At 36.5% G+C, this 72089-nt stretch overlaps 3 protein-coding genes and 1 pseudogene across 3 annotated transcripts; 2 read left to right on the plus strand and 2 right to left on the minus strand.

The window, feature by feature from the left end:
- Positions 1 to 15114: 15114 nt before the first annotated feature.
- Positions 15115 to 16050, minus strand: Or4c122 (olfactory receptor family 4 subfamily C member 122). The gene has a single exon (NM_001000997.1). It carries the CDS (start codon positions 16048 to 16050, stop codon positions 15115 to 15117), a length of 936 nt encoding a protein of 311 aa, NP_001000997.1.
- A 19808-nt stretch (positions 16051 to 35858) lies between these two features.
- Or4c15b (olfactory receptor family 4 subfamily C member 15B) lies at positions 35859 to 36794 on the minus strand. The gene has a single exon (NM_001000569.1). The coding sequence runs from the start codon at positions 36792 to 36794 to the stop codon at positions 35859 to 35861; it is 936 nt and encodes a 311-aa protein (NP_001000569.1).
- Positions 36795 to 57611: 20817 nt separating this feature from the next.
- On the plus strand, positions 57612 to 58562 carry Or4p18b (olfactory receptor family 4 subfamily P member 18B). The gene has a single exon (NM_001000630.1). It carries the CDS (start codon positions 57612 to 57614, stop codon positions 58560 to 58562), a length of 951 nt encoding a protein of 316 aa, NP_001000630.1.
- Positions 64223 to 65067, plus strand: Or8i14-ps1 (olfactory receptor family 8 subfamily I member 14, pseudogene 1; annotated as a pseudogene).

Genomic DNA, 72089 nt, shown 5'->3' on the forward strand with positions numbered 1-72089 from the left:
TTTGGGTATATTCCCTGGGTTTTGTTTTCTTGAACCATTCTGGCTCTTATGTTCTTTTTGTCTTCTTTTCCACAGGGTTCTCTGAGCTCAGAGTGAAAAGATATGATGAGAGACATCATGTTTGGGCATGAGTATTCACAGGTCTCTCACTCCCTATATATCTGACTGTAGGTCTCTGTATTTCTTCCCATCTGCTATAGGCGGAGGTTTCTCTGATCATGGCTGAACAAGGCACTGATTCATAAATATAGCAGAATACCATTGTGAATCACTTTGTTACTACTTTTTAAAATTTATTTAGAAAAGTATTATTTGATTTGACCCAAGGTCCCTGGGCTATCTAGTCTCAGGTTCTTGGTCACCCAAGCAGTTTTGAATATGGGTTTCATCTAATGGACTCAAATCACTTACTGGTTAGTTATTCACACAAGCTTTGTACCACCATTGTGTCCTAATATATCATGCAGGTAGGATTCCATGGTTAAACAAATGATTTCTGGCTTATTTGTTGCTTATTTTCCTTTCCTTTTTTTTCTCTTGATAGCAGGCAGAGTACCTTCAAGTATCACAGCTCCAGAACTTAAGACTGAAGGCTCTATGCAGGAAGCAGCTCAACTTCTTTTAATTTTTACTTTTAAATATTTTAATTATATTCATATATATAACTGTAATCCTTCAATATTAACCTTTTATTTTTTATTTTAAAATTGTACTCTTCTTAGATATTTTATGGATTTACATTTCAAATGCCATCTGCTTTCTCTCCTCTCCCATACCTCCTACCTCCTCCCCTGCATCTGTGAGGATGTTCCCACTACCACCGACCCACACACACCTCAATGCCCTGGCACTCCTCTGGGAAGACTGGGAAAACGAGTCTTACAGGACCAAGGAGTTTTCCTCCCATTGATGCCAGATAAGGCCACCCTCTGCTACATATGAGGCTGGAGTCATGGGTTCCTCCATGTGTGCTCATTTGTTGGTGGTTTAGTCCCTGGGAACTCTTGGGGGAGTCTGGTTGGTTGCTATTGTATCTCCTAAAGGATTGCGAACAACTTCAACTTCTTCAGTTTTTTCTCTAATTCCTCCATTGGGGTCCCCTAATTCAGTCCAATGGTTGGCTGCAAGCATCCTCATCTGTATCAGCAGGGCTCTGGTAGAGACTCTCAGGAGATATGTCTGGCTCCTTTAAGCAAACACATCTTAGCATCAGCAATAGTGACTTGGTTTGGTGGCTGCATATGGGATGGATCCCCAGGTGGGACAGTCTCTGGATGACCGTTTATCTAGTCACTGCTCTACTCTCTGTTCCTGTATTTCCTCCTGTGAGTATTTTGTTCTCCCTTCTAAAAAGGAATGAGGCATCCACATTTTGGTCTTTCTTCTTATTAAGCTTCATGTGATCTGTGATTTTTTTAAAGGTATTCCAAGCTTTTGGGCTAATATCCACTTATCAGTGAGTACATACCATGTGTGTTCATTTGTGACTTGATTACCTCCTTCAGGATGATATTTCCTAGTTCCATCCATTTGCCTAAGAATTTTGTGTAGTCATTGTTTTTAATAGCTGAGTAGTAAGTACTCCATTGTGGAAATGTACCACATTTTTTGTGGCCATTCCTCTCTTGGGGGATATCTGGGTTCTTTTCAGGTTCACATTACTGTAAATAAGGCTGCTATGAACATAGTAGAGCATGTATCCTTGTTATATGTTTAGAGCTTCTTTTGGGTGTATTTCCAAGAGTGTTATAGTTGGGTCCTCAGGTAGTACTATGTTCAGTTTTCTGAGGAACCTCCGACCTGATTCCCAGAGTGGTTGTACCATCTCGAAATCCCAGCAACAATAGAGGAGTGTTCCTATTTCTCCACATCCTTGCTAGCATCTGCCGTCACCTGACACATTATGACTGCTGTGAGGTAATATCTTAGAGTTGTTTAGATTTGCATTTCCATGATGACTAAGGATGTTGAACATTTCTTTAGGTGCTTCTCAGCCATTTGATATTCATCAGTCGAGAATTCTTTGTTTAGCTCTGTACCCCAGTTTTAATAGGGTTATGCAACTCTCTGCAGTCTAACTTTTTGAGCTCTTTGTATATATTGGATATTAGCCCTCTATTGGAAGTAGGGTTGGTCAAGATGTTTTCCCAATCTGTTGATTGCTGTTTTGTTCTATTGAAAGTGTCCTTTGCCTTACAGAAGCTTTGCAATTTTATGAGGTCCCATTTGTGAATTCTTGATCTTAAAGCATAAGCCATTGGTGTTCTATTCAGGTAATTTTACCCTGTGCCCATGTGTAGAAGGCTCTTCCCATTTATCTCTTTTATTGGTTTTAGTGTATTTGTTTTTATGTGGCAGTGTTTCAGCCACTTGAATTTGAGCATAATACAAGGAGATAAGAATGGTTCTATTTGGATTCTTCTACATGGTAATGTCCAGTTGAACCAGCACCATTGGTTGGAAATGCTGTCTTTTTTTCCATTGCATAGATTCGGTTTCTTTGTCAAAGATTATGGGGCCATAGGTATATGGGTTCATTTCTGGGTCTCTACTTCTACTCCATTGATCTACAGCCTGTTTCTATACCAATACAATGCAATTTTTATCATGAATGTTCTGTAATACAGCTTGAGGTCAGGGATGTGATTCCCCCAGAAGTTCTTTTATTGTTGAGAAGAATTTTCATAATCCTGGGTGTTTTGCTTTTCAAAATGAATTTGTAAATTGCTCTTCTAATTCTGCTAAGAATTGACTAGAAATTTTGATGGGGATTGCATTGAATCTGTAGATTGCTTTTTGGCAAAATGGCCATTTTTACTGTATTAACCCTGCCAATCCATGACCATGGTAGATCTTTCCATCTTTTGAGATCTTCTTGATTTCTTTCTTCAGAGACTTGAAGTTCTTTGTCATACAGATCTTTCACTTGTTTGGTTAGGGTCACACCAAGGTACTTTATATTATTTGTGGTTATTGTGAAGGGTCATTTCCCTAATTTCTTTCTCAGCCTTTTTATGCTTTGAGTAAGGGAAGAGTGCTGATTTGAGTTAATTTTATATCCAACTACTTGGCTGAAGTTGTTTATCAGCTGTAGGTGTTTTCTGGTGGGATTTTTGGAGTCCTTTAATTATACTATCATATCATCTGCAAATAGTGATATTTTGAATTCTTCCATTTCAACTTGGTTCCCTTTGACCTCTTTTTGTTGTCTAATTGCTCTGGCTAGGACTTCAAGCACTATACTAATAGGTAGGAAGAGAGTGGTCAGCATTGTCTAGTCCCTGAGTTTAGTGGGGTTGCTTCAAGTTTCTCTCCATTAAGTTTGATGTTGGTTACTGGTTTGCTGTATATTGCTTTTACTATGTTAGTTATGGGCCTTGAATTCCTCATCTTTCCAAAATTTTTACCAGGAAGAGCTGTTAAATTTTGTCAAATGCTTTCTCAGGTCTAATGAAATGATCATTTTTTTTCTTCAGTTTGTTTATATAGTGGATTATGTTGATGTGTTTCCCTATATTGAGCCATTGCTGCATTCCTGGGATGAAGACTATCTGATCATTATGCATGGTTGATTTAATGTGTTCTTAGATTCAGATTCCAAGAATTTTACTGAGTATCTTTGTGCTGATATTCATAAGGGAATTTGGTCTGAAGTTCACTTTCTTTGTTGAGTCTTTGTGTGGGATAGGTATAAACATAATTGTGGCTTACGAGAATGAAATGGGTAGTGCACCATCTGATTCTATTTTGTGGAATAGTTTGAAGAGTATTGATATTATCTCTTCTTTGAAGATTTAATACAATTCTGGACTAAACCCATCTGGTCATGGGGTTTTCTTGGTTAGGATAGTTTTAATGACTGCTTCTATTTCTTTGGCAATTATAAGACTGTTTACATGGTTTATCTGATCCTGATTTAGCATTGGTGCCTGGTATCTGTCTAGAAAATCATCCCGTTGCTCCAGAATGCCCAGTTTTGTTGAATATAGGCTTTTGTGGTAGGATCTGATCATTTTTTTCAATTTCCTAGGTTTCTGTTGTTATGTCTCCCTTTTCATTTCTGATTTCATTAGTTTAAATATTGACTCTCTGCTCTCAGGTTAGTCTGGCTAAGGTTTATCTCTCTTGTTGATTTTTTTCAAAGAACCACCTCCTGGTTTTATTTATTTTTGTATAATTCTTTTTGTTTCTACTTTGTTGATTTCAGTCATGAGTTTGATTATTTCTTGCTGTCTACTCCTCTTGGGTATATTTGCTTCTTTTGTTCTAGGGCTTTTAAGTATGGTTTTAAGCTGCTAGTATTTGCTCTCTCTAGTTTCTTTTTGGAGGCACTAGAGCTATGAATTTTCTTCTTAGCATTGCTTTCATTGTATCCAATTAATTTTGGTATGTTGTGTCTTCATTGTCATTAAATTCTGAAAAGTGTTTAATTTCTTTCTTTATTTCTTCCTTGATCAAGTTATCATTGAGTAGAGCATACTTCAGATTCCATGTGTGGGGGCTTTCTGTTGTTTTTGTGGTTATTGAAGACCAACCTTAGTACATGGTGATCTGATAGGATGCATGGGATTAATCTTCTTGTATCTACTGAGCCCTGTTTTGTGACCAATTATATCATCAGTTTTTGAGAAGATACCATGAGGTACTGAGAAGAAGGTGTATTCTTTTGATTTAGGATGAAATATTCTACAGATGTCTGTTATAACCATTTGGCTCATAACTTCTGTTAGTTTAACTGTGTCTCTGTATAATTTCTGTTTCCACACTCAGTCTATTGATGAGAGTTGGGTATTGATGTCCCCTACTATTATTATTGTGTTGTGCAAATGTATGCTTTGAGGTTTAGTAAAGTTTCTTTTATGAATGTGGGTGCCCTTGCATCTGAAGCATAAATGTTCAGAATTGAGAGTTCATCTAGTTAGATATTTCCTATGATGAGTATGAAGTATCCTTCTTTATCTTTTTTGATAATTTTTGGTTGAAAGTTGATTTTATTCAATATTAGAATGGCTACTCCTGTTTGTTTCTTGTGACAGTTACTTGGAAATATTTTTCCCAGCCTTTCACTCTTAGGTAGTGTCTGTCTTTGTTACTGATGTGGGTTTCCTGTATGCAGCAAAATGCTGGATCCTATTTATATACCCAGTCAGTTTGATTCTGTTTTTTTTTTTTTTAATTGGGAAATTGAGTCTTTTAATGTTAAGAGATATTAAGGAATGTTGATTTTGTTTCATGGTTTTTTTTTGATGTTACAAGTGGAATTATGTTTGTGTGACTATCTTCTTTTGTGTTTGTTATAAGAAGATTACTTTCTTGCTTTTCTACGGTATAGTTCCCCTTCTTGTGTTAAAGTTTTCCATCTATTATCCTTTGTAAGGATTTGTGGAAAGATATTGTGTAATTTTTTTCACAGAATATCTTGGTTTCCCCATCTATCATAATTGAGAATTTTGCTGGATATAGTAGCCTGGGCTGTCATCTGTGTTCTCTTACAGTCTGCATGACATCTGTCCAGAATCTTCTAATTTTCATAGTTTCTTTTCAAAGTCTGGTATAATTCTGTTAGGTCTCCCTTTATATGTTACTTGACCTTTTTCCATGGTCTTTGTTTTGTCCATTTTGTGTTTTGACTATTATGTGATGGGAGGAATTTTGTTTCTGGTTCAATCTGTTTGGAGTTCTATAGATTCTTGTATGTTCATGGGCATCTCTTTCTTTAGGTTAAGGAAGTTTTATTCTATAATTTTGTTGAATATATTTACTGACCCTCTATATTTGAAATCTTTATTCTCTTCCATAAGTATTCTTAGATTTGGTCTTCTCATTGTGTCCTGAATTTCCTGAATGTTTTGGGATAGTAGGGTTTTTTCTTTCTATATTTTCTTTGACTATTTCTATGGTATATTCTGCCCCTGAGATTCTCTCTTCTATTTCTTATATTCTGTTGGTGATGCTTGTGTCTATGACTACTCATCTCTTTCTTAGGTTTTCTATGTCCAGGGTTGTCTCCCTCTGTGGTTTTTTTATTATTTCTATTTCCATTTTTAGACCCTGGACAGTTTTGATTAATTCCTTCACCTCTTTGATTGTGCTTTCCTATATTTCTTTAAGGGATTTATGTGTTTCCTATTTAAGGGCTTCTACTTGTTTACCTGTGTTTTCTGTATTTCTTTAAGGGAGTTATTTGTGTCCTTCTTAAAGTCCTCTATCATCATTCTGAGTTGTGATTTTAAAATCCAAATCTTACTTTCTTAAGTATTGGGATATCCAGTATTTTCTGTGATAGGAGAACTGGTTTCTGGTGATGCCAGTAGTCTGTTGTTTAGGTTCTTGCATTTACCTCTTGCCATCTGGTTATCTCTGATGTTAGTTGGTCTTGCTGTGTTTGACTGGAACCTGTGCCTCCTGTTGGCCTGTGAGCCTATGATCTTAGGAGTGAGAGCACTCCTGGGAGACCAACAATCTCTGGTAAGGTTTTGGCCCTGAGAACTGTGGTCCAGACCCAGCTCTGGGCTCAGATGAAGACTGGAATTGTCCCATGCCAGGATGCCCTGTTGCTTCTGAGCCCTGTGCACTCCCGGCAGATCTCTCATAGGATAGTCAGTGGTGAAAAATTGGGGTCCTATCTGTGACCTAAGAGGAAGAGCACTCCTGGAAGATCAACTCTCTATAGGCAGGTTTTGGGTTTGAGAGCTGTGGGAGAGTCCCAGCTCTGCAGATGAACTTTTTATGCTCAATGTGTTATGAAGGGCCTTCCTATCAATTTATAGAGACTAGCCTATTGTCCTGGCAACCCCCTAGGATCTTTGGGAATTCTCATGGAACCCATTTGCCAACTCAATTATATACAACCCAATCTGACTAATGGAAGTTTCATTTGATGACAAAAGACATCCAGTTGGGACTCTATCTCTCCTATTTTATGGTAATTATATTTAGATCACCTTCATATGTATTTATACATTGGGAAGCTTTCACTCTATCAGGTTTCCGGATCACTGAGCTCCTGAGCATATTCCTACATTAAAGATATACTACTATGTCTGTCTTTGACCTGGATTCAAGCTATCAAGATTCAATCCCACATACTAGTGCAGCATGTGCTCTTACCTAGTGAGCCATCTCATCATCTCTCTAAGTATAGTATTATATTTTTCAGAAACCATTATCCACTGGATGATTTTAACTCCTTTGTCTATGATCAAGTGACCATAGGTGTGAGGGTTCATATCTGAGTCTTCAATACTATTCCATTGATCTACTTGCCTGTCTCTGTACCAATACCATCTTTCCATCTTTTTTTTTTGCCCGACTATTGCTCTGTAATATTGCAGGAGATTAAGGAGGGTGATTCCCACAGAAGTTCTTTTATTGCTGAGAATAATTTTTACTATCCTGGGTTCTTTGTTATTCCAAATGAATTGGCAGATTGCTCTTTCTAACTATGTGAAGAATTGAGTTGGAATTTACATTGAATCTGTAGATTGCTTTTGGCAAGCTGGCTAGTTTTACAATATTAATCAAGCCAATCCATGAGCATTGGAGATACTTCCATCTTCTGAGCTTCTTAGATATCTTTCATCAGAGACTTGAAGTTCTTTTTCTTCCATCTTTATTAACTTTTTTTTCTTTTTTTATCTTTATTAACTTGAGTATTTCTTATTTACATTTCGATTGTTATTCCCCTTCCCGGTTTCCGGGCCAACATCCCCCAACCCCTCCCTTTCCCCTTTTATGTGGGCTTCCCCTCCCCATCCTCCCCCCATTACCACCCTCCCCCCAACAATCACATTTACTGGGGGTTCAGTCTTGGCAGGACCCAGGGCTTCCCCTTCCACTGGTGCTCTTACTAGGATATTCATTGCTACCTATGGGGTCAGAGTCCAGGGTCAGTCCATGTATAGTCTTTAGGTAGTGGCTTAGTCCCTGGAAGCTCTGGTTGAGTGGAGATTGTGGACTCTTATGGAATAATAAGATGAAGGACTGGGGGCCCTCACAGGGATAGGAACTCCACAGGAAGACCAACAGAGTCAACTAACCTGGACCTTTGGGGTTCTTAGAGACTGAAACACCAACCAAAGAACATACTTGGGCTGGACCTATGTGGCGCTTGGTCTTCATGTGGGTCCTGAACAACTGCAATGGGGGTCCCGTTCTCAGTCCAGTGGTTTAATGATGGCATTCACCTATATATTTGCTGTATTCTGGCTGTGTCTCTCAGGAGAGATATACATCCGGTTCCTGTCAGCCTGCACTTCTTTGCTTCATCTGTCTTGTCTAATTGGGTGGCTTTATATGTATGGGCCACATGTGGGGCAGGCTCTGAATGGGTGTTCCTTCTGCCTCTGTTCTAAACTTTGCCTCCCTATTCTCTGCTAAGGATATTCTTGTTCTCCTTTTAAAGAAGGAGTGAAGCATTCGCATTTTGATCATCCGTCTTGAGTTTCATTTGTTCTATGCATCTAGGATAATTCTAGCATTTGGGCTAATAGCCACTTATCAATGAGTGCATACCATGTGTATTTTTCTGTGATTGGGTTACCTCACTCAGGATGATATTTTCCAGTTCCATACATTTGCCTATGTATTTCATAAAGTCATTGTTTTTGATAGCTGAATAATAATCCATTGTGTAGGTGTACCACATTTTCTGTATCCATTCCTCTGTTGAAGGGCATCTGGGTTCTTTCCAGCTTCTGGCTATTATAAATAATGCTGCTATGAACATAGTGGAGCATGTGTCTTTATTATATGTTTGGGCATCTTGTGGGTATATGCCCAAGAGAGGTATAGCTGGATCCTCAGGCAGTTCAATGTCCAATTTTCTGAGGAACCTCCAGACTGATTTCCAGAATGGTTGTACCAGTCTGCAATCCCACCAACAATGGAGGAGTGTTCCTCTTTCCCCACATCCTCACCGGCATTTGCTGTCACCTGGGTTTTTGATCTTAGCCATTCTCACTGGTGTGAGATGAAATCTCAGGGTTGTTTTGATTTGCATTTCCCTTATGACTAAAGATGTTGAACATTTCTTTAGGTGTTTCTCAGCCATTCGGCAATCCTCAGCTGTGAATTCTTTGTTTAGCTGTGAATCCCATTTTTAATAGGGTTATTTGTCTCCATGCGGTCTAACTTCTTGAGTTCTTTGTATATTTTGATGTTCCTGATATTCAGATCTTTCACTTGCCTGGTTAGAGTAAGTGTAGGGGAATGTCAGGGCTAAGAGGTGGTAGGGAGTGGGTGGGTGGGTGAGTATCCTCATAGAAGCAGGGAGAGATAGTGGGTTTCTGCAGGGGAGACCATGAAAGGTGATAACATTCAACATGTAATTTAGAAAATCCAATAAAAGAAAAAAGATAGAAGGGAGTATTAAAAAAAAGGAACCATTATCAATATCTTACCCATTCTCCTAATGACAATCTTCATGTCTTTATTTCTGAAATTGTAAACCATAAGACTGAGCAGCATAAATAAACATTTTCTCAAAGAAGAATGGGATATAGGTATACCATAAATTAATACAGAATAAACAAAAAAAAAAACAAAAATCAAAACAAAACTACAACAGTATTGTGGGGACTAGAAGTAGAGAGAACTTTGCATCTCCCTTCTGAGCAACATAACATGAGAGGAGACAACCTGCAAGAAGATTAAAATGTAGATAAACCTGCTAGTGGCATTAACCAAAATAACAAAAATTGTGTATTTCAGTGCAGGATATATTAAGTAATGGAAACTAGTCATACATGTAACGATCACAGGTACTGAGCCCAAAAAAAGCAGAGACAAGTTAATCTCAATTATAGAATACAAGACCCCTGCCCAAGACTCTTACCAGGAAGCCAAAGAACCTTTGGTTCATGATAAAACAGTAGTGCTAGGACCTTCAAATTTCCATTTAGAGACTCTATGCTATGGCTGTTGAGACACTTACCTCTAACACAGTAAAAGAGTACATGGCAAATAATTATGTTTTGCATTACTCTCATAGAAGTCTATAGCCATCTCTGGTGTGATAACAGAAGAAATACATTCATCCTAGAGGAACAAGAAGTACATGGGAAAGCCCAGCAGTACAGGACTGGCGCTCTCTCTCTCTCTCTCTCTCTCTCTCTCTCTCTCTCTCTCTCTCTCTGTGTGTGTGTGTGTCTATGTGTGTGTGTGTGTGTGTGTGTGTGTGTGTGTCTATGTGTGTGTGTGTGTGTGTGTGTGTGGTCCCTAACACTTATAATGTAGACTTTAAAAATATAAAAAATGTTTTCTCAGTTTTTGGGTTCTTTGAAATCAGTGAAAGCCCCACTGTAGCAACTCAGTGACAAAGCTCTAGCCTTGTATGACTCTGCAAAAGGTTATCATAAAGTGTCACTTCCTTGTTTCTGGGTGTGTATGAGGGATCTTGATAAAGGTACTAGTAAATAATGAGAATCAAAGCATTTAGGACCAATCATCTATATGTGAAAAATACACAGATGAAGAAGAGAAAAATGAGAGGGCAGGAAAAATTGGATAAATATGTTGTATGAAAATTTCATAGAATAATTACAAGGAAACATGAGTAACTGGTCTAATATGATTTAGTCTTGAGACTTAAATATTTTTCAAAAATTTTCACAATGTAACTTTGAAGAAATATATTTCTACAACAACATGGCTTACTATTGTTATAAATTTACTATAATACATGTTTGCAATGTGCTTACCTTCTCACATCTAAGCATTATATGAACAGTAAAATTGAATGAAGTCAAATGTCATTTATAGCATTGTCATAATAATTCTATGAATAGTTCATTTTCCTGTAAACCTAGCTACCTTCTTTACAGTAAGCCTTTCAGTTTTTAATTGGTTATTTTATTTATTTACATTTCAAACGTTTTCCCATTTCTCTGTTTCCCCTCCCAAACCCCTATCCCCTCCTCTCCCCCTTCTCCTATGAGGAAGCTTGTCTACACCACCCCCCCATTTTCACATCACTGCCCAGCATTCCCTTATACTGAGGCATGAGCCTTCATAGGACCAAGGGTCTCCCCTCCCATTGGTGACAGATAAGGTCATTCTTGTCTACATATGAAGCTGGAGCCATGGGTCCATCCATGTGTACTCTTTGGTTGGTGGTCTAGTTCCTAGGAGCATTAGGGGATCTGGTTTGTTGATATTGTTGATTTTCTTATGGAGTTGCAAACCTGTTCTCCTCCTTCAGCCTTCTTCCAACTCCTCTATTGGGGTCCCAGCCTGGTCTACAAAGCACATTCCAGGGCAGCCAGTTATACATAAAGAGAAGCCGTCTCAATAGTAAAATAAAGTAAAGTAAAATAAAATAAAATCTTGCTGTTAGTAACATTCCAAAGTCCTTATGCCAGTAGAAATTGTCTGTAGAACTTTTGAAAGACTAAAAATAATTCTATCCTATGATCCAGCTCTACCACACTTTGTTATATGCCACAATGTTTCAAAATACTACAGATATTAGCTTAACCATGTTTATTATTGCTCTATCCCAGTAACTAGTAAATTAAAATAACAATAACTAGGAAAAAAACAACCTAAGAGTCCAAACAGATAATGAAAATGTGTTACATATATACTATATAGTGCATATATAGCTGTTCAGCTATAGAGGAAAATAATGCTGTGGGATAATCAAGCAGAGCTACAAAGGTAATAGTGAGTGAGGTAGCCTAGTCCCACAAAGACAAATGTAATTGGAGGATTCTAGCTTCAAATATTCAAATTTGAATAAATATCCTGAATCACTGGTGAAGTGGTAGTGAGAAAATAGCAAGGGGCATGGCAGGATACAAATGAACTGATGAGGGAATGAGTAAACTGAGATCAAATACAGGAGTTGAACAAGGATATAAATACCGAATAAGGATGAAGAGAGTTAAACGGCAATAAGGACACCTGAAAAAACTCACAAGCTATAACTAGTTTTCTTAAAATACAATACACATACATCTGTATATAAATACACATAGTTTTAATGAAAATTTCACACTTGAGCTAATAATGCCTTCTTCTATAGGCAAAGAACATTAAACAAATGCCCAACATCAGGCATGAAAAGTCCTATTTTTGGTTGTTGGTCAGAGTTGTCCAAGAAACTTCCAATCATCCAGTATATTGCTATTGTCCTTAGTTTCCCCCATTGGTAGAAAGTTAAGTACCTGTTGCTGAAAATACTGAGAACTTCAGACACAGGACTCAGAGACCACTGAAAAAAACTTACCTGAATGCCTCCTCTCTTAGGACTAACTGTAATGGTACCAGAAGGCACCAAATAAGCATACAAAAGAGGATGCAACCAAGAGCCAAAAAGGCCTATAATTCATGACTATAGTGCCTGTGAACCACAGTTTCCAGCACAGCAATATAAGCATAAGGGCACAGTAGTGTTGTGTACACATTTTCAGTAAACTAAAAATGTCTAATCAAATTGAAGACCTGCTCAAGAAGAAATAAATAATACCTGGTATGAGAAACCTATCCAAATACCACTGGCTACCAAAATCATTTGTCTAGAAGGAGAACTGACAATGCAGCTTCATGTAAACAAGCATAATCTCTAACTACACTAGGTTTCTTAATGTATTCACAAATAAGATTATCCTCTCAAATCATTTCTCTATGCAACATATGGAGATCATTATAGAAAACTAAACCCAACGAAATGCACAGTTGTGGAGCTCAATCCAAAAGATACAGTTATAAAACTATTTCCTATACTTATAGCTCAGGGAACAATGTAAAAGAGGAGACATATAGATTGTAAGAGATAGAGCAATAGGGTGTTTTCTATAAGACTATGAGTCATAATAATGTCAGAACATATGCCCATAAATATCACACCAACATGGCCACCAAAACATGAGCTAAACAAGGACACAACAATAAATATGCCAAAGTGTGTGGGCTATGGAACCTCAATACTACACAAAGAACTGAGCAATTATAGAATGCTAAAGAGTATAAGAAATGATCTGTCCTAGGAAATGTTTGGCCAATTATCTAATACCAAATATTGAGCCTTGAAGACATATATACAAGCAACATTATACAAACTGAGCATGTTGTATTTAGGAATATGTATGAATATACATGTAACAATAATCAATAAATAATAGAGTTCACGATTTTCAAAGAAAGCACGTAAAAGTGTATTGGAGTAGTTGGATGTAGAAAGAGAAGGGAGGAATGATATAACATCAAAAATAAAAAAAATTAAAAAGAAAATACCAGAACAAAACAAACAATCCACCAAACATTTGATTTCCATTTTCTCTTGGCAAACTACTCATCTGCATAGGTCCTGCCTTGGGTTATGGGTTATATTACCAATGACATTCCACTGAAGAAAATAGCCTTTCTTCCCAGCAAGCATCAACTTCAAGCAGCTCCTAGGTTAGGAGTAGAAATTTGTGACAATTTTCTATTTTCAGTACAGAGTCTTATTTTAGTATGTATGTATGTTTGTTGCAGTTGCTGTGAGTTTACATGTGTATCAGTAAAATATAAGAGAAGTTTACCAGGCTCAAGTTTTAATTGTGTAAGAATAGAAAGGGATAAATGGTATCTAGTTTTCATTTTACAGCTAAAATCAGTGACTTCTTTTCTAGTAGCATAGAATTACTAGAATCTACACCTACACAACTGTAGTCAAGAAAATATAAAATAATGCTTGTGATGTATACTGGAACAAAATGAATATGTTTTGGTTAATATATTCAGTATTTTATTTCATAGTTTTATTTCAATTATTGTATTCAACAACCATATAAAGCAACTAGTACACTAATATCAGATCATTATACCTTAAGCTAATTTCTAGGGACATATGAACTAAATAAGGAGAAACCCTATGGTAAAGACATTAAGAAGATGCATCTGTTATGAGAAAGATAGACACATAATTTGAATTGGGAGCCATCTTATCATGTATAATGTTTTGTTACAGATTTGTTTTGATGAGATTCATATATATTGTTTACATATTGCTTTTTTTCTTAACACTATTCTTTTTTTTTATTAACTTGAGTATTTCTTATATACATTTCGAGTGTTATTCCCTTTCCCGGTATCCGGGCAAACATCCCCCTCCCACCTCCCCTTTCTTATGGGTGTTCCCCTCCCAACCCTCCCCCCATTGCCGCCCTCCCCCCATAGTCTAGTTCACTGGGGGTTCAGTCTTAGCAGAACCAAGGGCTTCCCCTTCCACTGGTGCTCTTACTAGGATATTCATTGCTACCTATGAGGTCAGAGTCCAGGGTCAGTCCATGTATAGTCTTTAGTTAGTGGCTTAGTCCCTGGAAGCTCTGGTTGCTTGGCATTGTTGTACATATGGGGTCTCGAGCCCCTTCAAGCTCTTCCAGTTCTTTCTCTGATTCCTTCAACGGGGGTTCTATTCTCAGTTCAGTGGTATGCTGCTGGTATTCGCCTCTGTATTTGCTGTATTCTGGCTGTGTCTCTCAGGAGCGATCTACATCCGGCTCCTGTCGGTCTGCACTTCTTTGCTTCATCCATCTTGTCTAATTGGGTGGCTGTATATGTATGGGCCACATGTGGGGCAGGCTCTGAATGGGTGTTCCTTCAGTCTCTGTTTTAATCTTTGCCTCTCTCTTCCCTGCCAAGGGTATTCTTGTTCCCCTTTTAAAGAAGGAGTGAAGCATATTGCTTTTAAGACAAATTGTTATTCTCTTTTTTGTGCTTTTCTCCTAAGAGATGGGCATATCTTATCTCTGATTCATTCTGTTAAATCTTTCTCTGATTCATCACTTGGTCTTCCCTCTTACTTAGATACCACTTTGAAACATAGATGCTGCCTTCTACAAACTAATATTACCTTCACTTTTAGGAATTAAAGATGTGTATTAGGGTGTGTTTATTCCAGGAGGATTATACTATAATCCAGAATTTTGGCATTCTGATTGGATCATATGAACTTTGACCTCACTGGTTTTGGGAAGATCATTTGGACTATATAATACCTTTCTTCCCCAGAATTTCTTTAAAACTCTACTACAATGTCTGACTTCTGCTATGGGTGGTGGGAATCAGAAAATAGTTTATATTTGAACAACAAATGCCCTTATCCATTACAGCATTGTAAATGTACTGTTAATAGTTACAAGAAACCATTATTAGTCTTTTCCACATTTTTCTGATGGCATTCTTCATTTCCTTATTCCTGAATGTGTACACCATAGGATTCAGAAGTGGTGTTATGATTGTGGCAAATACAAATGCATTTTTTTCAGAAGAGAAGGCAGAAGTGGGTCGTGCATATATTAAAAAGCATGGGACAAAGAACAAAAGTACAACTGTAATGTGGGAACCACAGGTAGAGAGAGCTTTACGTCTGCCTTCAGAACTGTGAGCTCTTAGAGAGAACAAGATGATACCATAAGAGACAAGCAAAATAGAGAAGATTATGATGCTTATAGACCCACTGTTAGAAAATACCAAAATGACAAATATGTGTGGCTCAGTACAGGCAAGCTTCAATAATGGGAACAAGTCACACAGGTAATGATCAATGACATTGGGTCCACAGAAGGGCAGCTGCAAAGTGAAGATAATTTGTATGATAGAATGTAAGAAGCCTCCTGCCCAGGATACAATCACCAAAATTCCACATAGCCTCTGGGTCATAATGGAAGAGTAGTGAAGGGGCTTGCAAATGGCCACATAGCGGTCATAGGCCATGGCAGACAAGATAATCACCTCTATCCCAGTGAAAAAATGAATAGCAAACAGTTGTGTCATGCAACATTCAAAGGAGATGGTCTTCCTCTCATAGAAGAAGTCAACAATCATCTTGGGTGTGACAGTAGAAGAAGTGCATGCATCCAGTAAGGACAAGAATATCAAGAAGAAATACATGGGGGAGCCCAGCAGTGCTGGGCTGTAGATGATGGTCACCACAATTATCATGTTGCCCCCAATAGTTGCAAGGTAGATAAACAAAAATACAACACACAATATGTTCTCAACATTTGGGTTCTGTGAAAGTCCAAGGAGGATGAACTCAGTGACAAAGCTCTGGTTTTGCATTATTATCATGAAAATGTTAAAGTAATATCTGTTCGTGTAAATCTGCAATTATGAGAAAAGAAGAAAACATTCAAGTTTATGTAATTACCAGAGAAAATCGTCCTTGTTTATTTTGCTATTAAACCAGAAATTTATAACTTTTTAAGTTTATAAATTTATAATATGTAATGTTGAACTGAGATAAATTATTGACTACTATAAATAGTCACATCTGGAATATTGGAGATAGAAGCATCTACTTGGTTGACAAGAGAATAGACTATATTTGATTGATCAGCTATCATCAGTCTTTATGGACTTCCTGAAGAGAAAGAACAAAATGCATTTTAAACAGTTCAGGATGTAAATGAAGAGCAGAATTTAAGTCTTCATTGACTGACCAGAGCATTGTGCTACCTTATCTTACCAGCAAAAGTGATGAGTCTTTAGGGAACTCTTTGAAATCATAAATGCATCAGAAATGCATGTAAAATTGTGAATCAATTGGAACAGCCAATGAATTAGGTTGTTCTTCATAAAACAAAAAATTGTGTGGGAACGTACAAAGCACTCTATTTCATGATGCATATATCAAAAGTGTGAAAATTTCACTGAATCATTTTATAGGATAATACAAACTTTGTAAAATATTTATTCTGTTTTTACGATGACTTAGTGAAATAATACAAATAGGATTAAGATCAATTGCTATAGACTTGAAATACTAGTTGTATTCAGAAGTATATTATGCTCAAACAAACAAAAGTCACTCAACCTGGGACTTTAGAGATCCAAACTCTTACATGCATGATAATTCTACAGAATCAACAAAGTAAAAAGAGATAATTTTTTCCTTTATAAAAATTTCAGGAAAAGGATGTTCTTTATAGTCTCTTTCTTTTGTAAAGTTTAAAGCATCTTCTTTTTTATCCTTGGCCAAATGAGACATCCTGAAAGAGGCAATGGAGTTAATTATGAAGAATCAGATGACCACCAATCAATCAGCCTTTAATGAAAACTGATGACAACACAAAACTGAAAAAGTGAAACTCCCCTCAAATATAACTTAGAGTATATAATTCTGATTTAATTATTTGCAAAGATATATGCTTTGAAATTTATAATAATTCACTATAAAACATAGCCATGACACCTTACCTGCTCATCTCCATTATACTGTCAAATTCAAAATATCAAAGTGTTACTAATAATAGCATTCCCTTACAACCCTAGCTGTAATTAATTCATAAAATAATTAAACTCTATTTCCCACAAAAATGTATTTCCATAAATCTTTTGGGTAAGTATTTTAGCTTTCTGATTCATCTTCTGTAGGCAGTCACAACCCAAAAGGCATTTGTATCTTTTCCTATAAAATATTTTATATAGAATATACATGTGTCTATACATATTCATGTGTATGTATTTTATGCATACAATATATGTGTGCATAAGAATAATATGTGTATCTTCTCTGAAAAGAAGATTATATGTTTCAGTAATGGATATCTAAAGAAAGTAGAAATTACTTCACATGTTTATAAATCTGTCATGTGACAGTTCATTTATCTTACAAGTAATTTTCACGATGTCCTAAAATCAGTTCTTCTCTAGCATGTATAATATAACCTCCAGTCACTCACATGCTATATCCAAGGAAACAATGTTCTGAAATAAACCCTATAAAGTCACTGGATGAGGCAGTAATCATTTACAATAAATGAAGGTGTTCACTACTTAGTTTACCAGTTGTCATTCAGAATTAAAGCAGCATAGATATTAATCAGAAGGCAGGAAGGCATGTTGTCCATGCTTGAAATGTCAGAATGGAGCAGCATTTTACACAATGAAAATGCAAAGGGAGGAAAACCACACTACTCTTCATGTCAATACACCAGTTTTCACTCCTGCTTTCCCAAAATGCATGCACCTTATTTCTTGTACTGTTTCTTGCATAGAGAAACCAGCTTTCTCTGTCCCCTTACCCTGCCTTGCTAATGGATTTCTGAAACTTCTCTTTTGCTGTCTGGGCGATTCTGTTAGTTTAAGAGAGACCAACTCACAATCATGAGTCCTGAAACAGTTCAGATCTTTAACTAATTGCATTTTCTTAGCAGTTCAGAGGCAGTTTCTACCACCTAGACAAAGTTAAGTGGACAGCAGACTTCACCTTGACTTATGTCACTCTTCTGATTTAGTGTCCTCTGTATTATACCTAGTGTCCAGGTATTGGAAGAGTACATTTTATATTATTATATTATACAAATAGATATTTATATTATACAAATAGATAACTGTCTACATGACTTCAAAATATACTAATTTCCAATCAATGTTATCAGAACAGTAAGAACATACTGTCACCCACTGAAAGTGTTTTACAAAGAACAAATAAACTTCTGTTGGAGAGACAATAGAAAATTAACACTTGTGCCATTTCTCTGTTACTTGCTTTCAACATCAAGATGAAACATTGGAAATGTGTTTAATTTCATTAGACTTAAAGAAGCAGATGCTCAAGTGGAAGAAAGAAAAGAATGAGAGAAGGGTAAAGAAAAGAAGGAAGGAAAATTTCTGAGAAGACAAGTTTTCATGTGCTGGTCTCTGAGCTCTGACTATATCATATTAATCACTGATTTACTGATTGCCCATAATTTTAATATCTACTCTAATGATGAAGACTCTGAGCAGTCAGTGTATGAAATTACATACACACAGTTATAAACTGATGCTCCATGTTTGTTTTAAGCACAGTAACTTGATAAGCAGCATCCACATTTAAAGTACTCTGTTATAATTTAAAATTATCTCTGAAAATGTTAGCATGTACCTGAAATATATCACTGAATCGCTTCTGTGAAAAATCTGAAAATAGGCATGTCCTATTCTTTATGGAGTAGTCCATTCAGTGATGTCCAACTTTTACTCGTATCTAACTCCAATCCACCTCTGAGAGAAAGGACAGTGATTCTGGAAGTTGACCCAAAGGATGTTAGCATTGCCACTCTGGTCAAGCCATCAGCATGATCTCAGGATGCAAGAAAAAGAAAGAAGCCAAAGCTCCTTCCTTTATTGTCACTGGAGTTTATAGAGGTGTCCTTGAGATGTGACCAGCCTGGGAGACTGATTCTTATTCTCCTGGGTATTTTCCTTTGCTATTTTTTATATTTATTAATTTATTTATTGACTTTACATTCCAATTGCAGCTTCTCCTCACTCCTGTCCTCCCAGTCCCTTTGTGTCACCTCCCCCATCCCATTTCCTACCCCTTTTCTCTTCAAATAAGGGGAGCAGTGCAGATACCAACCTGCTTTGGCATGTCAAGTTGCAATAAGACTAAGCAAATCATTTCTTCCTGAGCCTAGACAAAGCAAGCTAATTAAGGGAAAAGGGTCCAAAGACAGACAACAAAGTCAGAGACAGCCCCTGATTCAGTTGTTAGGGGTCCAAAATGTAGCCCAAGCTAGACATCTTTACATACATTAAGGCATTCTAAGTCTGCCTCATGCAAGATGTTTTGTTGGTGTTTCAGATCCTGTGAGCCCCTATGTGCCCAGCTTAGTAGAGAAGGCAAAATAAAAATAGGAATGGGAGTACATTTAGGGAGGAAACTTGGTGGGACAGGAGCTGTGGAAGGGAACAGGAGGTATCAATTGTGGAAAAGACAGACAGAGGAAGAGAGAACTGGGATTGGGGGAGACATCTCTGGGACGGACTAGAAACCTAGGAAAGGAGAACTCCCAGGACCTTTGAGTGACCTTAGCTAAAATCCCTTGCAATAGAGGATATGGAACCTGAAACAGCCATCTTCTGTACCTAGGCATGACTTCCAATGGAGGGATTGGGACACTAACACATCCATAAAACCTGCAACCCACAATGTGTCCTGCCTACAAGATGTTCAGTGATAAAGATGGAGTAAAAATTGAGGGACTGGCCAACCAAGGACTGGCCCAACCTAAGACCCATTGTCATGAGAGAGAGAAAGAGAGACAGTCCCTAACACTGTTAATGTTAGTCTACACTTGCAGAGAGAAACCTAGAATAACTGTTCTCTGAAAGTCTTACACAGTAGTTGATGAAGACAAATGCAGCCCAATATTCAGAGGAACTCGGAGAACCCTGTGGAGGACAGGAAGAAAGTATAGAAAGCATGAGAACATTTAGGATACCACAAGAAAAACTACAGAATCTTCTAGATTTTTAAGATTTCTTTCCTCATGTGTTGTGACACCCTGTTTGTGTTTTATACTTGCTTGGATGTTTAAAGTACATTTATTATTATGGTTAGAAAGCTCTTAACTTTTAAAGTATAGTCAGTTTATTTGGGTGGTGCATAAATTCATTAAGAAAATTCTGTATGCGATGTTCCTGAGTATGCACCCAGTAAGGCCATGGCTTAAAAAGGAAGGCGACAGGTATATTTCAGAGATTACATATCTCATGGACATGGAGCATATGTTCAAAGTTTGCTATGGCAGACAGAAGAAACTTTTGACATGCTCGTTATGCAGCTTAAGTTGTAATGGAAAAAATAAAAGGAGGGACGATTTGAAGGTGTGTTAAAATAGGAGTTTGCCCATACAGTTCCCTACCTCACCTGACAACACCAATACATCTGCCTCCATGCTAAGGGTATTTTTATTTCTAGACATAGTCTTTCTTACTTTTTGCTCAGCACATTTTTCTTTTTGACAGCTAAGTTTAATCACTCTAGGAAAAGTATTAACTCGGTTAGACCTGCTCTAACTATAATATGAAGAAATCAAATTAATCAACTGCAAGGCTTAACTTAGTTCAAGGAAAGCATTTTGGTATCTTCTAAGCACATAATCCTAATTTTCAGAACAAGATTCTTTCTCATTTAGTTTGTTCTTTTTGTGATCATGGAACTAAGAATGACCTTGTCACTTTTTTCTAAATAGATGAAAGTTTCAAAGTGTTCTCTTACCTCTCACCCTTGTATACTCAGGGTAAATGAAGAACATGAAAACAAACCGTAAAGCATACAAAAATATTACAGTGTATTCAGCTGTTAGAGAGACTTCAAATTAGGAGATATATATGAGTGAGAGTTGTGAGAGTGCACATGCATGTGTATATATGAACATATGTCACCTAATTGGTTTTAAGTAAATTTATAACAAAATATCTTCTGTTTAATATTTTATATCATGTCACTTTACTGAACTTTTTTTACTGATTCTAGCTTTCTCAAGAAAACTCTATGATTTTACACATGTTCTCCTCAAAAAATTTATATCTGTTTTTATATTAAATAAGTTTTTCATTACCTAATTGTATGGCTAACCTCAATACTATGTGAAGCAGGAGGTTAAGAGAGACCTTCATCATTCATCATTGAGTATGGTGTCTGCTACATGTATTGATAAATCACCTTTACTGTTTTAATATAGATTCTTTCTGTACATAGTTTGTGTTGGGTTTCACCATGAAACAGGGTTAATTTTGTAAATATTTTCTCTGTAGTTATTATGATATAATTTGATTGTTGTCATTCCTTTTATCAATAAAATGAGTTGACCTAAGTTTTTATATAATTAGACACTTTGTTGGAACTCAGAAAATAATTTCTTATGGTCATAGGTTTTAATTCTTTTAATGTATATTTTCATTGGATTTGTTAGAAGTTTTGAGGATATTTACATCTATACTCATTAGAAATATTGGGTTTTATTTGACTATGTTGTGTTTGGTTGGTATTTATAGCATAATAATACTGTTTTACATGATTGTACTCAATACACAATAGAATGTAGAAGTGTTTTTGTCAAATTTAAGATAATTTGTAAGATAGTGTCATTATTTGATGTTATTTGTTTTGATTTTTTAATTAGTTAATATATGTATTTACTTTACATCTTAACCACAGTTTCTCCTTCCTCTTCACTTTCACCCACCCATACACACACATTTTCCCCTTTCCATCCACTCTTTCTCCATTTCTCTTCAGAAAAGAGGAGGCCTCCCATGGATATCAATTAGTTTTGACGTATTATGTTGCAATATGACAAGGTGCATCTTCTACTGAGGTTAGAAGAGTCAGTCTAGTAGGACAAAGGAATCTCAAAGGCAAGCAACAGTTGGAGACAGCTTTTGGCCCCACTGTTAGGAGTTCCATACAAAGATCAAGATTTGCAACTGTTATGTATATGCAGAGGACCGGGATTAGTCCCATGCTTTCTCTCTCACTGTCAATTCCATCTCTGTGAGTCCTTATAAGCCCGGGTTAGTTGATTCTATAGGCTTTCTTGAGGTGTCCTTGATCCCTCTGACTCCATCTTCTTCCTCTTTCACAAGATTCCCTGAGTTCCTCCTAATGTTTTGCTGTGGAACTTTAAAACTCTCTCTGTCAACTGTTGTGTGAAGTCTCTGTAGGCTCCTGTCTGATGGTAGAGCAGAATATTGTTAACAATATCATGGGTGTGCTTCCTTCCATGGCATGAGTCTCAAATTCTGCCAGTCATTGATTAAGTATTCCCTCAATTTCTGTTGTGTCTTTATCCTTCTATATCTTGTTGACAGGACAAGTGGTAAGTTGAAGGTTTTGTGGTTGGGTTGGTGTTCCAGGCCCTATATTAAAACTGTTGCCTAGCTACAAGAGATGGACCTTTCAGTTTCCATATCCTCCACTGCTAGAAGTCTTAGTTAGCTAGTGTCATCCTCACAGATTCTTGGAAATTTTCATTTCCCTAGTTTTCTAGTTCGTCCCAGAGATGCAACCCCCAATTATAGTTATCTTTCCCAGTTCTCTCCTCTCCTTCTTTCCCCAACTTGATCCCTCCTGTTTCTATCCCAATCCCTTCTATATCCAGTCCCTTTACTTAAGCCACATCCAACAATTATTCTACTTCCACTTCTCAATGAGACTCATGCTTCTGCCCTTCAGTCCTGATACTTAGCTTCTTTGGATCAGTATTGTTATCCTTTACTTTACATCTGATATCCACTTATAAGTGAGTATAGACTCTGTCTTTCTGAGTTACTTTACTCAGGATGACATTTTACTTTTCTACACATTTGCCTGCAAATTTCATGATGTCATTGTTTTTAGTAGGTGAGTTATACTCCACTGTGTAAGTATATTTTCCAGTTGTGAGCCTTTAATTACCAATAAATTTTAAAAGTCACTTAGATTAGATATTAAGAGACCCCACCATAAAATAGCAATTAGTGAAGCAAACGAGAAAAAAAAACAAATAAAAGGGATTCAGGATTAGGTATTGGGGGGCAGGGAGCAGGAGGAAAGCTCCGAGGGCCAGGAGAATGAATGAAAATATGTAGTTTCTGGAGATGGAGGGTAGAAGAATCTCTAGAAAGTCCTAGAGACCTGGGACTTTAGAGGCTCACGGGACTCAATGGGGGTAATCTTAGCCAAAATGCTCAACAGTCGGGAGATGGAACATAAGGAGAAATAATAGAAAGGGTAGACAGAGCCCCCAGTGGAGGGATAGAGTCACCAGCCCACCTTTAAATTTTTTGACCTAGAATTGTTCCTGTCTAAAAGAGATGCAGGGACAAAAATGGAGCAGAGACTGAAGGAAAGGCCACCAAGTGACCAGCCCAATTTGGAATTCATTCCATACATGGGCACCTCAACCTAACCCTTTAGTGATGCTATGTTGTACTTGCAGACAGGAGCCTAGCATGGGTGTCCTCTGAGAGGCTCTATGAGCAGCTTGACTGAGGCAGATGCAGACACTTAGAGCCAAACTTTGGATTATGGTCGGGGGGCCCTATGAAAGAACTATGAAAGGGTTGAAGGAGCTGAAGCAGGTGGCAACTGCACAGGAAAACCAACAATATCAACTAACCCAGAACCTTGGGAGCTGTCAGAGACTAATTCACCAACAAAGGAGCATACACAAGCTGGCCTACAGCCCAAGGACCCTGGAATATATGTAGCAGAGAATTGCCATGTCTGGCCTTAGTGGGAGAGGATATGTCTAATCCTGTAAAGACTTGATGTCCTGGAGAAGGAGGATGTTGGGGGTGGGGGCAAGGAAGGAATACCATCTCAGAGGCAAAGGAAAAGGGGGTAGGGTAAAGAATTCTGGGAAGGGGCCTGGGAGAGAAGCAACATTTGAAATGTAAATAAATAAAATAATTAATTCTAAAGAAAAGTCTATGTCTTTGAAACAGAGTAGAGAGAGTTGTATGGGAGTTTGGAAAAAGAGAAAAGAATGGAGAAACTTTTTTTCTTTTTTAATTTATATATTTGCTTTATTGAGTATTTTTGTGTTGATATTCAAAAGGGGAATTGGTCTGAAGTTCTCTTTCTTTGTTGGGTCTTTGTGTGGTTTAGGTATAAGAGTAATTGTGGCTTCACAGAAGGAATTCAGTAGTGCTCCACCTGTTTCAATTTTGTGGAATAGTTTGGATAGTATTGGTATGAGGTCTTCTATGAAGGTCTGATAGAATTCTGCACTAAACCCGTCTGGACCTGGGCTCTTTTTGGTTGGGAGACCTTTAATGACTGCTTCTATTTCCTTAGGAGATATGGGGTTGTTTAACTGGTTTATCTGTTCCTGATTTAACTTCGGTACCTGGTATCTGTCTAGGAAATTGTCCATTTCCTGCAGATTTACAAGTTTTGTTATATATAGGCTTTTGTAGTAGGATCTGATGATTTTTTGAATTTCCTCTGATTCTGTTGTTATATATCCCTTTTCATTTCGGATTTTGTTCATTTGGACATACTCTCTGTGCCGTTTGGTTACTCTGGCTCAGGATTTATCTATCTTGCTGATTTTCTCAAAGAACCAACTTTTGGTTCTGTTGATTCTTTGTATAGTCCTTTTTGTTTCTACTTGGTTGATTTCAGACCTGAGTTTGATTATTTCTTGCCTTCTATTCCTCTTGGGTGTATTTGCTTCTTTTTTTCTACAGCATTTAGGTATGCTGTGAAGCTGCTGATGTATGCTTTCTCCTCTTTCTTTCTGCAGGCACTCAGAGCTATGAGTTTTCCTCTTAGCACAGCTTTCATCGTGTCCCATAAGTTTGGGTATGTTGTACCTTCATTTTCATTACATTCTAAGAAGTCTTTAATTTCTTTCTTATTTCTTCCTTGACCAAGTTATGATTGAGTAGAGCCTTGTGCAACTTCCATGCATATATGGGCAGTCTTTCCTTGTTGTTATTAAAGACCATCCTTAGTCTGTGGTGATCTGATAGGATGCATGGGATTATTTCTATCTTTCTGAATCCGTTGAGGCCTGTTTTGTGACGGATTATAAGGTCAACTTTGGAGAAGGTACCATGAGGTTGTGAGAAGAAGGTATATCCTTTTGTTTTAGGATGGAATGCTCTCTAAACATCTGTTAAGTCCATTTGGTTCATAACTTCTGTTAGTCTCTCTATGTCTCTGTTTATTTTCCTTTCCATGATCTGTCCATTGATGAGAGTGGGGTATTATCACTATCCTACTCCTATTATTGTGTGAGTTGCAATGTGTGCTTTGAGTTTTAGTAAGGTTTCTTTTATGTATGTAGGTGCCCTTGTAATTGGATCATAGATATTTGGAATTGAGAGTTCATCTTGGTGGGATTTTTTCCTTTTCTGAATATGCAGTGTCTTTCCTTATCATTTTTGGTGACTTTTCATTGAAAGTCGATTTTATTTGATATTAGAATGGCTACTACAGCTATCTTCTTCAGACCATTTTATTGGAAAGTAGTTTTCCAGCCTTTTACTCTGAGATACTGTCTGTCTTTGTCTCTGAGGTGTGTTTCCTGTAGGCAGCAAAATGCTAAGTTCTATTTACATATCCAATCTGTTAATCAATGTCTTTTTATTGGGAAATTGAGTCCATTGACCTTGAGAGATACTAAGGAATAGTGATTTTGCTTCTTGTTATTTTCATGTTTGAAGGTGGGATTATGTTTGTGCGCTTCTCTTCTTTTGAATTTGTTTGAAGGAGATTTCTCTCTTGCTTTTTCAAGGTTGTAATTTAACTCCTTGTGTTGGGCTTTGCCATTTATTATTCTTTGTAGGGCTGGATTTGTAGAAATATATTGTGTAAATTTCATTTTTTCATGGAATATCTTGGTTTCTCCCTCAATGTTAATTGACAGTTTTGCTGGACATAGTAACCTAGGCTGCCATTTGTGTTCTCTTAGGGTCTGTATGACATCTGTCCAGGATCTTCAGGCTTAATAGTTTCAGATGAGAAGTCTGGTGTAATTTTGATAGGTCTGCCTTTATATGTTACTTAACCTTTTTCCCTTACTGCTTTTTATACTCTTTCTTTGTTTTGTGCGTTTGGTTTTTTGACTATTATGTGAAAGGAGGAATTTCTTTTCTCGTCCAACCTTTCTTGAATTCTGTAGGCTTCTTGTATGTTTATGGGCATCTCTTTCTTTAGTTTAGGGAAGTTTTTTTCTATGATTTTGTTGAAGATATTTACTGGTCCTTTAAGTTGGGAGTCTTCACTCTCTTCTATACATATTATTCTTAGGTTTGATTTTCTCATTGTGTCCTGGATTTCCTGTATGTTTTGGGCTAAGAGATTTTTCTGTTTTACACTATCTTTGACAGTTATGTCAATGTTTTCTATGGTATCTTCTGCTCCTGAGATTCTCTCTTCTATCTCTTGTATTCTGTTGGTGATGCTCGCATCTATGACTCCTGATCTCTTCCCTAGGTTTTCTATCTCCAGGGTTGTCGCCCTTTGTACTTTCTTTATTGTCACTAATTCCATTTTTAGCTCCTTGATCATTTTGTTCATTTCCTTCTCCTGTTTCCTTGTTTTTTTCCAGTAGTTCTTTAAGGGACTTTTGTGGTTCCTCTTTATGGGCTTCTACCTGTTTACTTGTGCTGCCCTGTATTTCCTTAAGGGGGTTATTTATGAGTTCTTAAAGTCTTGCATCATCACAATACAATGTGATTTTAAATCTAGATCTTCCTTTTCTAATGTGTTTGGATATCCAGTGTTTGTTTTGGTGGGAGAACTGGGCTTTGATGATGCCAAGTAATCTTGGTTTCTGTTGCTTGGGTTCCTGTGCTTGCCTTGGCATCAAGTTGTGTCTGTTGTTGGTTTGTCTTGCTGTTTGTGATGGTGGCTTGACCTTCCTGTGGGCCTCTGTGCCAGCACTCCTGTAGACTTGTTTCCTGTTTTCTTTAAGCCAGTTATGGGAACAGAGTGTTCTGCTCTCAGGCATGTAGTTGCTCCTGGTCACTGGCTTTCAGCTCTCCATGAGGACAGCAACTTGTAGGGTCCTGTCCCTACCTCTCCTAGGTCCCTGTATGTATGAGGCACAGGTGTCACTAGGCATTTTCCTCTTGAGTTTGAAATGTGGACAGAGAGTGTTCTCTTCTACTTTCACAGGAGTGCCTTCACTTCTGAGGGTCTGGCTCTCCCCCATACCAGATTAGGGTGCAGGGAGCAGTTTGACAGGTTGACTTCAGACCGGGGCACAGATCTGGACCACCCTGCAGCTCAACTGCTTCTATATTCATGTGTCCAGAGGCACTATTCAGTTTCCTCTTGGGCCAGGGATGTGGGCAAAGGTGGGCAGAAGTGGCAGTCTGTCCTGCCCTACAGTCTCAGGATTGCTGGCACTTCTGGTTGTTCAGTGTTCTCTCCCACAGGATTTGGGAGCAGGGAGCTATGGGCTGGGATCAGAGAAGTTCAGGCAACAGCCAGAAAGCGGAAGTACCTGGTCCCAGAGGACTTCTGACATTGTATGTCTTGAGTCCATCAGGCAGATCACTTGGAGCAGAAGAGTTGGCCTTACCTCTGTTCTCAGGTGTGTAGTCCCTCCTGGCAGTTTGCTTTCAGCTCTGTGTGAGGGCAGTAACTAGAAGGGTCCTCTCCCTACTGCTTCTAGGTCCCTGAGTGGAGGAGGCACAGATGGAGCTAGGCATTTTCCTCTTGAGTTGGCAATGTGAGCAGAGTAGTCTCCTCTGAATTCTCAGGAGTGTCTGTACCTCTGAGAGTCAGAGAAGTTCTCTTCTATACCTATTATTCTGAAGTTTGATCTTCTCAATGTGTCCTGGATTTTCTGGATGTTTTGGGTTAAGAACATTTTGCATTTTGATTGTTGTGTCACTGTTTTTTTTTTTTTTTTTTTTTTTTTTTTGGTTCTTTTTTTCGGAGCTGGGGACCAAACCCAGGGCCTTGTGCTTCCTAGGTAAGCGCTCTACCACTGAGCTAAATCCCCAGCCCCGTGTCACTGTTTTTTATAGTATCTTTTGCCCCTGAGATTCTGTCTTCTATCTCTTGCATTCTGTTGGTAATGCTTGCATACATGATTCCTGATCTCTTTCCTCGGTTTTCTATGTCCAGGGTTGTCTCCCTTTGTGATTTTTTTTTTATTGTTTCTATTTTAATTTTTAGTTTCTGGAAGGTAGGGACCATTCGCCAAAGAGGTTTTGGTCCGGGCTTAAGCTTGCTGTCTGTGGCTCCTCTATCCCACACAAAGAAAAAAAAAACAAAATTATAAATCCTGCCCACAAAGGATCAACTTGAAACAACATTGCTGCAGACTTCAGACCTTTCGTCTCTGCTTACCTCCAGAGAACTTTATCGTCCCTTACCAGGAACTTTTCCGACGTTGCTCGTCCTGAAGCTGAAGAGTTCTGAGATCCACGAGGATGTCCTCGTCCCCGTAGGGGCCACCACTTTGTCACGCCCACCTCGGCCGGCAAGGAAGACGCAACATGGTTGGATTCTTCTCAACAGCCTTTACTGCAGGACACCTTCTTTGTTGATACAGGGAGGCAGCGGCAGCCAGCCCTAATTGTTACAGCTCCAAGTGTTACAGCTCCAAGTGTTACAGCTCCAAATGTTACAGCTTTAAGTGTTACTGCGCGCCGAGCGGCAAAGCCACTCAGCTTATATACACAACAGTATGCTAATCTTCTTTCAGGGATTGGTGGAGCACGAGTCACCCCACTGCCATCCCAGCTACTTGTCCTCCAGAGATTGGCGCGGCATGAACTTCCATTTAGCATAGTACCGCCCCAGCCAGACTGATGTCAGATGCAAAACCCCACGCATGCTCAGTACTGTTGTTAGGAGGGTGCCAGATTCACCTCATTATCATACAGCTGCCAAGCCGCTCCCTACAGTCCTGTATTTCTTTAAGGGAGTTATTTTGCTTTTTTTTTTAAGTCCTCTAAAATTATCATGAGTTGTGATTTCAAATCCAAATCTTGCTTTTCTACTGTGTTGGGGTATCCAGGGCTTGCTGTCATAGGGAAACTGGGTTCTGATGATGCCAATGGGCTTGGTTTCTGTTGCTTTTTTCTTACCCTTGTCTTTCACCATCTGCCTCTCTCTGCTGTTAGTCTTGTTGACTCTGACAGTGACTTGACCCTCCTTAAGACTGTGTGTCAAACTATTGGGAGAACAGCTCTCTCCCAGGGGAATCTGGGTACAGAGAACTGTGTCACACAACTAACTCTAGGCATAGGCAGAAACCAGAATGCTCCTGTCCCATATTGCTCCTAGATTCCTGTGTTCTGAGAGCTCAGGGCGGGTCCCTTGGAGCAGAACTGGTGGTATTACCTGTGCTCTCAAGTGTGTCAGCACTCCTAGGATGCCAGCCTTTTCACAGAGGGATCTAGCACAGAGATCTGTGGTACATGGTCAGCTCCAGGATCCAGTTTCCTAGAATTTTGAGTATTTTTGCATCAATATTCATAAGTGAAGATTGTCTGAAGTTCTCTTCCTTATTTGGCTCTTTGTGTGCTTTAGGTACCAGCAGAACTGAGGTTTCATATAATGAATCATATAGGATTCCTTCTGTTTCTATTTTGTGGAATAATTTGAGAAGTCTTGCTGTAGGTCTTCTCTGAAGGGTTGGTAGAATTCTACACTAAAACCATCTGGCTCTTGCCTGTTGATGGTTGGGAGACTTTTAATAACTGCTTTCATATCCTTAGTGTCTATAGGACTGTTTATATAGTTTATCTTGTACTGAATTAACATTGGTACCTGGTATCTATCTAGAAAAGCATTCATTTCATCTAGATTTTCCAGTATTGTTAAATATAGGCATTTGTAGGAGGATATGGTGATTTTTTTAAAATTTCTTCAATTATTTTATTATGTCTCCCTTTTCATTTCTGATTTTGTTAAATTAGGTACTGTCTCTGTGCCATGTAGTTAGTTTCGTTAAGGGTTTATCTATCTTGTTGATTCTATCACAGAATTAGTTCTTAGTCTTCTTGATTCTTTGTATAGTTCTCTTTGTTTCTAATTGATTGAGTTTACTTATTTCCTGCCATCTGCTCCTTTTGGATGTGTTTGCTCCTTTTGGTTCTAGAGCTTTCACATATGCTTTTAATTTCCTAGTGTAGAATCTCTCCATTTTTTTTTTATGAAGGCACTCAGGGGTATGAGAATTCCTCTTAGCTTTCATTATGTTCTGTAAATTTGGGTGTCCTATGCCTCCATTTTCATTAGAGAAAGTTTTTAATATTTCTTTCTTTTATTTCTACCCTAACCAAGTTACCATTGAGTAGAGAGTTGTTCAGTTTCCATGAGTAATTTTGTTTCTGTTGTTTTTGTTGTTATTGAAGACCAGACTTAGTCCATGGTGATCTGTCAGAATCAAAGAAATCATTTCCATCTTCATGTATCTGTTGATGTATGTTTTGCATCTGATTATATTGTCAGTTTTTGAGCAGGCACCATGAGGTGTTGAGAAGACGGTATATTCTTTTGTTTTAGGGTAAAATGTTCTATAGAAAACTATTAAATTCATTTGTTTGATAACTTCTATTAGTTTCACTATATATCTGTTTAGTTTCTCTTTCCATGATCTGCCCATTGGTGAGTTCAGGCTATTCAATTTCCCTACTATTATTGTTTGAGGATCAATTTGTATTTTGAGCTTTAGTAATATTTCTTTTACAAATGTTGGTGCCCTTGCAGTTGGAGCACAGATGTTCAGAATTGAGAGCTCATCATGGTGCATTTTTCATGAGTTTGAAGTGTCCTTCTACATCTTTTGTTTTTGATAAATTTTGGTTGAAAGTCTATTTTATTGAAAAGTAGAATGGCTACTCCAGCTTCTTTCTTGGGACCATTTCCTGGGAAAAATTTTTTTAGCCTTTTACTCTGAGGTAGCTTCTGTCTTTGTCACTGTGCTGTGTTTCTTGTACGCACCAAAATGCCAGGTCCTGTTTACATATCCAGTGTGTTAGACTAGAATTTTTTATTGGGAAATTGAGTCAATTGAATTTAAGAGTTATTAAAGACCAATGACTTTAGGTTCTTGCCATCTTATTGTTATTATGTGGTACTATATTTGTATATTTCTCTTTTGGGGGGTTTGTTGAGATAATTAATTTCTTTGTTTTTCTTGGCTGTTGTTTCCTTGTGTTGGAGTTTTCTTTCTATTATCCTCTGTAGGCTGAATTAAGAAGAAAAATACCATTTAAATTTGGTTTCTCCACCTATGATGATTGAGAGTTTTGGTGTGTATAGTAGCCTGGGCTGGCATTTCTGTTCTCTTAAGGTATGCATGACATCTGTCCAAGATCTTCAGATTTCTATTGAGAAGTCTGGTGTAATTATGATAGGTCTGCCTTTATTTGTTACTTGGTCTTTTCCCCATTCCTTTTTAAATATTCTTACTTTATCCTATGCATTTAGTATTTGGACTAAATTTATTATGTGACAGGTGACTTTTTTCTGGTCCAATCTATTTGGTATTCCATAGGCTTCTTGTACATGTATGGCCATCGCTTTCTTAATTTAAGAAAGTTTTCTTCTCTAATTTTGTAGAAGATGTTTTCTAGACCTTTGAATTGGAAATCTTTACTCTCTTCTATACCCACTATTCTTAGGTTTAGTGTCTTCATTCTTTCCTGAATTTCCTAAATATTTTGGGTTAGGAGCTTTTTGCTTTTTGTATTTTCATCAACTGTTGTGTCAGTCTCTTATTTGGTAATTTCTATGTCTGAAATTTGCTCTTCTTTCTCTTCTATTGTGTTGAGGATGCATATATCTGTAATTCCTGTTCTTTTTCCTCAGTTTCCCTTTTCCAAGGTTTCCTCCTTTGTGTTTTCTTTATTCTTGTCTTTCCACCAGTTTTGGAAATAGTTCTTGGATGGTTTTGTTCAATTCCTTCACCTACTTAATTGTATTTTCCTCTATTTCTTTAAAGGTTTTATGTGTTTCCTCTGTAAAGGCTTCTTCATTTTCATCTGTGTTCTCCTACATTTCTTTTTTTTTTTTTTTGGTTCTTTTTTTTTTTTTTTCGGAGCTGGGGACCGAACCCAGGGCCTTGCACTTCCTAGGTAAGAGCTCTACCACTGAGCTAAATCCCCAGCCCTACATTTCTTTTTTTACTTTTCTATTTTTTTTCGGAGCTGGGGACCGAACCCAGGGCCTTGCGCTTGCTAGGCAAGCGCTCTACCACTGAGCTAAATCCCCAATCCCACTCCTACATTTCTTTAAGGGAGTTATTTATGTATTTCTTAAGGTGCTCTATCATTGTCTTAAGATAGAAATTTAGGCCAAAATCTTACTTTTCAGATGTGTTAGGGTATCCAGGGTTTGCTGTGGTGGGAGAACTGGTTTCTACTCATGCCAAGTGGCATTGTTTTTTTGTTTTTTGATTTTTTTTGTGTGCCTTATGTTCTTGTGCTTATCTCTCACCATTTGGTTAACTATGGTGTTAACTGACCTTGCTGTCTCTGACTGGAGTCTGTCCCTCTTGTGAGCCTGTGAGCCTGTGAGCCTGTGAGCCTGTGAGCCTGGTTGTGATGTGTGGAGTTGAGTGGGATATGGAGCATATGATCTGCCCCAGGGCACATTTGCAGAGTGAAGGAAGATGCATCTCTGGCTAGGCAAGGGGTCCTGTGTCCTCTGGGCATCCCCTGAAGGGGGTTCCTCTTTGGCCAGGTATTGGAGCAAAGGGTCTCATCTGTGAGCTTGGTTGTGATGCCCTGGCAGTAGTGGGGAGGTGTGCTGGAGCACACAATCTGCTCCAAGGAGCTGTTGCAGATAGAAGTGAGAGAAATTTTATAATCAAATTATAACATTAAAAAATGCTTTTTAACAAAAAATCCAATTTTAGGAGAGCTTGCAAAGTAGATTATCTGACACATAAATTCAAACAAATTATGTTAAAAACAATAATAACCAACCAAACAAAAAAACAACAAAAACTCAAGCCATGTAACACAGACACAAATGATGAGATCTTCTGACTGTACTTTTATTTGCATCTCTTTATTCCTGATGGGTTTTCTACTCACTGCAATCAATGTAAAATAACTTATTTTGGAATTAAGCTTTTCTTCTTTTACCTTTTCATTAATTTTTTCATGCAATATATTTTGATCATATTCTTTTCCTTCCCTCAACTCCTCTCAGATCCGTCTTGCACATTATCTACCCAATGTCCTATTCTTTCCCATTTCTCTTTCTCTCTCAAGAAAAAAAGATAAACCAAAACCAACCAACAATGAAGTAATAAGAAAAAAAGTTACCAAAAGGAAGCATAAAAATATTGAAGTCCCATTTTGTGTTAATTATCTACTTCTGAGCATGGGCCTTCTATAACATGAGATTGATATGCTTAGTGTTGCTCCACTGAAAAGAGCCTGATTTGACTTCTCCCAGAAACTATCAAATTACAAATAAATTCTAAGTTAGGGATTCTATATGCCTACTTCCCCTGGACTGTGTAGGATATTGCATGATTGTGCTTGTCCTAGTCCTGTGCATCCTCTCTGTCCTCTGAGTTCCTATGTCAACCTGTCCTCCTATGTATATAAATTTTGTTTCCATAAATTCATCCACCACTCCTGGTTCTTAAGTTCTGTCTTCTTTTCCACATATAAACCTGAGAATTGAGGGTAGAGGTGTGATTAAGACAGCCCACTTAATACTGAAATTTTGAAAGCTTATCACTGTCTACACATTGTCTATGTTTGAGTCCTTCCATTAATTACCATCTACTGCAAGAAGAACCTTTTCTGAATGATATTAATCAGTGCACTGATCACCGATTAGGAATAATTTTATCGTTATGCCTATAATATGTGAAATAATATTAGTTTTCCTGTAGGGCCCATGACCTGTCTGGTATCTGGTTTTTGAACAAACTAAAAGTATCATGTAATATATTGGTTCTATCTCATGAAGTTAGCCTTAAATAAAAGAAAAGTTAAAAAGAGGAAAAAAAAGAAAGGAAGAAAAAAGTGGTTGATTACTCTAATAACATACATACTATTTTTATAGCAGTGTGCATATCTTCCAAGTAGGTTGCTGTCTATTTGAATTTTTAAAGAAAAGATAAAGAAGTATGTGTTTCCTGATAGTATCTTCCATTTCTTCTTAGACCATAATCATTTCATTCCGGGAATTATAAAATCCTTTGACATTGTCAACATCCTAGCCCTCCACACATTGCTATCATCACATAGAGTAGACTATTCTATGAAGAATATACAATTATGTACAACAATGAGCTGAACCTTTAATTAAAATATATATTTATCCAATCAGGAAATTCAAATCAAAACTGTATTGAAATCCTATTTTGCAACTGTTAGAATGGCTATCATCAAGAAAGAAAATAGCACCGTATAATGTCAAATCAAAGGAAGGTGAGCAGTATAAGAAATACTAAATATGAGTTTTTTCTATTGAACACTATAAAATTTGTTTTAGGACAAAGAAGTACTTTTTACCTCCCTTATCCTTTAAGGAAGTGTTTTAATACTCCCAACTCAGTAAAACCTTTGTTTACATAAATGTCCATGTCTCTATTTTCAGAAGTTGTATGGATCAGAAACCCCTCTGTTCTTTGTCCTTGATTTTCTGCACACCCCTTTCTTTTTTTGGAGCTCCAAACACTTTTCAATAGTAGGACAAAACAATTATTCAATGTTACTGAGGTTGTGTTCGGCCGTAATAGAAATCAGTAGAACAGTTCCTCAAAACTGCAACAAGCAGGTATATCTAAATATGAATGGTTTCATTACTGTTAAATTCAATTAAAACAGTTTTTAAGCTTAGATACAAATTTAAAAAGATAAAAGCCAATAAAAATCAAAATATAATCCTCTTTCAAAAACTTTTTTAATTCTATAGTGGCCCTATATCTTATTGCATCTTAGAGGCCAAAAGAGTTAGTTGACTTTAGCTGTTTTAGTTTCATAGAATCTCTAGAATGACTGTTTTCTAAGAGATAATTATTCACAAACAATTATGGGTTCCTTTTACCTCCATTCAAAGGACTGGCTGACAAAATGTTTCTCAACCTAAAAAACAAGCACGCACTGGCAGGGATGGCCTCACTACATATTATCTCTCAAGATATAAAGAAATGACCCAAACCCTATGGCAAATGATATAGGACTCCCATGAAATCATGGAGTCACAAAGGACAGAAAACCTACAGTAATTCTGTGAAGATTTTTCTTCTGTCTTTCCTAAACTCTGATTGTTACTGAGATCACTAACATAAGTTGAAATTTCTTTCTACTTACAATAGGTGGAGTAAGTAAATTTTCACCCAAATGTCTAAGACATTTTGACTCTTGTGCAGGTTGTTTAAAAGCATGGAGTTAATAGCTAACTTATAGCTGATAATTTGGTTCATTCTTTTTTCAATAGATTCTAAGTAAGTGCAAAATAAATTTAACCACATTAATATTGAGTTTCCTACTCTGGAGACATGCTAGATATAAAAGGGAAAACAACATTCTCTAATCTCAAAAATATTGCTATTTCTGCAGAATTTCATTACTTCCATACGTGTAATGAACACACTATCGTTTTTGAATGAAATAGTTTTGACCTCTTTACTTTTTATATTTATTTTGATAAAAATGAAACATTTTTATTTTTTATCTGAATTTATTATCAACCTCTTCCACACTTTTCTTATGGCATTTTTCATGTCCTTATTCCTAAAAGTATAAATCATAGGATTAAGCAAAGGGGATAGCATGGTGTAAAATATTGCTACCATTTTGTCAAAGGAGAAGGCAGTGGGAGGCCTTGCATATGTAAATATACATGGGACAAAGAACAAGATCACAACAGCAATATGGGACCCACAAGTAGACAGAGCTTTCCATCGTCCTTCAGAACTGTGAGATCTCAGAGATAGCAAGATAAAACCATAAGAGACAAGCAACAAGGAGAAGATTATGATGCAGATAAACCCACTATTGGCAACCACCAAAAGGCCAAAGATGTGAGTGTCAGTGCAAGCAAGTTCCAGCAATGGGTACAAGTCACATATGAAGTGATCAATGACATTGGGTCCACAGAAAGGCAGCTGCAAAGTGAAGATAATTTGGATGATAGAGTGTAAAAATCCTCCTGCCCAAGCCACTCCCACTAGAGTACCACAGAGCCTCAGGGTCATGATGGAAGAGTAGTGTAAGGGTTTGCAAATAGCAACATAGCGGTCATAGGCCATGGCTGATAAGACAATCACCTCAGCCCCACCAAAGAAGTGTTCAGCAAAAAGTTGTATCATGCATCCTTCAAAGGAGATGGTTTTTCTCTCATAGAGAGAATCTACAATCATCTTGGGTGTCATGGCAGAGGAGAAACTTGCATCCAGTAAAGACAGGAAAGCCAGGAAGAAATACATGGGAGAGCCCAGCAGTGTAGGGCTAGAGACAACAGTCACCACAATCATCATGTTGCCCCCAATAGTTGCAATGTAGACAAGTAAGCATATGATAAATATTAGTTTTTGAACATTTGGATTCTGGGAAAGTCCCAGGAAGACAAATTCGGTTATAAAACTCTGGTTTTGCATAGTTTCCAAGGAAAAGATGAATAAATTTGACAATGATGATAAACATTTGCTTCAGTCCAGTTTATAGATTTGAGATCACAAAAGCTTTTTATAGAAATATCCAAAATTGCATTTAATGCTTAATTTAATTGAGAATATAAAAAAGCAGGAATATTTCAGAGTGATAGTTGAAGATCAGATTGAAGCAGAGATAAATTATAGAATACTTACAATCTTAAGCTCTCTTTATATGGAAATGGAAGCAGTTACACTCACAGAAGACTGACAGTATTTTATATGCAATTCTCGATTTGACTATGAATTTTAGATCCTAAATAAATTGCTACAAACTCTTCTGACCTTTTGTTCATCTTATGAGGAAGTCAGTACTGTGCTTATTTATGTCTTACATTGTCAGGAAAGCACATGGTAATGATGAGATGATTAAAAAATGTAATCTATAAATAGAAGAAATAGCCTGCATTTTAGGAGACAAACATAGGTACTTCTTCAAAGTTTAAAAATTATAAACTGAACATGCCTTTATTAATTTTTATCCCTTCTTACACTTTTGGCTAAAATCTTGTATGGTAACTGTTATTATAATTTAATAAAACATTTTATGGAAAAGAAAGACATATAAGCAGAGATATAGGCTTAAGAATTATATATCAAGATTTTTAAACTTTTAAAGGTTGTCACCTAAAATTGGAATGGAATCATAAATACAAATAATTCCACTCCTGAGTTTTTCCCTAATGATTAGTAATACAAAAAGAGCACTCCACATGGCCCTAGCTATTATTTACCTGTTTTATTTGTAATAAACTTATGATTCAGGAGATTAAGTTGAAGTCAGTGGGAAAATGTCCAATGCTATTTACATATTGGACAGGATCTCTGCCTCCAAGCCAAAGTGTGGTCCATTGAAAGGACTGGGAAAAGATAGCAATTTTCCTTTTCCATTAAGAACTTCAAGCACCTTTCTACCTGTAAGTATTAAGGATTCACAATATGTTGTTCAGGTTTGAATAGGACATTTTAATAAAATCAACACAGTAAATGAGAAAAGATTAAAAGTTAATGAACTAGTACCCTATATATGCAAGTTTTCAACAGCTATGATATTGCTGAAGACAAAGAGCACACAAAATTTCAGTGACAGTTTTATTAATAATTTTCCACAGATTATAAAATTCTGCTTCGTCTGACCATATTATAACTCTTGATGACTCATATATTTGAAACATAAATGATCTTCTCAAGAACAAAAACTATTAAGTTCTATCTCCACATCTTCTAGGACTATAATGCCAAACTTAAAAGTATAACAATATTTCCTGTAGTAACTGTCATTTTCAAAGTTATTTATAGTAAATATAGGAAAATGCTTTACCAACACAAAGATTTTCCCATTCATCTCCACTTGTGCATGCAAATGGAAAGAATTATCAAATTCTTTTTACATGTGTTACTGAAATACATCAATCAAGAAGCATGTGCTTGTGAATATACGTATATGCTTTTACCTGTTTTTTTAAATAAGTAAACACTGTGAATTCCAAAACTACTTGTAAATTATCACTGTGGAGCAGTCAGATTAAACAAACTTTAAGCAATTATGGAAAATACCTATCATGGAGAAAAGCATGTCAATAAATGACTCAGGGTATGGGTAGAGCTAAAGCAGGAAAGAGAATAGGGTAAAATGTGAGATCAGCTCCTGTGTGTTGCTGGCATACCCAATACATGATTTACTATTCGTCCTATGACTTGGAGCAGATTGCATAAGGTTCTTAAAGCTCTCAAAGCCTCATATGACATTTCTTTTGATGAACTTGATAGGAATGTATCTCAATTGTTTCTTAAGGGAATGGGAAAAGTTATATCATCAATGCAGTCAGAATATCAGGAGAAGACAGTGTTGAGTGGTGAGCACACACCCTACAATCAGAAGGATGTTATTCTACCTCTAAAACATTTTACTAACTTTCTATATGTTTAAAAATGTAAAAACAAGTAGCTAATCATAGAATTAAAAAGTATTTTTAATTTATGCCATATTTTTGCTATTATAATTACACTATCTCTCCATACCCTTTCCTCCTTTCACACCTTCCCATATACTATTCCTTATTCTCTTTAAAATCATGGCTTCTGTGATAACTAATTGTTTTTATATGCATGCATGTGTATGAATTATATTTCTAAATATAATGTTCTTAGTCTGTATAATGTTAACTGCATGTATATTTTTCAGGCTGACAATTGGGTATTAGGCAACAGTTTGTGTGCTCTTCCTCTTCCCTGGGAAGACTATTTCTTCCGCTCTTAGCATTCTATAGTTGTTTGAAGTTCTTTATGTAGGATTTAGGCCTTGTGGACTTTTCCCTGTCAACTTTAGCATGTCTACTGTTGTTGTCATTGTTCAGCTCATGTTTAGGCAGTAATGTTGGTGAGACCTATGGGTGTTAGTTCAGAAATTATTACAAGAAACAATTGTATATGAAACACTCTTATCCTCTGGTTCTTACAATCTTTCCACGCACTCTTTAGAAATATTCCCTGAGCCTTAGGGGTGTGTGTATGTGTGTGTGTGTGTGTGTGTGTGTGTGTGTGTGTGTGTGTGTGTGTGTTTGTGTGTGTGTGTGTGTGTGTTTTATGGGTGTATTTATTCAGACATGTATTTACAACTCAACATTTTCATTAGTTGTGGTTTTCTGTTCTGGTCAGAGACTTTTGAAAAAAGAAGTTTGCTTGATGAGGAGTAAAGACAACTTTATTAAACCAGCATAATCACTAAAATAATCTAAACATCTGTCCTTACACTCAGAGAAAGGAATGACACCACCCTCAGACCAACTGTTCCATGTATCTTCATTATGTCAAGAAAATTGAATTGACTGTGACAGTAAAGGAACAAAGAGCTTATATTAATTGAATAATTTTTACCATCTACTTCCAGAGCATGTTTAGTCAATTTAAAGGTATTCAAAATAAAAGTTAATTTAAAAACTGTTTGGTTTCTACTGTCAACAGCAATGCTAGCTTGCTAATGTGGCAGCCATTGTCAAAATAAAATAAGGTATTCTATGTCCTCTGACATAAAATGGAGACAGTAATACAGATCTGTCAAAATCAAAGACACTAAAAGTCTGACAATTATTATAATCACATTTGAAAAACGTTTATCAATAACAATAGAAAATTTTGATGTCAGCATGATTTTTAGCAGCTTCCACATAAAAAATAAAATTGTCATAAATATAATTTGTTCTCTAAAAATATGCTATCTTCAATTGCAAGTCTTAAATTACAACAAAAGTTGTTCATTCATAGAGTTATTTCATAAAGCTTATGAGTAAATATTTCTGGAAGCATTAAGTGTTTAGAATATTAATAAACTCAGCCCCAAAGTCTAATTAGAATCAAGATGTGAGTTAGGAAAACAATAGAATGGAAATTATATGTTACAGATATTAGTAGAAAAGAAAGCTGTCTAAAATAAACATAGAAAGATGATCATCTATATCAAATATGTATTCCTCACCAATCCAGGTAAGAACATTCCTTTATATAACTATTTGGGAAACATGTCTTCTTCGATTTCAGTTCCTTCTCTTTATTTTCATGAATCTCTGATGATCGCCCCAAGTGGTATAATTTTCATAATCCTATTGTTTCTGGAAATGACAGCTGTGATAACACTTCTTTATTAACACTGCTGTTCATTCCAGAGGATGCCTGCTGCCTCTCCCATTGTCTTGCTAATTCATATGTTTTAAGGGAGACACTAAGCAGTGACTAACACAAACATAGTGCAGGGCTTCAGTCTTCCTGAGGACACTAAAGCAGTATCCAAGTATTGTTCAGGAACATCAAAGACACTTAGGGACAGAAAGGGGACACATTTATCTTAGAATTCTCCACTCTGGGACATGTGCCATTCTTCTTACCTTAATGTCTGTTCTTGTGGAGTTGTTTGGTGGTAAATTCCATGTTGTGTATTGTTAAAAATAAAGACTCAGTGTTCCATGATTCCACATCAGGATCCTGTAGAAATTATAGACATTCTCTGAAAAGTCATTATTTAACCTTAAATATGAGGAAGAGTTAGATAATATTTTAAAAATCATCCTGATAGTGAGGTAAAATAAAACATGTGCTTGTTGCATTTTCATTGATTTGGCTTTAATTTATAGATAAAATTTAAATGAGGTATTAATGTCATTAAACCTCTAACAATGGCTGTTTTTCACTGCACTTCAAACTTCAGATTATTTTTTTAATGACTGAGTTTTTATAGGATTCCTATTATGCATAAAGCTCTATCCTATAGGTTTCATGTGTGTTATTTTACTTGCTATTCATACAATCAAACATAGAACCTGCAGATTAAATATTATAGCTTAATTATAAATCTTTTGCAAAAAATGAATAAAAGAATTATAAGCCTCACTTGTATCAATTTCAGTGATGATACCCCCTTATTTTTATATGGAGTAGGTCTACCCAGTTTCTGGTAAGACTCTAAGGCTCCTTCTATTTTTTTCTTATCTTGGACAAAGAGGAGGGACATCTGCAGCAAACCACTGCCTCTCATATGCTATTTGTAACATGGTATCAAGGAGAAACAAAAGAAGCAAAACTTTCCTACTTTATGTACAACTGGAATTTAAAGATTTTAAATGGGATTTGAGAACAAGTAGCCCTACCTACCTCAGGCCTTGGAAAATTTCCACCACGCTAATTTTCCATGACATAAATTAAGTGGTGTTACCTCCTCATTTATTTATAAATTTCTATTTTTGTGTCCCCATAGGATAAGAGAACTTTTTTCTTCTCTTTGAAGTTCTGACTTCAAATTGAAGATTCTTCCAAATGTAAGAGCTTAGTTCTGAGAGAATATTGCACCCATCCACACACATGCATGCGCACATGCATGCATGCATGCGCATGGACACACGCGTGCGCGCGCACGCACACACACACACACACACACACACACACAAAAACATGATTTTCTGGCACAGTGGAATGCTTACCAAAGAATGAAACAGATATTTACAGCAAAAATATTTATTATTGGTTGTCCAAAATGTAATGATTTTCTCCGAGAAAATGACTTTGAAGTTTTTTAACATTAAAACCAAATGCAAACATTTAGGAATTAATTTTTCTCTTTTTTTATAGAGTTGAGAATATAAGACTTACTGGTGTCATGTTGGTGGAACATAGTACTGAGCCTGATGCATGAGAAAAACCTGATACTTGGCTCACTTGGATATCTCAAGAGAAACCTACAAGAAAATATTTCTGATTTGTTCAACTTTAAATATTACATTTTACTAATTTTCATACTTCACAGAAAAAAGTATAATTGAACTGATAGATATAAAAACATTTATTCAGAAGAATCATCCCTTCAATTATCTATAGAATTAAACTGTATTATTTCTTATTCCTCTGTTGGTTAACAGTTAACATTTGTGTTCTTACAAAACAGAGTACTTGGCATGATAACACTGCAAATACAATTTGTATCTCTGTTACAAAGCTTGAAACTCTACACAAAGAACTACAGAAAACTAAGGAGTGCTGTGAGTGGAAATAAATAGACTTCCCTGAAAAGAAAATTCTAATCATTTATTTCATTTATTTAATACAAAATTGCTGTTAAAACATTTCACAAGTAATATCTAATTAACAGGGTATATTTAGTAACATATATATATATACATATATATATGTGTGTGTATGTATATAAATATATACATGGCTGTATATATCTATGGATATATGTGTGTTTAGGAATATACAATATAAAATATACATATATATGCACATAACAACAATTAACGATTAAAACATGAATTAGAACAAAAATATGGAGGAGTATATGGGAGGGTTTGGAGCAAGTAAAATCAGGGAGGAATTGTGGTAATTATATTATAATTTCAACACCAAAGAAATAGTATAAATAAATAAAAGAAATACTATTTTGTCGAGGTATAGAAAAAAGACAAATTTTATAGTTGAAATCAGAATAGATAAACTCAGAGAAAGATGGAGCCATATGTAAGGTATAAGAAACTACAGGTGAGGAGAGAGTCATTTATTATTTTAAACTTTATCTAATACCCATACTTTCCCACTAACTGAACATCTCTCACCATCATTTATGTCATGATAAAATATATAGTAAGTTTCCACAGAGATGTTCTCATTCCTTTGTAATTTATTTTTTCCTGTAGAATTCTTATTACTTAGCCAATGATAAAATTTTGCAAATAAGAGTTTTAAGTTGTGTTTTGCTGTCTAACAGATCTAGTCTTCCATTATTATCCCCACATATTTTTATTACTATGACATTTATGTATATATAGACAGCTGTACAAATTTTAGGACTGGGATAACAGTTCTTATATGCAAACACTTAGTCATTGTAAAGGCAAAAGAGAGGAGTAACAAATTTATCTAAACTTGTGTATATAAATCAAGACTTAAATACTTATGAACTATTCCTTTGGCAAATGCAAAGTGTCCTCATATTTTTCATTATACACAGACACACACACACACACACACACACACACACACACACACACACCAGTTCTAGGATCCTTTTCTTATTTTCCCCCACAGAACTTATTCCTGTTGCAATGGAACATCTTCTGGTGCTTACATTTATATCATCACTATTGATGATGTTGTATTACAGATGAAGCGTCCCATCTTCATCAGCTTTCAATGACTCCCCCAAGACGATTTCTATTCTTTTATATTAAAGTATTTATTTTACAAACAGTAGGAAGAATACAAGCAATATGAACAATATTTCTTCAGTCTTGTCAATTTTATCACTTAGAATTTGATAGTACACTATAGATTACCTATCTTCAGACCACGTCTTCCCTTGAACTTAGACCATAAACACAGCACTCATACATTGAGACATACTCTGACATAGAATAAAATCCTGGCTTCTCCTACCTTGTAACCTACATAGAAGACAGAATGAAAACCTAGTCATTTTAGTCAAACAAATGTGACCTCATCACAGAAACTTAGATCAATGAAGGTGATCACATCATTGCATCCAATGGAAACAAGAAAATATATCCATTCACCTGGTGGGAAATGGATAAGTCAAAATGTCACAACAATAGACTTGAAAGAACTTAAAGGTGATAACTCCAGACACCATTCAGAACCACCTCATACTTAGTATAGACTACTATGAGATTGTGATAACTTTGTAGGCATCATATGGAAGAACACATGATAAAGGAAGCATGGCACTACTTACAGCGGGTGTGGTGCTGTAATTTCTGGCACTGCAGTCAAAGAATTAAAAGGTGTAATTTCAGTAGGTCCAACATACATAGTCACTGCCAAAAGCCAGAAGAAAACTTTAAACATATACTTAAATCAGGAAATTATCACGCTGATGCCTTTTTCACTACTGGTCTAGTACAATTTTATAAAGTATCTAATTAAATAAGCAAAATGGAGGCCATTATGCCAAGCTACAATCCTTAAATATGATTCTGTCTATAGGAAGTAATATAATTTCCTGTAGGCAGCAACCAAAGGGTGGGGGTACAACCACTGGATTCTAGGAATAGATTCATAGATTCATCTATTAGAAGAGATTTACTACATGGACCTTATCCTATTTTTGTTCTCATTGAAAGACTGGAAGCACCTAAAGAAATGTTCAACACCCTTAGTCATCAGGGAAATGCAAATCAAAACAACTCTGAGATTCTACCTCATACCAGTCAGAATGGCTCAGGTGAGAGCAGATGCTGGCGAGGATGTGGAAAAAGAGAAACACTTCTCCATTGTTGGTGGGATTACAAGCTGGTACAACCACTCTGGAAATCAGTCTGGTAGTTCCTCAGAAAATTGGACATAATGCTTCCTGAGGACCCAACTATACCACTCCTGGGCATATACCCAAATGATGCTCCAACATGTAACAAGGACACATGTTCCACTATGTTGATAGCAGCCTTATTTATAATAGCCAGAACCCAATCACAAAAGAACATGTATGGTATGCACTCATTGATAGTGGATATTACCCCAACTGTTTGAATACCCAAGATACAACTTACAGACAACATGAAACTCAAGAAGGAAGACTAAAGTGTGGTTGCTTAAGTCCTTCTTAGAAGGGGGAACAAAATACAGGAGGAAATATGAAAACAAAGTATGGAGCAGAGTCTGAAGGAAAGGCTATCCAGAGACTGTCCCACATGGGGTTCCATCCCATACACAGGCATTATTGCGGATGCCAACAAGTACATGCTGACAGGAGCCTGATATAGCTGTCTGCTGAGAGGTTCTGCAGAGCCTGACAAATACAGAGGTGGATGGTGGCAGCTAACTATCAGACTGAGAATGCAGTACTCAGTGGAGGAGCAAGAGAAAGGACTGAAAGAGCAGAAGAGGTTTGCAACACTAGAGGAAGAACAACAATATCAGCCAACGAGACCCTTCAGAATGCCCAGGGACTAAACCACCAACCAAAGAGTATACATGGAGTTCCCATGACTCCAGAAGAATCAGAGGATGGCCTGGTCTGGCATCTATGGGAGGAGATTCCCTTGTTCCTGTGAAAGCACAATGCCCCAATGTAGATGAATGCCAGGAATGGGAGGCAGGAAGGAGTGGGTGAGTGAGCTCCCTCAGAGAAGCAGGGGGAGGGAGAACAGATAGACAGTTTCTGGAGAGAAAACCAGGAAAATGAATAACATTTGAAATGTAAATAAGAAAACTATCTAATAAATGAAACAAAAGAAAGAAAAATACCTAGAAGGTGATAACTCCAGATACCTATCAATGAGAAAATTTTTGATGAAGTCTATCATAGTTAGGGTTTTTCTGCTGTGAACAGACACTATGGCCAAGTCAACACTTATAAGAACAAACTTTGATTGGGGCCGGTTTACAGGTTCTTAGGCTCATTCTATTATTATTACAGCAGCAGCATGGCAGAGTCCAGGCAGGAATGGCATAGAAGCTGTTGAGAGTTCTATGTCTTCATCTGAATGCCACTAGGAGAAGACTGGCTACCATGTGGTTAGAAGGAAGTCTCATTGACTACTCTGACAGTGACATACTTCTTCCAAAACAGCCACACTTATTCCAACAAGGTCACACCTACAAATAGTGCCATTCCCTGAGCCAAGCATATTCAAACCACAAGGTCCTTACAGTAGAGCTCAGGAATAATGCTCCAGAAGATACTACCCAGTTCCTCACACTAAAGAACCACTTATAAAATATCAACAAGAGTTTAACAAGTAGTATAGAGAAACAAGGAAAACAGTTTCTCATACACCGGTATGAGGACAAACTCTCTGACATATTGAGTCTTCCTGTCAGTTAAAACACAGCAAGTTAACTACAAAGACAGTTTGGAGAATGCCCCAGTATGAAAGTACTATAGGAAGAACATGATTGACCAGTAAGAGGACATAAAATGTACCACATGTATTGGGAAAGACATGGCAGTAATAGAGATTTTTGAGAAAGATTGCCAAATACCCATATGTCACTGTTTGATTAAATGTTAAGATTTTAGCTTTGTACACGGCATGTCAAAGATGTGTGTTGAAATCTGACTTAAAATATTTAAAGAGATATCTGAGTGACCTGCTGAGGTTCAAATGTTAGCTCTGACATCTCAGTAAAATAGAAAGCAAATTTACATAGTCGTGCTATTTAGTTTAATCTTTTCAGGCTACTATTACATAGACAGTCTACTTCCTCTTAAGGTGAATGTGCATTCTTAATATACTATCAGTTTATACCATGTACAAAGGGCTTTTCTCCTCCTACTCTCACTTTGAGATGATAACATGGAGGTCTGACATTTTTATTAAAAGGCTTCAAGCACCATAGCTGGGCAGATACTCATCCATTCTAACCTTAATCTAACCTAATTATGTTGCCCACAACCAAGTCATTGCCCTGTTACTTGCCATCTTCATCTTGCCCTGGCTGTTTCTACTCCACTGGTGTTCTCCTCAACTCTCTCATGGCCACCCGCTCATGGCATATTCTCATGGTGAATTGCTCATGGTGAATTGCCTTGGCCATTTTAAACCTGAGACCCCCTCACTGAGATCAGATGTTTTCCCTCCTCTCCTGCCCAGCTATTGACTTATCAGATCTCAGAAACAATATGTTTTATTAAATCTATGGATTAATAGACATTTGAGAACATAAATACAAGTAGCCACTAGTATTCAGAGATTTCTAATATAGTATTAGAATTTAAACAAGTGTTTAAAATGAAATACCAGTTAAAATGACAATATAATATGTATGAGTTAAAATTTTAAGTACAATTAATAAATACATAAAATATAAATCAATAAACAAAATACATACTGTCTGGAATTAAAAGCATTAACATTCTTAACATTGGGGAATGAAGTAAAATTGCTTGTGCAGTTATGAGTCATATGAAAAATAATCATGAACAAGTTCAATCATAACTTTCAATTGAATATAGTTTATAATTAAAGAATATAATGTATACTCACAAATAAATATTGTGATTCAAAAGCTGTGTATTTTTGGAAGACATTACAGGAAACTTGGTAAAATGAAGGCATGTTTATTGTACAGAAGACATTTTCTATCCAACTGAGTTATTGATTCAATACCAACTACAATCAAATTTCCCAGGCATATTATGCAATACAAAAAATATCAGATTGTGTTGAAAACATGATTATCTTAAACAAATAAATAATTTTTGAGAATTCCATACATGAATATTTTTTATAATTCCTGTCCTCCTTTCTCACCCTTTCAACCCTCATTGCCTCTCCTTGACTCACTGTCAAGCTCATGGCCTCTTCTATAATTAGTATTGTTGCACCATTTAATATTCCTCTTATGTTCATATGCTTAGAACTGATCATTTGAAATTGGATCCCTTTCAGGTTGCTTGTTGATATAAAGTTGATATAACCCTCTTTCAGCAGCCACTGATTGTTTATAAGGCTTTATTTAGAGGAGAGTTGTAAAAAATTCCTCTATACAAATGAATTTGCAAATTGCTCTTTCTGTCTCTACGAAGAACAAAGTTGGAATTTTGATGGGGATTGCATTGAAGGACAGCACGAACTATCCTCGATAATAAAAGAACTTCTGGGAAAATCACCATCCCTGATTTCAAGCAGTATTACAGAGTAATAGTGATAAAAAGCTGTATGGTATTGGTACAGAGACAGGCAGGTAGATCAGTGGAATAGAATTGAAAATCCAGAAAGAAATCCACACACATATAGTCACTTGATCTTTGACAAAGGAGCTAAAATCATCCAATGGAAAAATGATAGCATTTTCGACAAATGGTGCTGGTTCAACTGGAGGTCAGCATGTAGAAGAATGCAAATTGATCCATTCTTATCACCCTGTACAAAGTTTAAGTCCAAGTGGATCAAGGATCACCACATCAAACCAGATACACTTAAATTAATAGGAGAAAAGATGGAGTAGAGTCTTGAAAACATGGGCACTGGGGAACATTTCCTGAACAAAACACCAATGGCCTGATCTAAGATCAAGAATCGACAAATGGGACCTCATAAAACTGCAAAGCTTCTGTAAGGTAAATGACACTGTAATTAGGATAAAATGCCAACCAACAGACTGGAAAAATATCTTTACCAATCCTAAATCTGATAGAGGGTTAATATCCAAAATATACAACGATCTCAAGAAGTTAGACTCCAGAGTACAGAGAGTACAGTATGGGGTACAGAACTAAACAAAATATACTCAACTGAGGAATATCAAATGGCTGAGAAGCACCTAAAGAAATATTCAACATCCTTAGTCATCAGAGAAATGCAAATCAAAACAATCCTGAGATTCCAACTCACACCAGTCAGAATGGCTAAGATCAAAAACTCGGGCGACAGCTGATGCTGGCGAGGATGTGGAGAAAGAAGAATACTTCTCAATTGTTGCTGGAGTTGCAAACTGGTACAACCACTCTGGAAATCAGTTTGGAGGTTCCTCAGAAAATTGGACATTTTACTACCTGAGGGCCCAGCTATAACCCTCCTGGGCATATACCCAAAATATTCTCCAACATACAACAAGGACACGTGCTCCACTATGTTCATATCAGCCTTATTTATAATAGCTCTGCCCTTCAACAGAGGAATGAATACAGAAAATGTAGTACATCTACACAGTGGAGTACTACTCAGTTATCAAAAACAATGACTTCATGAAATTCATAGACAAATGGATTGAACTAGAAAATATCATCCTGAGTGAGGTAACCCAATCACAGAAAAACCACATGGTATGCACTCACTGATAAGTGGATATTAGCCCAAAAGCTCAAATTATCCAGGATGCAATTCATGGACTACATGAAGCTCAAGAAGAAGGATGACCAAATGTGGATGCTTCACTCCTTCTTAATAGGGAAAACAAAAATATCCATAGAAGGGGATATGGAGGCAAAGTTTAGATTAGAGACTGAAGGAACAACTATTCAGAACCTGCCTCACATGTGGCATGTGCACGTGTGTTCACACACACATACACATGCACACACATATACATACATATGTATGTATACATACATACATACATATACAGCCACCAAAACTAGATAATATTGATGAAGCTGCATGCTGACACAAACCAGATATAGATCTTTCCTGAGATATACAGCCAGAACGTGTCAAATACAGAAGCAAATGCTATGAGTCAACCACTGAATTGAGAATAGGACCCCTGTTGGAGGAATTAGGGAAAGGATTGAAAGAGCTGAAGGCTTGCAATCTCATAAGAACGACAATGCCAACCAATCAGAGCTTACAGGGACTAAATCACTACCCAAAGACTATACAGGGACTTACCCAGGGCTCCAACTGCATATGTAGTAGAGGATGACCTTATTGGGCACCAACGGAAGGATAAGTCCTTGGTTCTGCCAAGGTTGGACTCCTAGTGTAAGGGAATGTGGGCAGGGGGGTTATTAAGGGGAGTTAGATGTGGAGGGGAACACCCTTATAGAAGAACAAGAGGGGTAGGGGATAGGGAGCTTATGGACAGGAAACTGGGAAAGGGAATAACATTTGAAATATTAATAAAGAAATATCCAATGAAAAAAAGAAAGAAAAAGAAATAGGTGGTATGAAAATAGCAAAAAATAAATAAATAAAAATCCTCTATCCAAATTGTATGTTCACTTGTGGTGAGTATAATAATTCAGCCTTTTCAATAACTGATATGTTGAGATTTCATGGAGACAGCATCTCCATCATATATAAAAAATCATTGTCTATCCCCAGGAATCCTCATCTTCGAGCTCTTACATTCTTTCCATCTCACTTCTGTTTGTTTTCTGACATTAGCTATCACAGTCCCAAAATACACCATTTGAGCCTCTACCTATGTACCAAAATGTAAGATTAGAGAAGAAACTAAAGATTTTGAATGCAGCAGAAAAAGAATGTAAAGCTCAAAACAGCAGGAAGAGGGAATTTTCCTGTTCCTCCATTCCCACTCACACCAGGCAGCAAAACAGGGAAGAAATTATGTAGAAGGAGAAAAGTATATACTAGATCTCAACTGACTCACTAACTCTGTGATTAACACAGGGAAACCCATTATTTGGCATGGTCAAGGCTCCAGAACCCATGCTACAGAATGACTCTCTCCCGATGCCTTGTGCATACTAGACCAGGTTAAACACTTAACGTTTATCCAGTAGATTTGAATTCTAGGCAAGATGAAACACATGTCTCAAACCCATAAATTCTATGTTAAGTTTTTTGCCGGAGCCTGCAAAAGGTTTCAAAGTATGTGACCATGTAGCTATCCTCAGTCTTCAGGCCAACAGCATTCCTATCTGAGAATACTACCAGCAATATTGAACAGATTCGCTAATTATCCAATGTTTTAAGCTAGCATCTGCAACATGGCAGAGGCTCCTTCAGACCAAGGGTTCAGGTTCTCCCCTTTAAGCCTAGTTTGGAACTTGTTCACAGATCTGGCTCCTGAATCTCTTCTAGAAAAAAAAAAAACACAGGCCTGATTGCTAAGTCAGAAAACATGTTAGATTTGAAGAAATGCAATACAAACATTCCTCCTACCCTTTAAAAAATGTTTTTGGTTTTGAACAAATCAAACTCACAGAAATTGTTCTTACTTCCTCATATCAAAATTTCTTAGGTCATGTCATTAGACACTCAGAAGGCTTTAGCATCTCTTTGGAGTTTATGTCAACATAGAGCACAGAATTTGAAGTTTACTAGTTTGAAGGGTAGGTCTGAGAGGAATTAAGTTATTTAAAGTACCACATGCGCCCACTGTTCTTTGGGGATATGCCTCATGCCTCAGATAAAAGAAAGAGGACACCTTGAGATCTAATCTCCCAGGCAATACACTTTACATATCTTGGAATTTAACCAGAGAATTTATAACTATATTTACCTCCTCTAAAACCACAATGGATATATTTCTTAAAGACAGAAACATGAAAATTATTTCCACAAAACTCAGTGATGGTTTTGTTGTGGGAGAATATGTTTTCTTTCAGAAAGGACCAGGGAAGTCCTAGAGCCAGGACACATCTAGACTGATGGATTACATGGTATGTAACATAGTCATCCAGATGGAAGTGATAGCTACAAAAAATAAGAAAATGAATTGCCTATATTGTATAGTATAAATCATGTGTGTGCCTCCACATTTTATAATTCCTATTTTTCACTATTTTGAAAACATTTTAGATATTGCTTCAAATAAGGGTATAAATAAAGGGTATTGAGGGACTTCTGAACTATTAATTTATACAGAATAATGAAGAGATATAAGATAAAGTGAATAAAAATAATGGAATCTGTTAAAACACAAATTCAGTTTTTTTCTTTTCTGTCTTGTGAGAAAAATACAAAGTGAATGGTGAAAAAACTGAAAAATGTCAAGATTTGAATCAGAGTGAAAGTATTATGAACATCATAAGGATCACACTTAATGGATAAATATCAGAGCAAAAAGGAAGTTAAAAACTAAATGATATTTAAATTAATAGAGACTCAGAATTTTCTGTGGGACAGTGATCTAACTTTGGAGTCAACTTATTATTTACCTTTACTCTAAAATTATTTTTATTAATTCTTTCATATTGTCATACATTGTTTCTTGGACATATTTGCTCCTCAACTCATTTACACACCACTTCTCAACCCTCTCATTTTGTTCCACCCAACTTTGAGATCACCGCTTCTTTGACTGTTTTCCTCTTTCCCCTTCAAGTTCTGTATGTGTTGCTCAACTAGTCTTGGGATTGGAGTCTGCTCTGGTATATGATCAGAATACATGGGGTAAGTAACATTATTAAAACAAATTGTCTGACTCTCCCCCTATTAGAAGACATCAAATGTAAATAGCTTGTCATCTAATGGTTGGATTTTATAACCACTGTGCACTCCCATGCTGGGATTTTGTATAGTTAGAGCTTGCACACGTCTTGGGCATGTTGCTCCAATCAGTGTGACTTCCTGTGTGCGACTATCAGGTGGTATCTGGAAAACACTGTTTTTTTGACATTATCTACCACCTCTTACAAATTTTCCTGTTTCTTACTGGCAAAGTTCTCTGACTGTAAGAGTGAAGGATGGATATCTATTGTAAGGCTAAGCACTTTCCTGCACTCAAAAATTACCAGTTGTGGGTCTCTATGCTAGTCCCCATCCTCTGTGAGGAAAAGCTTCTCTATTGATGGTTGTGAGATCCTCTGATATAAAACAGGATTAATGATTTTGACTTAATGAGATTTGATAAACAATTACAAATATATAAGCCAATATAAAATTCAAAATTATGTCATATAAAGCAGATATTTAGGATTCAAAAAGCAAGAAAAATTTTAAGGAAGATTATATAAATAGTCGTCTGCCTGGGGCCAGCTCCAGCATTAGTCTTCTTTCTTGTTGGTTCTTCTTGAGGCAGTGGAGGAGGGAGAGCATTGGTGGATGGTGAGATTTTGTCTTACAAGATATTTAGGGTTGCTGTATAGTAATAAGTTTACTTATCTAAGCCTAAGTTACAATGCTACTGTTGCTCTACTTAGAAAGCTTTACTACCTTCTGCTACTGTAACTGACCTGCCTTCTGTGTTCCTCTGAGTCCAGAAACTGCAGTCTCTGGCATTTAGCACCTCATTCTATAGCAGCAGGAGATAAAGTAGAGGATTAATTGCTAGAATATTTTCCCTTTTGTCCCTATGCCTCTTGCTTGTCAGGCTAGAGGGAAGTTTGGAGCAAAAAACTTATATTGAACCAAGAGAAGTGAATAGCACTTGCAGAAGAAAAAAACTTTTACATACGTAAACATGCATGAACTTAAACTGATTCATGATTGCATATTTATACATTTCCACTCAAACTAGTTCGGCCAAACGTACATTCATTCTCACAATTACATTCTTACACATACACATGTATACATTCTCACAGTTACATACTTACACACACATCCATGCTTACATATGCATATGGAGCAAAAGACCAAGCACTGGTGTTGAAAGAATTCACTCATTCTGGATAAAAGATGAGTTCCAATCTTTATTGCATAGAGAAAGAAAAAGCTTCTACCCTTTTAATGCTAAATGAATTAAATGAAAGCTTGTAAGAAAAAAGGCTTGTTCCTTTTAATAAGACTAAGTCTGCCTTGTTACTAGGAAAAGACCTGTTCTGTCGCATGGTAAGGAGAAACCTGCCTGCTCCTTCTGCTCTCCTCAGCTTCTTCATTTTTCCTCTTCCCCTCTGCATTCTACACATTGCTATCTTAGTATTTAAAGTTACCTATAGTCTTTAAGTTATTCCACTCTGCATTTTCCTTCTGATCTTGCTCTCTCTTCCTGCCCTGTATCCCAGTAATGAATGCTCTTAATCTCAATACCTTTTTCTCCCAATGCTATGCCTGCACTTCTAAGTTCCTTTTGAGTTCAGTTCTGTCTAAAAGGTGTTCTATCTAAAATCCTCTCTTCAGCTCAGTTCTTCTCAGCCTAGACCTCCTTCACTCAGTTCCCTTAGCTCAATTCTCCTTAGCCACTTCAGCTCAATTCTTCTCAGCACAGTTCTCCTTAGCTCAGTCCTTTCCAGCTCAGTCCTCTCCAGCTCAGCCCTGACTTTTCTCTTCGTCTTCAGCACTTAAACATCTTTCAGAATACATGATCACATGTTACAAAGTTCATCACAAGTTCATAAAAAAATCAAATCATAAATTGAAATAAAAGTATACATCAGAGAATGTTTACATGTATATCCATTAGGCATAATTATGTGGCTAAACATCCATCACCTGTCTCAGTTCTACAGTTTCACTGAAGGTTTATAACCATAACTAAGTTATTAGTGAAGTTCTTTATAGATAAACCCAGTCAATATTTTATCATCTGTCCTAGTACCTATAATAAATCATTAGTTCCCTTTTTATGGCCTTTGGTTAATTGTTTTACAACCTTTTGGAATGCGCCCTGAGTAGGAGAAAGTCTGGTTACCATATAAAAACAATTAACTGGTGACACTTGAGAGACTGGCAGAGTTCTCACTGCAGTTTTGCCTATCAGAAAAAGAATTAATAACAGTCCCACCTTAAAAGAGCTTAATAATCACTGTTATAATTTTAGAAAATCTTATAGGATCATATTAAGACTTAAGAAGTCTTCTTTTTTTCTTTTTCTTTTTCTTTCTTCTTATTAGATATATTTCTTTACTTACATTTCAAATGTTATTCCCTTTCCCAGTTTCCTATCCATAAACCCCCATCGCCTCCCCCTCCCCCATACGGGTGTTCCCCCCATCCATCCCCCTTACTGCCCCCCTGACAGTTCCCTGCACTGGGGGTCCAGCCTTGTCAGGACCAAGGGCTTCCCCTACCACTGGTGCCCAAACAAGTCTATTCTCTGCTACATATGCAGTCAGAGCCCTGGGTCAGTCCATGTATAATCTTTGGGTAGTGGTTTAGTGCCTGGAAGCTCTTGCTGGTTGGCATTGTTGATCTTATGGGGTTGCAAGCTCCTTCAGCTCTTTCTATCCTTCCTCTAATTCCCCCGAAGAGGGTCTTGTTCTCAGTTCAGTGGTTTTCTACTAGCATTGACCTCTGTATTGGACATGCTTTGTATGTGTCTCTCAGGAAAGATCTATATCTGGTCCCTTTCAGCAGCACTTTTTAGCTTAATCAATCTTATCTAGTTTTGGTTGACATTATATATATATATATATATATATATATATATATATATATATAAATGGTACACATGTGGGGCAGGTTCTGAACTTATGGGACACAAAGAAAGTGGTGCTAAGAGGAAAACTCATAACTCTGAGTGCCTGCAAAAAGAAACAGGAGAGAGCATATGTCATCAGCTTGACAGCACAACTTAAAAGCTCTACAAAATATACCTAAGAGGAGTAGAAGGCAGGAAATAGTCAAACTCAGGGCTGAAACCAACCAAGTAGAAATGAAAAGTGCTATACAAAAGATCAACAAAACCAGGAACTGGCTCTTTGAGAAAATCAACAAGATAAATAAATCCTTAGCCAGACTAACCAGAGGTCATAGAGAGTGTATCCAAATTAACAAAAGTAGAAATGAAAAGGGAGACATAAAACAGAATCTGAGGACATTTAAAAACATCATCAGATCCTACTACAAAAGCCTATATTCAACAAAACTGGAAAATCTAGAGGAAATGGACAATTTTCTAGACAGATACCAGGTACCAAAGTTAAATCAGGAACAAATAAACCACTTAAGTCTTCTATTTGTCTATATAGCATCACTATGAGACAGTACATCTTTGTAGATCCAATACAAAGGGGTGTGCTATTACTTAATTATTGTTGTATATAATTAATAATAACAATAGGAATCACATTTTAATAGAAGGAATCTTTCCTAAAGTGAATCCCTTACAACCTTGCTTAATAAAGGCTAACCACTTGCAGATTATAATATAATCCAAGGCTGGCCATCTCAGAATGATCACCTGCTAGTTATTAGCATGTCCTGTTATGGCTCCTGACAGTCTTCAGTATGTGTGTATCTACATTATAAAGAATAACTGTTTATAGTTTGAAAAGTAGAGAGAAGAATCTTCGGCTCTTCTAATATCAATGATATATTTGATATAGAACACTTGAGGTTGTATTCTGGATAAAAGATAAAAAGTAATCACATACTAGTTATTATTGTCGTTTCTCTTGTTGCCATGAGAAATACATAAATAATATTTTTATCAAACAGGTGATCTTTAGATTAAAATATTTATATACCATTGGTAATCTTTTTTTAAATACCTAGTGTGTAATCACTATATATTTGTATCTGGAAAGACAAAATCATCTACTAGTGCTTGTTACCAATTGAAGTCTAGCCAATTTCACTTTGTGGTCATGGAAGATTGAAAGTAGGTATACTTGTACTAAAAAACAGTGGGTAAGCATGACAGGGGTTAATTTCATTTTCTATTAAACTATGGCAAGAACTTCTGTCTCAGTATTTAAGTCATGCACTGAAATAAATTTACCATGGCAGCAAAACATGATAGGAAGAATAAAAGACACAGCAGTTGCTTGTCTGAATAACTGCCTTGAAGAGTCACAGAAGAGCTAATGACAATACTTGTGGAATCATGCAGGAATCAGAGGAGATGCAGACTTGGACAATAATACAAAGGTTAGGGAAGTTTCCTAAGGGTGGAAGAATAATGAGCAGGCCTGAGTTATTTGACTCAGGTCTAGAGATGAAGCCACATGGAGATAAATTGTTCATCATGCAAGAGAGTCTGAGTTCAGTACATAGTATGTTTGAGTTCAATGAAAAGAACTAGGTTTTTAATGTTTAAAAAAATAGACATAGAGACTAAAAACTTTTTACATGATGTATAAAAATTCAGGCTGATGCTTATTTTATGTAGTTATTTCTACAAAATCAGAACTTTCTTAATTCTAAATATGCACATAAACATGATTAAACTTTTGGCTTTTGTTTTTACTATTCATGGCTTTGAACACTGTCTACCAGTGTTCAAAAATAATGTGACAACATTCTTTTCTCTCTTCAGTGTCTAAGGATTACTATTTTTAATCTGTGAAATTAAAATAGTACAACTACTTAACCTTCACATAATATGATGTTCTTGGTCCTGCTTCATATGACACTCACAAGTATATGATATTATTCAAGCCATGATCTGGATTGTATTTGGCACCTGTAAGCCTTTCCATGACCACACACACTTTAATAACCAAATGTTTCACTATCAAAAGTAAAAATTTCACACCAGATATCAATTCTACAACAATATTATCTTATATTTTTATATTATATTATTTGTGCTTCTTCATTCACTTTAAGTCTCACAATTCTAAGCTACCAAAAGGGCAAATCACACAGTGATAAGGAGATCATGCCCCCCCAAAAATCACTTGTATAAAGTAATGGAACATCTGATTATGCTTTCTTCTAGTATGATTTTTAATTTTATGCACTTTTACTAAAACATGATTGAAATCATGATGAAATATGATTGAAATATGATGAAAATTTTGTGTAGAATATAATTAGAAATAGACACAAATGTACATACACTCTCTCACTCTCTCTCTCTACACACACACACACACACATGATGTGAACATGCTTTGGTAAATTAGTATATTATACTAGTTATTATATTTACTATGATTCATACCATGATTAATAAGTATTCCTAATCCTTCTCTGTCATTTCCTTTCAGCTAATGATGCCCTTGACTGGTAATTTCTTTGGAATATGGAAAGTACCAATAACATCACTGAATTTATACTGTTAGGACTTTCCCAGAACAAGAAAATTAAAACTCTATGTTTTCCGTTGTTCTTGTTTTGTTACATAAGTATTTTGGGAGGAAACATGTTCATTTTGATTTCTATCACATATAGCCAGCTAGTTCAGCAACCAATGTATTTTTTTCTTAATTACCTTGCTTTGTCAGACCTCTGCTATACCTCCACAGTGACACCCAAGTTTCTCAGTGATCTCATCATAGAAAGGAACATAATTTCTTATACCAGTTGCATGCTTCAGCTTTTTACCATGCACTTTTTTGGAGGGATTGAGATCCTCATACTCACAGCGATGGCCTATGACCGCTATGTGGCCATCTGCAAGCCACTGCACTACACCATCATCATGAGTAGAGGGAGGTGTCAAGCCATGGTCACTGCTTGCTGTGCTGGCGCTTTTATACATTCTTTCTTCCAGAACCTCCTTGCTATCAGCCTCCCCTTTTGTGGCCACAATGAGATGGATCACTATTTCTGTGATATTTACCCTTTGCTGACTCTTGCTTGCACCAATACAAGCAGAGTTGGACTTCTGGTAGTTGCCAATACAGGCATGATGGGACTGGTCACATTTTTAGTCTTGATGTGGTCTTACTCTTTCATATTATACACTATTAGGGCGTACCCTGCAGAGAGCCGCAGAAAAGCTCTTTCCACATGCAGTTCTCATGTCACTGTTGTAATCTTATTCTTTGTGCCTGTACTATTTATTTACATCCGACCAGCAACCACTTATCCAGAAGATAAAGTGTTTGCTCTTTTCTACACCATCTTAGCTCCCATGTTCAATCCTTTGATCTACACACTGAGAAACACAGAGATGAAGAATGCCTTGAGAAAAGTTTGGTGCCACAAGCTATTTTTATTTAAAAGAGAATCTTATGATATCTACTGTTAAAGAAGCATGAGAAAGCTGAAATGGGATGTTTGTCTTCCTAAATCTCAAAGCATTTGATGATATAAAATTTCATGTTTAATCAATAATAATAAAAAATAGTTAATCTCATAGACTAATAGAAAATATTATCTCTTTGATTAAAGATTACTATCACATTTAATATTAATATTCATTACTTGTGACTACTAATAATATATTTTAATAAGATTCAACAGTACATGTTATAGTGTTACTTGTGTGTTATATTTTGAGCTTTCATATATATAAATATGCATATATATATTTGTGTATGTAGGTATGTATGTAGTTATGTATGTATGCATGCAACATGTGGACATTTTGAAAAGAATACTACATCAGGGCTTTCCATTACCTGTGCTCCCAAAATACTGTATTGATCATTAACCACTTACACACATGCAAGGGTCTGGCATCTTAGTCTAACACAGAAAGAAGCAGCTCAATGAAGGAGGTGAGGTATTCGATTGGCATATTCACATCTCTGTATTAGGTTTTCCCCAAAGTAGGTAGAAGAAAATCTCTGTGTGGGATGGCAAGGAAGTGTGAACTTAACCTTGTCTGAGCCTCTAACTTTGCAAATGGCATAATAAACCCCTTTACTTTGCAAGTACCAAGACTCAGACTCCACCACATTAAAAAGTATCCAGAAGGAGCTACTTCTGGCCTGCCATATGCTATGTCAGTTCCTGTTTACACAAGTTAAACCTTACACAGTAGAAATGAGCTGCAGTCCATACACAGTGACAGGACAGCCCTGTATGCATAGATTTTAGCAGAAATCCACGTGTCAAGTACCATGACAAGCTTTATGGGTTGTATGATCCTCTCAAGGGGCAGGCTAGCCCCCAAAGCAATGGTTCCATGTTGTGTTCTTCTTATTATTTTTGTTTTTATTCTTTAATCATTTTTTACAGTCTGGACTTCATCCCCTTCCCGGTGTATCCCCTGACTGCTCCCCTTCCCATATGTCACTCTGTCTCTAAAAGGATGTCCCTACCACCCAACCCCACCCCATCCCTTGGGCCTCAATTCTCTAGAGGGTTAGGGGCAACATCTATGACTGAGGCCATACCAGGCAGTTCTCTGCTGTATATGTGTCAGGACCTCATATCAGCTGGTGTATACCGCCTGGCTCAGTGTCTGAGAGATCTCAGGAATTCAGGTCAGTTGAGTTTGCTGATCTTTCGCCAGTCATTTCTTTATTTAAAAAAAAATGATTATTTTGTTTACTTATATTCCAAATGTTGTCCTGCATCCTGGTTCACCCAGACAGCATTCTCCAAACCATCTTCCCTCTTGTTTGCCTCTGAGAGGGTGCACCGACCCACCCCCATCCCACCCTGGCCTTCCCCCTTTATTGGGGCATCAAGTCTCTACAAGGTTAGGTGCATCCTGATCCCCTGAGGCTAGACAAGGCACTACTCTGCTACAAATGTGCCAGGGACCATGGACCAGCCCATGTATACACTTTGGTTGGTGGTTTCAATGCTGGGAGTTCCCAAGGGTCTGGGTTAGTGGACATATTTTGGTCATCCTGCGGTGTTGCCATCCCCCTCACCTCCTTCATTTCTGTCCACGCCCCCAGTCCAAATGTTGGTTATAAGTATGTATATCCGTCTCAGTCAGGTGCATGCAGACCCTCTCAGAGGACAGTCATGCTAGACTTCAATCTGGCATCAGTAATAGTGTGAGGATTTGGTGCCTGACTATAAGAAGGATCCCCAGTTGGACCTGTCACTGGATGACCTTTCCTTCAGCTTCTACTCCATTTTTGTACTTGTATTTCTTTTAGACAGGAATAATCTGCGTCAAAAATTTTGAACATGGATTGGTGACCCCATCTCTGCCCTGGGAGCCCTCTCTATCTACTAGAGTGGCCTCTTCAGCTTCCATCTCCTCACTGTCGGGCGTTTTCGCTAAGCTCACCCAGAGCTTCTTAAATCCCAAGTTGTAAGATTTTTTCTGGGATTTTTCTACAGACTGTCCCTGCCCACCACACCCAGCAGCTACATATTTCCTTCCTTTTTTCTTCTCTTTTCTTTTCTTTTCTTTTCTTTTCTTTTCTTTTCTTTTCTTTTCTTTTTTTGGCACTCTCAGCTTGTTTCCTGGCTCACATCATCCTGATCCTGACACCCTCTTCTCTCCACATCCACTCTCCCATCCAGGTCCCACCCTCCCTCTGCTTCCAGTGATAATTCTGTTCCCCTTTCTAAGAGGGATTGAAGCATCCTCACTTGGGCCTTGCTTCTTGTTAAACTTCTTATTGTCTGTGGGTTATATCATGGGTGTTCTATACTTTTCAGCTAATATCCACTTCTCAGTGAGTATATACTATGCATGTACTTTTGAATCTGGGTAACCTAGTCAGGATGATATTTTCTAGTTCCACATATTTTCTTCCAAAGTTTTTGATGTCCTTGTTTTTAGTAGCTGAATAGTATTTAATTGTGTAAATGAACCACATTGTCTGTATCCTTTCTTCAGTTGAGGGACATCTGGTTTGTTTTCAAATTCTGGTGATTATGAATATGACTTCCACAAACATAGTAGAGTATATGTTCTTCTGGAGAATCTTTAGAGTATATGCCCAGAAGTGGTATAGCTGCATCCTCAGGTAGAACTATTTCTAATTTTCTGAGGAACCACCAGATTGATTTCCTTATTTCCATATTGAGTGTCATATTTTCAAGTTTCCTACCCCATGTCATCCTCTCTCCACCTTCTCTCCTACACTCTTGTGGTCCTCTTCTTCTGACCACAAACTTGGGAATCTAAAACATCACCTTGTAGTGGTAAATAAAAATGTGATGCAGACACCATGTCATTCTGCCTCCTGCTACTCTCTGGCCCTGTCTGTCTGTCCACCTCTATTGCTCACCGCATCAGCAGCTGTCTACCTCATGGCTCTCTGCTGTGGACTCTGCTATCATTCTCAGCATCTGCCCCCAGTGGTTATAGTCAAAACTCCCAGTAACCCATTAAAATTTGGGAGGGGAAGGGGAGGGAATGGGGGCTTATGAACAGGAAACCGGGAAGGGAAATGACGTTTGAAATGTAAGTAAAGAAATATATCTAATAAAAAAAATTAAAAAATCAAAACTCTAGAAGCTTTTAACTTATCAATCAGCTTTATATCAGTAAATTCTCACTCCACAAAGCATCCACACAATAACCCAGAACCAATTAATATTGATATAACCGCTCACCTAGATAAGACATATTATCTTATAATAATTCATCCCTTATACAATATTCATAGCTATCTGTGGCTAGTTAAAGCCACACAGGGGTGGGTCATCCTTCTCCCCCTCCATCTCTTTGTCCCCTCTTCTTTATCTCTCTCCTTTCAAAAACTCTGTCTCCGCCTTTCTTTTTCACTGCCCAATCACAGGCCTTGCCTTATCTTGTGCCTGCCCTTACCTGCCTCTAGACCTCAATCCACATAACCTACTTCTCTTCTGCTCAGTTATAGGCTGTAGGCACTTTTATTCACCAATTAGGGATAACTTGTGGGTGGGCAAGGTTACATAGCTACATTAGTGTATACATGGGGATTCTCTTATACCTAGGAGCAAGCAGGCCTTCAGGAGCACTATTTAACATTATAATGCATAGCAAAAGACCAAATCTCAACAAAAACCGCTTGTCCGACTATGTTTATAGCATTATTCTCTTAGTGTGCAAAATACAAATTTGAAAGATATGGGAAGTAAACATTTATGATTATCAATACAAAGGGCAGATGCCTAATTTAAAGCATGTTTAACTTAAGAAATATATATTTTATTAAATCTGAAGAAACATTGTTTAAAATAGAATGTTTAAAATCCTCATATATTTCTTTATAGCAATATGTTTATAAAAGATACAACTCATGGACATTCAGAACACCCAATGTGTGGTCTGCTGTTACTTTTCATGTTATTTTCCACACAGATGAGAATTCAAAATACTTTATACTGCTCAAAATTCATTACTCCTATGCTAGGTTCAGAATCATTGATACAAACCTAAAAAGGGAGAGCACCAAATTCTATGGAATTTAGTAGCCGCAGATTATAATTTTTGAACCTGAGAAATAGGATAAGATTTTTTCTATTTGCATTCCTGGAAAAACATGGCTCCAGCTCTCCAGAGTTATATTCATGTAATGTCCTCACTATCTTCTTTTAAGTTATTATAGGTAAGACATTTCTCATAAAGAAGCAGAGAGTCCTTTCCAAAAAAGGAAGCAGCTTTATTTTTATTAAGACAAGAACAAACTTAGTCAATGTAACAGAAACTTATTAACCTCTAGTTTTGACACTGTTAGCTTTCTGAACTCCATAAACAGTGGCTACTTTTGCTTTTAAATGGCAACAACAATATAAATACCTATGAAGTAGGTTACAGAAATATAGATATCAGGGCAGGGACACAGTGTTGCTTTTTGTTTGATGAATTTGCATTTGAATGATAAATTTAAATAGACTTGATTTCTCACTTTTGGACACTTTTCTAGTTCCATAAAAACTTAGTTTTCATGATCTAAATAATGTGAGTGGTACAGGCTTTGAAGCTTTTTTTTTTTTTTTTTTTTTTTTTTTTTTTTTTTTTTGGTTCTGGGGACTGAACCCAAGGCCTTGCGCTTCCTAGGCAAGCGCTCTACCACTGAGCTAAATCCCCAACCCCGGCTTTGAAGCTTTTATTGGTTTTGTTATGGCTTTATATTTTTGATATTTCCATAACAAGTATCAAGTACATTTCGATAAGATAATTTTTATCATGTAAAATTTGAATGACAATGAATGTACTTATTTTTTAAAATTTTTATTTTGTATTTTAATTTTTATTGTGAATATTTCTTTATTTATTGACATTTTTTAATGTTGCTTCATGATAATGACACAACATGAGAATGGTGATCATTTTTCACGTGTTAAATAGTTGTGTTGATGATTTAAATAAATATCTGTGAGTAAACATATAATTTAGGACATTTCTTCCAATCATACCAAAAAGAAGAAAAGTTAAAGCAATGGATAAAACACACATATAAATAATCTATTTAAATATTTTATATTACCTAAATTGAACTTTTTATGAAACATTTGTATTTATTATTAATGTGTTAAAATAATTAATATTACCTAAATTAAACTTATTATTGAACATTGTTAATAGCTATATTTATTCGTTGTGAACAGAGTCACCTTTAAAATATGGTAAATTATTTTTTATGTTTGAGAATGTTGAGAACAATATAGGTTTTTCACTGCAGAATCATCATTCAGTAGACTTCTATACAAGAGATAAAGTGATTAACATATTAGAGTTACTGTACAGCAGAGATGATTAACGCTATTTTTGTATTGCATCAATTCATTTTTCTTACGTTTGTCATTCAGTTTACATAGTCGTTTACTTGCTCAATTTATGGAGATTTTGTTTCTTTAATTTTCAGACGTTTAAATTTTTGCTTCTAAATATATATGAGATATGGAAATAGATGGAGAAACACAGGAATGTCTCAGAATTCATTCTGCTTGGACTTTTTAATGACCATGGCATACAGGTATTTTGTTTTATTCTTTTCTCCGTCTGTTCTATGCCTCTTTAGGTAGGAAAAATTGCATTTCTTATCTGTATTTGATGTAGCCTCTTTTTTATCTGCCAGTGTACTCTTTACTCAATGAATTAACTTTTATAGAAGTATACTTTGCCTCTTGTGTGACTCCAAAATTCACTGGCAACCTGCTGGTAGCGAAAAAAAGTCATCTCCCATCCTAACTGTATGCTATAGGTCTTTGCTACGCATTTCTTTGAATAATTGAAATCTTAATCTTGGCAGGATCTTCTGTGACTGCTGTGTGTTCTTCTGCAGGGCTCTCCACAGCATGGTCGTCATTAGCAGGACAAAATGCCACTTCTAATATTAGCAACTTGCTGGTGGAGCAGCCCACTTCTTTCCTCAGTTTTCTATTGTAATACTGTTGCCCTTTTGTCACCCCAAATTGAGCACTACTTCTGTGAAATCTATTCAAAGTTTTCTGTACTTACACCTACAGGAATGGTCTCCTTGTTCTGGCCAATTCAGGAATAATCACGTTAGTGGCTCTTATGGTTTTGTTTGCTTCTTATGTCATTATTTTATTCATGTTAAGAACACACGTAGCAGAAGGAAGAAGAAAAGCCCTGGCTACATGTGGCATTCTAATACCCCTAATAGTTTTAGTCTTTGGATCTCTATCTTTCCCTAAGTTAGACCTGCTACCGTTTTCCCTGAAAATATTATATTGCAATGTTTTATACCATAACTAAACCTATGTCAATCTACCAATTTACAAGCTGAGAAATGCAGAGATGAAAAGCGCAGTAAAGATTTTATTTACCTATACAAATTAGGGTGTGTGGCTTTAAAATAGAAATTTGTACATGTATTTAAATAGCTAGAAACTATGCTATCAATCTTCTGTATTTCACTGTCTTTAGTGGAATGGATGTGGACAATAAAATTTATTTAAATTTATAACTACCCAAACACTATTAAAATATCAATTTTTCCCACTAGTTAACTGAGGGGAGCAGTGGGTGGTTGGATAGAAGATCACCCTTTTAGAGGCAATGGGGAGGGAGAATTGGTGGGGTCTTCATGGAGAGAAAACAGAGAGGGATAAGATTTAAAATGTAAACAAATAAAAAATTAATAAATAAAAATTCACTCCTAGGAAATAGCATTTAATTTAGAAATACTATTTTGTTATTTTTTCTTAAAAATTAAGTATAACTAACATATAATTAACTAATAAAACAAATTTTCTTTTTGAAAAATCACTGAAAGTTATTTGCTAACCCAAAAGGTGGAAGGTAACATTTTAAAATCATTCCTACACCATATATTTCATTATTTAAGAGGTAAGATCACATTATAGAATCTAAGGGTAAATCTCAAGGCTTGAATGAGCACATTTTACATTTTTAAGATAGAGAAATCTAATCCTTCTTTTGGAAGTAAATGCATCACAGAAACAATACACACCTTTCTATAAACTTATAATTATATTTCATTTTCTCTATGGAACTTGGAATGTTCATATTCTCACTGGATACCTCTAGAAAAACAGGTTAGAGAATGCTGTTTCTTCCAGAGGAAGTTAGTTATGACCTGTCAGTAACTAGTTGTTTTCATTGATTTGATTTAGTATCAGGTAGTTTGAAATATTTTTTAAAGGAGTTAAAATATGTACGTGTGTGTGTGTGTGTGTGTGTGTGTGTATGTGTGTGTGTGTGTGTGTGTGTGTGAGAGAGAGAGAGAGAGAGAGAGAGAGAGAGAGAGAGAGAGGGAGGGAGAGAGAAAGGTGGGGAGAGACAGAGAGACATAGAGACATCTGTGTGGATATGCTGAGGCACGTGCAGATGTTTTACTGATGGCTCTCACAGGTTCTTTTGCATCAGAGGCAGTGATAATCAAAGAGTGTGTAACTTATTAACATTTTTTACTCAAAGCATCAACACAACTTCCCATTGAGAATGTCTATATAATTTTAAGGATTTATTTATTTTTATCATTTTTACGTGTTTGTGTGAATATTGTTGAAACCTACTTCCTCACCATGGCTTCATGTCTGCCAGATATTTCACATTGTTACTGACACAAAAAATGTAGCTTGGCTTGGAGTGGAGCGAGTCAAGCTGACCAAACCTACCTTGTTTTATTGTGAGGTTTGTTAATCCTAAGAAATTCCACAGCCATAAACTTCATTTAGTACTAATTAGGATAAACGCCAGTTAGAAATGTTTTGTTTTGCTAGCTAAAGTAGCTTGAGTCAGAGTCCACCATCAGCAGCTCTTCTTGCATCTGTACATGAGATCATTGTGGTTTTTGCCTTCGTAAACTGCATTTGAAATGTAAAGGGATGAAATGATTGATAAAACAAAACAAAACGGGCTGGAGAGATGGCTCAGCGGTTAAGAGCACCTGACTGCTCTTCCAGAGGTCATGAGTTCAATTCCCAGCAACCACATGGTGGCTCACAACCATCTGTAAAGAGATCTGATGCCCTCTTCTGGTGTGTCTGGAGACAGCTACAGTGTACTTATATATAATAAATGAATAAACCTTTAAAAACAACAACAACTAAACAAAATCCATGGGCTTCCTCTCAGTAAACAGAGAAACATGGGCTAGCTCTTTTTAAACAGGAAAACATGGGGTATCCCTCCAATTCGGTTTAAAGGGTCCCACAAGTGAAAGGAAATGAAAAAATAAGTTCCTCCTACGTTTATCTTGTTTACCTTCATGTAAATTTTACATTTATGCTGAAACCCCTAAGCAGTTAAACATATACAGAAATGGTCTATACAATTGGCAGAGTCTCCACATAAAAATCAGTAAATTCTTGAATTGGTGTGTGTGTGTGTGTGTGTGTGTGTGTGTGTGTGTGTGTGTTTGTGTGCACATTCGCGCATGTGCACATGTGTGTACATGCTTCAGAAAAAATATAAATGGAAATAAAATCTTAGACGATAATTAAATATTATTTTAAAGTAGAATATATCTAACCAAATGCATGAGGTACAGATTTAAACAGGGATTTTTTTTTGTTGCTTTTCTTTCTTTTATTTTTAAACTTATTGGATGTTTTATATATTTACATTTCAAATGTTATCCTCTTTCGCCCCTCTCCCATGTCCCCTACCCCTCCTCCTGCTTCTATGAAGATCCTGCCACTCCCACCCCAGGATTTTCAAAAGAAGAAACTCAAATGGTGAAGGAGAAACACTTAGAAAATGTTCAACATCCTTAGTTAGCAGGGAAATGCGAATAAAGCTATTTTGTGAGTTCATTTTATACCACTTAGCATGGAATAGTCCTTTTCATATGTGTTATGTTTCTGTCTATGTATTTTTATGGTGTGTAAGTGTCTGTGTTTGTGTGTATGTGTGTGTGTGTGTGTGTGTGTGTGTGTGTGTGTGTGTGTGTGTCTGAGTATTTAGGTGTTTCTTGTATTTTTTCTTTGACTCTTTTTCTTCTATTTGTTACTCCTATTCTGATTTAAAAATTTTTAAGTTATTTTTAGTTCTTTAAGTCCAGCCATTAGCCCCCTCCGTGTCTTCCCTCCCACAATCCCTTATCACATTTCACCTCTCCTCTGTCTCCAAGAGGATGTCTGCACCTCACCCCCACCCCCACCAGGCCTTGTCTTTTATTTTTACCTTTTAGTTGTCTCCATTTTCTAAAAAGAGAAGAATGTGGATTTGGATGGAAGAGAAGGTGAAGTGGATCACAGAGAAACTGGGTTGTGGGAAACCATAATCAGAATACATTGCATCAAAGATCTATTTTCAATTAAATAAAAGTTGAATAATTTAGGTATGTAATAATAAATAAGTGAGCACTGTGACACATTGCTGTGAAACAATAAAATATAAAGAGAACATTTTTTAGAATTAAGCAAACTTTTTACTTTTTAACAAACATTCACTCTTTTTTCTTTTCTACCTCCATTCTTTTATTCCAGTGTCTTTGACCTGAGGGAGTTTTTTTTCCTGGGAGCTTTCCTATAGATCCTAGGGCCTAACAAGTTTATAAGCCATATTATCTCACAGTACTACGGTTCTTCAATCATATTTGATTTCTAGGCACTGTGTAGCTTTAAACTGGTTTGTTAATTTTGAAGCCCTCTTGAGAATATTTCAGGTCATACCCATTGCTTTTGGAGGACACTTAAAACCATGTACATAGAACAAATATGCCAGCCCAAGCTACTGTATCCTGAAAAACTCTCAATTAACATAGATGGAGAAACCAAGATATTCCATGATGAAACCATATTTACTCAATATCTTTCTACAATCCAACCCTACAAAGGATAATAGATGAAAAACTCTAACACAAGGAGAGAAACTACGCCATACAGAAAGCAAGAATGTAATCTCCTTGCAAAGAAACCAAAAGAGAAACATAATTCCACCTCTAACAACTAAAATAACAGGAAGAGACAATCGCTATTCCTTAATATCTCTCAACATCAACGGACTCAATTCTCCAGTAAAAACACATAGACTAACAGACTGGATACATAAAGAGGACCCAGCATTTTGCTGCATACAGGAAATACACCTCAGAGACAAAGACAGACACTACTTCAGAGTAAATGGCTGGAAAAAACTTTCCAAGCGAATGGCCTGAAGAAACAAGCTAGAGTGGCAATTCTAATAATGAAAAAAAAAAAAAGAACTTTCAACCAAATGTCATAAAAAATATGTGAAAGGATACTCCATATTCATCAAAGGAAAAATCCACCAAGATGAACTCTGAATCTTAAATATCTATGCTCCAAATGCTAGGGCACCTACATTCATAAAAGAAACCTTATTAAAGCTAAATCAAACATTGCACCTCACACAATAATAGTAGGTATTTCAACACCCCACTCTCATCAAGGAACCGATCATGGAAACAGAAATGAAACAGAGATATACAAAAGACTAACAGAAGTTATGAACCAAATTGATTTAACAGATATTTATAGAACATTCAATGGAAAACAAAAGGATATAACTTCTTCTCAGCACCCCCATGGTACCTTCTCCAAAATTGACAATATAATCTGTCACAAAACAGGCCTCAACAGATACAGGAATATAGAAATAATCCTATGCATCTTATCAGATCACCATGGACTAAGGCTGGTCTTCAATAACAACAATAACTAGAGAAAGTCTGCATGTACATGGAAGTTGAACAACACTCTACTCAATGACAATTAGGTCAAGGAAGAAATAAAGACAGAAATTAAAGACTTCTTAGAATTTAATGAAAATGAAGATACAGCATACCCAAATTATGGGCCACAATAAAAGCAGTACTAATAGGAAAACTCATAGCACTACGTGCCTGCAAAAAGAAACAGGAGAGAGCAAATGTCAGCAGCTTGACAACATACTTAAAACTCTAGAACAAAGAGAAGCCAATACACCCAAGAGGAGTAGAAGGCAGGAAATAATCAAACCCAGGGCTGAAATCAACCAAGTAGAAAAAAAAAGGAATATATAAAGAATCAACAGAAACAACTGCTGGTTCTTTAAGAAAATCAAAAAAATTAGATAAACCCTTAGTCAGACTAAACAGAGGGCACAGAGAGTGTGTCCAAATTAGTAAAATAAGAAATGAAAAGGAAGACATAACAACAGAATCTGCGGAAATTCAAAATATCATCAGATCATACTACAAAAGACTATCTTTAACAAAACTTGAAAATCTGGAGGAAATGGACAATTTTCTAGACAAATACTGGGTACCAAAGTTAAATCAGAAACAGATAAACCATCTAAACAACCCCATATCTCCTAAAGATATAGGAATGGTCATTAAAAGTCTCTCAACAAAAAAGATATCAGAATCAGATGGGTTTAGTGCAGAATTTAATCAGACCTTCATAGAAGACCTCAAACCAATTCTCTCCAAACTATTCCACAAATAGAAACAGACAGAGCACTACCAAATTCCTTCTATGAAGCCACAATTATTTTTTCTTAATGTATACTTTATTAAAAACTGAAAAATTAAAATAAACAATTAACAGTTAGACAATAATTGGGTAACATCAGTTAGAGGTTTAAAGCTTGACATATTTACAAGCTCACAGATCCTTGTTCAGCATCAAACACTTTAGTCTACGTAGTCAAAGTCTTCTGGAATTCCAAACTTTTTATCAATTTTAGTTATATTATTATCTAAATATTATCTTTTGGCCCAAGATTTTTTTGCAAATATGTTATCTGTCCATCAATTGGCAGCTTCTTTAGCTACTTTATTTGCTTGAAGTATTTCTTCCACAACCTGTGGGTCACATTCTCTGTATTTTTCCACTTCTACCTTAAGTTTTTTTCTTTGGTCTTGAAATGAAGAAAGTTCCTTTGCAAGCCTGGCCCGTTCTTCCATCTCTTGCTGGCCAATCCTAGCTTTCTTATACTTAAACCACACAGACCCAACAAAGAGAGAAAACTTTAGACCAATTTCTCTTATGAAGAGCTACTCTAAAATACTCAATAAAATTCTTGCAAACCGAATCCATAAACACAGCAAAAGGAACATCCATAATGATCAAGTAGGCTTCATCCCAGGGATGCAGGGATGGTTTAATATATGGAAATCCATCAACGCAATCCACTATATAAAAAACTCAGTTACAAACCACATGGTTATTTCATTAGATGCTGAGAAAGCTTTTGACAAAATTCAACACTCCTTAATGATAAAAGTCCTGGAAAGATCAGGAATTCAAGGCCCATATCCAAACACATAAAAAGCAATAGGCAGCAAACCAAAATCAAACTAAAAGGAGAGAAACTTGAAGCAATCCCACTAAAATCAGGGACTAGACAAGGCTGCCCACTCTTTCTCTATTTACATAGTACTCGAAGTCCTAGCTAGAGCAATCAAACAACAAAAGGAGGTCAAAGGGATACAATTGGAAGGGAAGAAGTCAAATATCACTGTTTTCAGATGATATGATAGTATACTTAAGTGACCTCAAAAGTTTACCACAGAACTACTAAACGTGATAAACACCTTCAGCAAAGTGGCTGGGTATAAAATTAACTTAAATCTGTAGCTTTCCTCTACTCTAAGGATAAACAGGCTGAGAAAGAAATTAGGGAAATGACACTCTTCACAATTGTCCCAAATAATATAAAATATCCTGGTGTGACTTTAACCAAGCAAGTAAAAGATCTGTATGAGAGGAACTTCAAGTCTGTGAAGAAAGAATGTTGAAGGAGGTCTCAGAAGATCTAAAGATCTCCCATGCTCATGGATTGGCAAGATTAATATATTAAAATTGGCCATTTTGCCAAAAGCAATCTACAGGTTCAATGCAATCCCCATGAAAATTCCTAATCAATTCTTTATAGAGATAGAAAGAACAATTTGCAAATTCATTTGGAATAACAAAAAATCCAGGATAGTGGAATCTGTACTCAACAATAAAAGAACATATAGGGGAATCATCATCTCTGACCTCAAGCAGTATTACAGAGCCATAGTCATAAAATCTGTAGAGTATTGGTAAAGAGACAGGCAGATAGATCAGTGGGACAGAATTGAAGACCCAGAAATGAACCCACACACCTATGGTCACTTGATCTTTGAAAAAGGAGCTAAAACCATCCAATGAAAGAAAGACCGCATTTTCAACAAATGGTGCTGGTTCAACTTGAGGTCAGCATGTAGAAGAATGCAAATCAATCCATTCTTTTCACCCTGTACAAGCTTAAGTCCAAGTAGAACAAAGACAAGGACCATCACATACAACCAGATACACTCAAACTAATAGAAAAAATTGGGGAAGTGTCTCTAAAGCATGGCACTGGGGAAATTTTCCTGAACAAAACACCCATGGTTTATGCTCTAAGATGAAGAATCCACAAATGGGACACCATAAAACTGCAAAGCTTCTATAAGGCAAAGGACACTATCATTAGGACAAAATGGCAACCAACAGATTGGGAAAAGATCTTACC

The sequence above is a fragment of the Rattus norvegicus genome, chromosome 3 (genome assembly GCF_036323735.1).
Source record: "Rattus norvegicus strain BN/NHsdMcwi chromosome 3, GRCr8, whole genome shotgun sequence".
Classification (NCBI taxonomy): Eukaryota; Metazoa; Chordata; class Mammalia; order Rodentia; family Muridae; genus Rattus; species Rattus norvegicus.

What these genes read in the sequence shown, in the direction of transcription:
- Or4p18b (NM_001000630.1), top strand. Translation starts at nt 57,612, where the DNA reads ATGGAAAGTACCAATAACATCACTGAATTTATACTGTTAGGACTTTCC.
- Or4c122 (NM_001000997.1), bottom strand. Translation starts at nt 16,050, where the DNA reads ATGCAAAACCAGAGCTTTGTCACTGAGTTCATCCTCCTTGGACTTTCA.
- Or4c15b (NM_001000569.1), bottom strand. Translation starts at nt 36,794, where the DNA reads ATGCAAAACCAGAGTTTTATAACCGAATTTGTCTTCCTGGGACTTTCC.